Here is a 72,089-nt window from a genome sequence, read left to right on the forward strand (position 1 = left end):
TCTTTCCACTTAGGACTGTATGACTATAACTTGTTGCTGGCAATCCTTATGATTTATATTGCTATATTGACCATCAATTGTGTTGTAAATGTTGTACCTTGATGAACGTATCTTTTCTTTTATGTACACTGAGAGCATATGCACCAAGACAAATTCCTTGTGTGTCCAATCACACTTGGCCAATAAAATTCTATTCTATTCTGTTCCTATTCCGCATTCGCTGTGGACACTCTAAACTTTGACTAACTCTCTGTTCCCAAGATGCTGACGTCAGAGAGGTGACGTTTCTTCGGCGGTGGCGGGAAAGTAATGCCGGGTTTGCGGCCCGGGCTTTAGATGAAACTCCTCGCGCTCCGTCAGACACGCCCTCCGCCCCAGCCGCTCCACACGCCGTTGGTGGGCCAGGTGTGTCAATCAAGGCGGTAAATTCTTTCTTGTAAGATTCCACTGCGCAGGCTGTATGTCAAACCCTCCCTTCTACGGGCCCCGGAGACCGCCGTGCCTCCTCCCCCCCCACCCCAAATCCGCGTCTCCTCCTCCCACCTCCGGCAGAGCTGCGCCCCCTTCCCCGCCCCTAAGAAAGGTAGGGTTTCTCTCCCCTCCCCCCCCCCCACACCCCGCCGCCGCCCTCGTGCTTCTTCTCGCGCCGTCTCGCTGAGGGTCTGGGAAGTTTCCGGTCTCGGAAAGCGGGAGTCCCCGGTTCCCCCACCACGCGCGCGCGCGCGCTCTCGACCCCGCGCGCCTCTGCCCCGCGGCTTCTGAACCACAGTGGGGGATGTGGGGTGCCGGGGGGGGGGCGGCCTCTTGCTAAGAACGAGAAGCCGCTGTGGTGGGGGCTTGGGGGTTTCGTGCCAGAATGGGCTTCCTGGCTTTCCTGCCTTTTCCACTGGCCTCTGTTTCCTTCCTCCCCCCCACCCACCGGACATTGTATTGTTTTGTTTTGTTTTAAGTCAGAAACAGCGATGCAGGCAACTCTCAGATCTTCTCAGTGAAACCAATTGCTTAGAGAGGCGGTGATGCCCTTCATCACTCAGCCAAACCAGGACATCCTCTTCCTTCTTCTCCGATCCCGGCATTGAGGCTTCTCCTGACGCTGTCCAAGTGTTACGTTTAAAAATAAATAAGTGAATACACGGAATGCATAGATACATGCATACAAATACAGGTAGTCCTCAACTTACGATCACGATGGAGCCCAAGGTTTCTCTTGCTAAGTGAGAAATGTGCTAAGTGAGTTTTGCTCCACTTTATGACTTTTCTTGCCGTATTTGTTAAGTGAGTAACAAGGTTGTTAGGTGAACCTGGCTTCCCCATTGACTTGGCTTATCAGAAGGTTGCAAAATGAGGAATTGCACGACCCTGGGGACACTGCAGCCTGCAGTCTGAATGTAAATCACATGACCATGAGCTGCAGTGGTCATAAGTGTGAACAATGGTCTTAAGTCACTTTTTTCAGTGTTGTAACTTTGAATGGTCACTAAATGAACTATTGTAAGTCGAGGACTATATGTATGTATGTAAACGTGCATAATAAAGATTTTTTTAAAAGAGAAAAACAATGCAAATTTTGAAAAGGAAGTTAATAAAAGAGGAAAGGAAGATTTTTTTAAAAAGCTTATAAAGAAGTGGTTTTCAATTGTTTTAACAGCAGTTTCAAGGATATTCCAGAATTGTAGATCATGAAATAAGGAAGATCCAAAGACCGTTCAGTTAAACATATACTCCTTCTACAGTTCCATTTTTAACAATGTTGGAGTACACGTTTTGGGGTGTAACAAGATCATGTATTTTTGGATGCCTTCTTATTCCCTTTCACATCTGAAGATCTTTTCAAAGTAAATTTTAGGGCAGAGGTCAAAAAACAAATAAATATGAAGATTATTCAGTAATTATCTCTTTGAAAAAGAACCTACCAGTAATCTTAATACGTAGTTTGAGCATGTTTTTGTGTATCCATATGCACAAATTTATTTAAAAGTGTACGGAATTACAATCATTTTAAAGAAATAATTGAGAGAATTTGCGAAGAATACCGCGGTACTAAGAGATTCTAAATACGAAATATGCTATTTTTCAAATACTGTGTTAATGGATGTTGGAAAAGATGGACATGAGGAAAAGGGAAGAAGTGAAAGAAACTAGAATGAAAGTAGATTGAATAGAGAAAAAGAAAGCAAAAATCCAGAATGAAGAAATATTGGACCTTAAACAATCTCTCAATGAACGCAAGTGGATGCAAGAAAGAGGATGCAGAAGCTGTTTGGAACAGAATTAAAAGAACTGTTGCTACATAAACATTTGGAGTTACTTGGATGGACTCTTTCAATTACCGAAACAACTTTAGGTGATACAAAGCAATTATAGTTACCAGTGAAAACAACAGCAAAAATTAACAAGCCATGACAGGAAGATGGTATTGCATTTATTACACACATTCTGTAACTTTATTGGTGTTAACTTTTCCATCCATTTCCAATAAGCATCTTTCACGAATGGCAACTTTTTTTACAAACCGTTTATTCAACTATGTTGGCTCCTTTAGGTATTGGTTTGTTTTCTTATTGGTATTACATGAGATTACCCCATCCTTAATTTTCTTTTTAAGAAATTCCAGCTGGTTGCAACTCCTTTACCTTTATGAGTCTATTCTTATGCAACTTTCCTTATTACTTTTCTTAGTTTATTCAAATTGAAAATCCACAGTTTGTGTTTATTTTTAATCAAGCTTTTTGTATTAAAATTAGAAGATCTTATCTATGCAGTTTTCTGTGGTGAGAGAATTTGAGTGTCATCTAGTTTATGGATCAATAGTCTGGAATAGATGGTGCTACTCTGCCTTTTAAATTGTGGATGAAATCTTTACCAATGTTTTGTTCTTTTAGTTCTATATTTAGATATCTGTTTATGTGCAAATATACTAAGCAAATTACATATGGAATATTGTTTGCCTGATCTAGAAGAAAGATTACTGAAACTGACCCTTTTTATTCTATTTAACTATTACTCTGCAGGGTAATTTGAATACAGTTTACTGCTAGTGGAAAGAAGAATATTTTTCAAACATGTCTAAGATTGATAAAATGAGCATTCTTGGAGTGAGGAGCTTTGGTGTGGAGGATAAAGATAAACAAGTTATCACTTTCTTTAATCCTCTAACTATTTTGGTGGGTCCAAATGGTGCTGGAAAAACGGTAAGATTCAAGTGAATTTAACTTTTTAAATAAATTATACTTTCTTACCACCCATCCCAATGTTCAGAAGTGGCTTAATTCTGGGAATATATTTTAAAATCTTATTACAAATAGCCCAAAAGAATAATAGAAAGAAATTTGTGGATTATCTCTTAGAGGAAGTATTGTATTCTGTTTTTCATATCCCTTAAAGATTAGCTCATTTATTACAAATAAATATAACTCTTTTTAACAATGACACTGAAAGAACAAATTGTATAGAATATATATTCACTTAAATTTGTGAGCGCTTTGTTTTTGAAGTAACACCAATTAACTTTTTACTTATATTTTACTGGTGCAGCAGATAAACTCTCATCACACACATAGCATTTGTGAAAAGGTTAATTACAGCACTGAATAAGTTTTTTTTTAAAAAACATGACTGCATAGCACATATACATTTCTTAAGTAATTTGCACATTCATTCAAATTCATCTACTTGCACCATCTTTAGCAGAAATTTTGAATGGGTCTATGGATTTCTAACAGTTCCATGGTGCTTGTGTGTGTTTCTTATTTATATCTTTTTGTACATTGACGATGTGTTTTACATTAAAGAACATGACTATGGAAAACAATGAGATACTTCTTTATTATCTCTCTCATTTGTTTAACAACATATACAAGAAGTCAGATTGTGTTAGAATGCATAGGATCTTGCAATTCTGTACAAACCAATGTTTCTAGGAATTCCTGCTAATAAAAGTAATCAGCAAAGTTCCATATTTGTAGTTCTGATAGCATCAACATCATTATATGAGTAAACCATTTACTGTTTATGATTTCTTAGACATATGGGGAGGTTGGAAAAAGTAATACATGAGAGGTCTACTTTTTTAATCTCCTCATCTAGACATAGTCATTTAGTGGCTATTAGATATATTTCTGATGCTTGTTTCCATTTCATTAGACTATCATAGAATGCCTCAAATATATTTGTACTGGGGACTTCCCACCTGGCAGCAAAGGAAATTCATTTGTCCATGATCCAAAAGTAAGTATTGCAGTTGCTAGTTTGTTTGGCTACTAAATTGCAGTGTGTAAATTAAGTTGATGAGGAATTTGTAGTTCCCTATTTCAAGAAAAATGACAATTATTTTCTATGTTGTGCCTTGAGATGCAGTGTCTCTAAATAACATGCTGAAACATAAATATAAGCAATGGATCAAAATATATTATGAGAAAATAACTGCATTATAAATCCATTGGAAAAATATAAAAATATTACTGTAGACAAAGAAATGTGAAGTCATAGCTGTCAGTTCTTTAATTAGTGTTCAGTGTAGTATATGTGCAGATCCAAGCAATGTGTCCTTTTGTAATTGATTGATGAAAAGTTTGTTGGTGCATTACCTTTATGAATCTGTTCTCATTACAACTTCCTTACTATTTTTCTTAACTTATTGGCCTTCCTTGGGATATCTTTTTCCCATGCATTTGCACGCAACTGACATCAATGATTTCCTTCTCATACAATAGAAAGACCTGCTATGGTTTCTTGTCCTTATGCTTCCCCTTATATCTCCCAGATCTGTTCGAAAAGAGCCCCTCAACTCTGGAGGCAATTCAGTCTATTGTCAATGTCCATGACCAAGAAAATAACTTTTAAATCTCTGCCTCTACTTTTATTATAAATAAACATGATTAAAGAGCTGATTTGGGGGAAGAAACTGTTGCTCTTCCTGGACCTGTAAATAAAAATAAATTTATTTTCCCTTGGGGAAGGTTGCCAATGAAACAGATGTCAGAGCTCAAATAAGACTTCAATTTCATGATGTTAATGGAGAACTTGTTGCTGTCCAACGGTCCATGGTATGTTCTCAGAAAGGAAAGAAGACAGAATTTAAAACTCTTGAAGGAGTAATTACAAGAATAAAGTGAGTGAATAACCATATTTTTAATTGAATATGATTTTGGGATTATATCTGGGCAGTATGTCTGAAAACAAAGTGTAGATTTGCATTCTATTTTTACATACCACCAAAAGAATTGTAAGCTTGTACCAAGTTGTGCCTGGAATCCTTTCTGAATATGTTTATTTTATTTGTACTTCAAGTGTTGCTTCCTCTTCTTTTCTGTTACATTAATTTAATTGAACAAATAATATAACTAATAGCTCATGTTTTTCTTCTGTGATATTGCAAAGAGCTGTAGTGACCATATATGATACTTTTGAAAACAGTATTTATTTATTTATTAGATTTATATTGCTGCCTATTCGCCAATGGCGAATGTAAATGTAAGAATAATATAAAAAGTCAAATAGTCATGAAATATATGGAAAAAAACAAAAGATATTGAGTTCTAGTTCTGCCTTAGGCATGAAACCAATGGGGAAACTTTGAGCCAGTTGTTCTCTCTCAGCTGTAGGAATAGGCAATGCTAAGCCACTGCCAAAAAATTTGCCAAGAAAATTGCAAGGATTTTTCCAGGCCGTTGCAGCAGTCAACACTGATTTGAAGTTACAGAAAAAGACAAGTAAATTGTCTGTATAAGTTTATTATTCACTTGCTGTGTTTTTGTGCAGGCATGGGGAGAAAGTCAGTCTGAGCTCCAAGTGTGCAGAAATTGACCGAGAGATGATTGTTGCCCTTGGAGTTTCTAAGTCTGTAATTAATAATGTCATTTTCTGCCATCAAGAAGATTCCAACTGGCCTCTAAGTGAAGGAAAGGCTCTGAAACAGAAATTTGATGAAATCTTTTCAGCAACAAGGTAATATTTATTTGTGGTTTCTTGAATGAGTAAAAGGATTAAAATGAGACAAATAACCTTTAATATTGATTAACAAAAGGTTGTTTACAGGTTTACAGGTAGTTTAAAAATCACATACATTTTTCTTTCCAAAAGGTATATTAAGGCTTTGGAAACACTTCGCCAGGTGCGTCTAAAACAAGGGCAGCGAGTTAAAGAATGTCAGGTGGAGCTGAAGTACTTGAAGCAGAATAAAGAAAAAGCACAAGAGATCCAGAATCAGCTAACTAGCAGGGAAACTCAGTTAGCTGCCTCCAAAGAAAACGTCAGACATATTGAAAACCAACTAGAGCCTCTAAAGGTGGTTTATTATCTGTAATATGTTGATTAAATGGATGTGTCCTCAGAGCTGGCAACTTGAATCTGTTTATTGCAGCTTGGTTGCTGGTTCCAATTTGTCACCCTAGTTTAAAGGTGTACTTAATTAATGAACCATGAAAAAGCATGAAGAAGCATTATAGTGAATACTTTTTTTAAAAAAATAAAAAAAATTGGATATTTGAAAGTTGAGTCAAAATGTCCAACTAGATGGCAGCCTGAACTCCATGCCCACCTTAAAAATGTGGTTGTTGGAGAGAGCTTTGCTTGCATCCTTCCTTAGAGCCCAAATGACTAATTCCTTCAAGGCAGGAGTGTCCAAACTTGGCAATTTTAATACTTGTGGACTTCAATTCCAAAAGCTGGCTGAGGAATTCTGAAAGTTGAAGTCCACAAGTCTTAAAAGTTGCCAAGTTTTGACACACCTGCTTTAAGGGGTTTATTTACAAGGTTGTTTTATCGTTCCTCCTAATTGTTATGCAGCTTCTTTACATTAAATATTTATTCCTTTCCCAGAACTCTTTGATGGAAATAGAACAGAATCTTGTAAAAGTAATGAGATTAGATAATGAAAGCAAAGCTCTGGAAAGTCGGAGAAAGCAGATGGAAAAGGATAATCAAGACCTGCAACAAAAAATGGAGAAGGTTTGCTTATATTCTTTATGTTTGCATGAAATAGAATATATAAACTGCATTTATAAAGGAGAATATTTGTAGCTCAGGATTGCAATGAGGAGGCCCTTGGTGCTCTCTGAGCTTGGTTGTTTCCTTGCAGATGTCTCATTATCCAAACTAGGTAAGATCACGGCTACTGCATGTAAATGTTATGCTGACCCAATGGTAAAGGTTAGATTTTTGTTCCAAGCAACTGTTGTGTTTATATTCAGTCACCCCTCTTGCAGTTGTTATTACTATTGCAATGTTTTTGCTGAGTAAATCCACAAGTAGGCGGTATAGCAACATTAAGAACAGAGTTAAGAGTTAGATTAAGAAAAAGGTAAACATTTTCCCAGTCCTCAACAGTATTTCTCAATCTTCATGCCAACAAAGTGGACTGGTGGACTAGGTTTTAAGTTTAGCAAAGGCAGTCATAATCATCTAGTTTTTTATATCACATATTCTTTGGCCTTTGCACGACTCCCACTCTAAAGGGTGGGGAAAAGATATTTCTAAAAGTTTTTTTCCCTCCTATATTGCAATGTTAGGTTTTTCAAGGAAGTGATGAGCAACTTAGAAGAATGTATCAAAACCATCAGAAAACTGTGAAAGAAAAGGAGAAGCGGTTAACAGAGTGTCAGCGAGAACTGGAGGCAGTAAACAAAGAATTCCTAAGATTTAATAAAGAAAAATCAGAATTATTAGTTGAACAAGGTATATTTTAATTAACATTTTAATGCATGTTAATAAATGAAAATTGATACCAGCATTTTTTCTTTTCTTTATATATAATTTCTATTAAGATTTTTGTAGAAGCTGCATTGGTTACTGATCTGCTTCCGGGTGCTATTCAAAGTCCTGCTTGTCATCTTTAAAGCCCTACATGGCTTGGCACCAGGCCTCTCCCAGTTAAATCTACTTGACCCACCAGTACAGGAGGGCAGAGCATGCTATGGGTCCCATCTATTAGGGAAATCAGGTGGGACCAAGATAAAGGGTCTGAAAAAGAAAAAGTGGTAGATCCCTCTCTTTGGAATGAATATAATCCCCCCCAGAGATAAGATTGCCCCTTCAACTTGTTACTTTTCCAGAAGATCTTTAAGGTGGAAACTGATTCGGAGAAAATCAAATGATACTTTTTGGAGTGGGTGAGAGGTAGGATTATATCAGTTTTATGCTCTGGATATTTTATAACCCTCATAGAGTCACCATGTGTGAGTTGGATGACTATATAAATTTGACTATAGTAGCAAAATCTAATACAAACTAAACTTAAAACGAATAGAAGGAGTATAAAGGCAAGAAAAAAGAGAAGAAAGGAAAAAAGTATAAGAAATAAAAAGTAATATATATAAAGAAGTGACTTCCAACTTGATCACAAGAAGCATAAATTTAGTGATGCTTCACCTCCTCTAAGGTTACAAACATTTATGTCTTCAGCCCATCTCTTATCTATGAACACATCCATGAAACATCATCTTTTCAATCGTGGTGTCATCAGAAAGTTCATAAAGGGTTGCCAGAGGTAACAATCTACCTTATTTTTAACCTTTATCAAATAAACCAATTTTAAATCCTTCCTTTTACTTTTAAAAGTCTTAATCTTTAGTTCATGGATATCAAACTTGCTGAGTCACATTGATGTCATGTGACATTGCGACGGTTTTCCCTTCGCAGAGCTGGGGTGGGCATGGCCTGCATCTGGCTAAAATATACTTTTACAGTTTTTTGAATCTTATCAACAATCCTGTAAAATCTTGAATATATTGTATATGCTTAAATTCTGTTTTTTTTCTGTGAAGGTCGTCTTCAGTTACAAGCAGATCGTTACCAGCAGCATATCAGAACCCGGGATTCGTTAATTCAGACTTTGGCAGCTCAGTTGGAATTGGAAGGATTTGAAAGAGCACCCTTAAATGAAAGACAAACCAGTAGTTTTCAGAGGCTGGTAAAAGAGAGACAGGACAAAGATACGGAAACTGCTAATAATTTAATGGTAAATATTTGATTTTGTACATTTTTAAAGGCTCGGTTGGTCTAGGATAGGAAAATAATCCCTGTATTTTAAATTGTAGTGAGATTAGGTTGTAAATTTTCTTTAAAGTACATTGAAATAGTACATTATAGGGAAATTCACATCAGTCATTGATATTGTATGTTCTTTTCTTTTTGGTTATAACTGGAGAAAAGTGAACTTGATGGCAGGAAGCATTATATTTGGCAGAGATAAGAAAAAATAGCCAGTAAGAACAAAATCTTAGTGGGTTTTTTTCTTTTCCCATGTTGTTGTGGTTTTTTTTTTGGGTTTTTTTTTTGCTTTACCCCAATATATTTCATTTATAGTAAAATATCCCAGGAACTATTTTTGAATAAAAATAAAAATAAATGTATTATGTACACACTACTTACAACTTCTTACAGTTCCCTTTTCCAATACGTGCAGCAAATTAGATTAGGTGATGAGTAACCTGGCCTTAATTTGTGACATGCCATGCTCCAAAAACGAAGAGCTCATTTCAGACAAAAGGCAGGTTAGGAGAGGGATTCTAGCTCAATGATTTTTATTGACTTCTAAATATAAAACATTTTAAACAGTAAATTTGCATACATTAAATTAGATTAATAAATAAATAGGAGATTAACTGGGGCCATGTAAGTAAGTTATCACAAGTTTAGTTAGATTCAGTATAGTAAAATATTTCATTGAAAAGCATTAATTGTGGAACACTTCTTAATTTTAGTCTGCTTGGATTAGTGTTTTTTTTAAATTTAGCCCTAAATAATTGTGTACAGAGCCAATAGTGACAGAATTCTTCATAGAACATGGGAAATGGGAATTGTGTGAGCATTTGTACATGCTATATATTTACAAGCATTATTGCCAAATTAAGCATTAATTACTTAATTTGATGCGATCCTAACTCATTTAATTGCAGAGGAATCCATTTGCGTGGGACTAATTTGTAATTAAGTTTTAGAGTACAGGTAGTCCTCAACTTAACAACAGTTCATTTAGTGACCATTCAAACTTACAACATCACTGAAAAAAGTGACTTATGACCATTTTTCATACTTGCAGCACCCTCGTGGTCATGTGATCAAAATTCAGATGCTTTGCAATGGACTCATATTTATGACCTTTGCAGTGTCCTGGAGTCATTTGATCACTTTTTGTGATCTTCTGACAAAGTAAAGTCAATGGGGAAGCCAGATTCACTTAATAACCATGCTACTAACTGCAGTGATTCACTTAATAGCTGTGGCAAGAAAGGCGGTGAAATGGGGCAAAACTCACTTAACAAATGTCTCACTTAGCAACAACAATTTCAGGGTCAATTGTGGTTGTAGGCTGAGGACTACATGTGCAACCTTTGTTTAAGTAAACTGTGATTTTTATCTTTTTCAGAAAGAATTTGGCGTGAAGGAAACAATGAAGCAGAAACAAATTGATGAAATAAGGGATAAAAAAACTGGACTTGAAAAAACTATTGTCCTAAAGTCAGATATTCAAAATAAGAAACAACTTGAAGTAAAGAATTTAAAACAGGAATTACATCAGTTAGAAGGATCCTCAAATCGACTTCTAGAACTGGACCAAGAACTTACAAAAGCAGTAAGCCTTGGTTAAAAACTGTATATGCAATAAAACTAAAGGATAAACACAGCTGTTTACACCCATTGTTTGTTCTAAATACTCTCTAAATACATATTCTGAAGCTAGTTCTCCCTCATTTATTCTTTCCAAATAGGAAGGTATTACACTCACAGCTCCCCCATGCAGCCCAATTCAAAGCAGGCCACACATTCCCCTTTGACGATGAAATGTGAAGAAGCTGCTACCAAAATATCTTCTTCTATATCATCTTGATAAATGTCAGATATCAGAAAGGAACACAAGAGTCTATTTTGGTATAGCCAGAAGTCTGAGTGTATCGCCTTTTTTCACCAGCATATGTGGAAGAAATCCATCAGTTTGAGAAGGGCACACTTAATGTAGCCCTATTTCTGTATTCAGATGCTTTTTCCATAGGAGAGTGCTATTGTGATAATGACTGAAAGATGTTTTCTTCAGCAGCTGCAAAGAGTATCCTGTATCTATCGCTAGGATTAGTATTAATTCAGTGAATACTGTTTTATGCATACCTAAATGGAGGTAAAAAAAATCTGCTTTCTTTTATTTTCTTTTAGAAACATGAATTAGCTGAAGCGGAGAAAAATTGCAACGTTGAAACCCTAGAAATGGAAATTAAGGAACTGCAAAGAGAAAAAACAAATTTGGACAGTACTCTTCGGAAACTGGATAAAGAGATGGAACAACTGAACCTGAATACTACAATTATAACTCAAATGGATATGCTGAAAAAAGATAAAGTAGTGTATTTTATCAGACATTCTATATATGCTTGAAATATTTAGCCAAATTTGCATGAAAGCAACAGCTAGTTCCAATGTAATGCTCGACCCATCATTTGGAGTACTCAGGTTAACATAATTTCCCATATCCATGAAGTATTAAACAATGTTTATTTAATAGTATTGACAAATGAATACTGAAAATTTTTAAAGCTTTCTTCATGTAGTTTGTTATTAAGTCTAAGCTAGTTCCATATTTACGGAACAAGAAATACTTTCTTGCTTATAAGTGATCAAATTGTTGCTTCTTTTTTTAAGGCTGACAAAGAAGACCAAATCAGAAAAATTAAATTTAGACATAATGAAGAATTAATCTGTTTGTTGGGATTTTTCCCAAACAAAAATCAGCTTGAAGATTGGCTTCATTCAAGAGTTAAAGAAATTAATCAGACAAGAGACAAGCTTGCCAAGCTCAAGTAAGTATTCATTTTATTTGATGCTGTAATGAAATGTAGGGATTAACATTAATTATATTTGTCTTTCACTTTTTGATCATTAGTACATAATACAGTCTAAATCAGGGGTGTCAAATTCACGTTGTCCCCCTTCGCTAATTTGGGCATGGGCATGGCCAGCGTGTGATGCATCTGGCCTGTGGGCTGTGAGTTTGACAGCCGTGGTCTAAATAAACATTTAGAAATATACTCTGAATTACCACAGCACAAAGCCTCAGTTACCACCACCGCCCTGTGCTCCACAGGCCCTGCTGCCTCTAGGGACCTTTACCATCTTTCTCTCACTGGTGACAATCCCTATGAGAGGCAGCTGCTGGCAGTGGTAGACCTTCCTCCGAAGGCCACTCTCTCTGTTGTCCAAATCAGGCATGCTGTTATCTAAATAGCTTGCCTGTTCTTGAGAGACCTGGGGAAGATAGAGAAGAAGAATCTCTTAGTGGGGTTTCCTGGGATGGCTAGGACTTCCTGGAGCAGCTGTTTTGCACTGTGCTGCAGCTTTGGAGCTTCTTGCAGGGGCAAGAAGCCCTTTGAGCCATGTTTTTGTGGCAGCCGGGGCTTCCAGAGGTACCTACGGCTTCCTGCTGCACTGCAATTCAGAGGCTTCTTGTAACCCAAGAGCTGTAGTGTAATAACAAGCCTCTGAGCGGCAGCGTTGTCTTTCCCTGGCCTTCCTGAGCTCTTCATTTTCCCAACTTTCATCTAGCTTGTATTGGACCTCTCAGGGCCTTCCCCATCCTCCTGTGCTCTCCCGCACACACTGTTTACCTGAGACACCCTCTGCTTCCCGTTGTGCATCTGGAGTTGTGAAAACAACCATGCCTGCCTGTATTGCTGCAGTTAAGTTATGCAGTCATGTGACATTACATTGCATTATGACAGCATTGCTTAGCGACTGAAATTCCAGACCCAATTGTGGTTGTAAATTGAAGACTACCTGTATTTTTATTTTTTTATTTTTCTCTAGTTTTCTTTTTGTTTTGTTTTCTGCACTTTCTAATTTTTCTCTTTCTTTTTTCCTTTTACTTTGCATTAGTTGTTTTTGTAAATCTTTAATAAATTATTATTAATAAAAAGAAAGTTAAGCAGTAATGAGACCGAGCTAAATGGCTGGAGTTAGAGCAGTCATTATATCATGGTACCATCAGAGAGAATGAGTCCTTCGGGAGAAGGGCGGCATAAAAATCGAAATAATAATAATAATAATAATAATAATAATAATAATAATAATAATAATAATAATAATAATAATAATAATAATAATTTAATTTAATTTAATTAAACTGGAAATGGCCAGTGTTTGGTTAACATCAGAAAAATTTAACAAAAGCTCTACAGTCTAGTGCCTTGCCACAAAGTCCAACAGAGAGTTGGGGAGGGGGGGGACAGGTAAGTGGTCTTCAGTAGATCTGAGAGTTAAGGAAATTTATTTGAGTGAAGGCCGTTCCTAAGCAACCCCAGCATGTGGTGGTTTAATCCTTAAATCATAACAGAACTTTGATGGAGGAAGTAGACGAGACAGATTCAGGGTAGTGGAAGTAGAGAATCAGACTTGGAGGTGTGGCGGCATGGCAGCTGTGGTAGACCTGTAGAATGTGGCAAACCATATGATTCACTGTTTGGGTTACTGAGTGATATTGTGTCTACTGGGTTTATCAAGTAAAATTTTACAAGTACATATATGATTGGGAGGATTATTCTTTGTGCTAGAGTTAAAAATGTTTGCTTATGCTATTTGACCTGTCTAAAATTTGAATCATTTCTTCTGATTATTATTCTCTTTTAAACAAAAGCATCTATTCCTTTCAGATTATAAACTCATTTGAAGATGAAAGTGTAAAAAGCTTTTTTTTAAAAAATTAAAGTATCATTCTTTTCGTTAGTTTTTGATAATATCCATATTGGGCAAATTACAATTACGGTTAAACCCCAAACTAAGATAAGAACTCAGTTTACAAACTAACTGTATTTCTTGATTCATACAAAGTGAAAAATTATGGGCGAGGTATCCAGGAAGTTACTGATATGCTGAAATAGAGAAACAAATACACAAAGCCATAATGCAGTCCTACAGATGGTAGATTCTAATATTGTCTGAACTAAGCCATGCTTACACAGCACAGCAATCTAAGTAACAAAGAAATAGAGTTGCTTTGAATTGATGAAAATCATTTGTTAGTCGGATGCCCACCCAGTGAACATTTTTGAAAAGCTTCCTTTTGAAAAGAGCCAGAAAACCAAATCACTTCAACCTTTAAAAAACAAAACTAAACCTCAGTTCTAATTATTATACTTATGTTTCAGCAAAGAACTTGTTTCAGCAGAACAAAACAAAAGTCACATTACCTCCGAACTAAGAAAAAAGGAGGAACAGCTGTCCACATATGAAGAAAAGCTTTTTGAGGTCTGTGGAAGTCAAGACTTTGAAAGTGATCTTAACAAACTGCAGCATGATATTGATAAAACATCGAAGCAGCGAGGCAAGTCTATATAACTCCTTCCCATTCCCATAGGCTGCAAAAAAAAAATTCAATTTTTTCTTATATACTTGTTTATATCCAGTAACTTGTAAGCTTTAAAACAATATCAGGAACTGCATTCACAGTAGAGATGGATGTCAGAATAGAAAAATGGGCAAAAACATGATGTTTCCCTCCTTAGTTTAGGAGATTTATAATGAACAGTAACACTGAAGGTGAGTAAAGATCCAACAAAATGTGCAAGTCATTCAACAGTCTTGTTAAATTAAGGTACTGAAATTTTGACAGAAACTTAGAACGGCGAGTCCAGTATTATTTTAAGAGGAACTGCTGCGTTAATTATTGCCTGATACTTTAAATATATTTACTAATATAGTGGAACCTCTGGTCACGACCTTAACTTTGGTTGCAAACTGATTTGGTCGTGACCCAAACCCAGTTTTGGAAAATTGGTGCTTACTAAAAAAAGGCGCGGAAGGGGAAATCGTCTATGAAAAACCCCCCGATTTGACCGTGATCAGAAGCTTTCGTGACCACAGGTTCTACTGTAACTAATTTTTGTCAGGTGGACAGGCACTTAAGTTGTCATTCTTTAAACGTATGCAATCATAAAAGTGGGGAGGGAATTTAAATTTTTCAGTTTTAACTGTAAAATTGAGCTTAAATCTTCTGTGTTATGAGAAATAAGGGGAAACTGATGTGAGTACCAGTAGAAAGTTAGTTATTACTAACTTTAGTTACTTTCCTACCATCTTTGTTTGTCGCAAATAAAGTGAAGGTTGCAAGGAGGTGCTTAATAGCCCGCAATCCTCAAAGGGCCTGGATTGCCATCGCTAAGTAATGCGGTCATTTGGCATTGTATTTTACAACTACATTTGTTAGTGATGGACATTCTGTTTTGATAATAAATTGCTTTGAAGGGTTGTTGTTTTTTGTAAGTAGGTACAAATTCTTGGATTCTCAATCATCCATTAATAAGAATGGTTAATCCTCTTTACCAAAATGAATGTGAGAAATGATACTTCATAAAACTCAATCTTCCCACTGTCTTATAAAAGCATTTGTTTTTCAATACAGCTATGCTTGCAGGAGCCACAGCAGTTTATTCGCAGTTCATCACACAACTAACAGACGAAAGCCAGCATTGTTGCCCGGTGTGTCAGAGGGTCTTTCAAACAGAGGCAGAACTGCAAGATGTCATAAATGATCTTCAAGCCAAACTGCGCCTTGCTCCAGACAAACTGAAGACAACGGAATCCGAACTTAAGAAAAGGGAGAAAAAACGTGATGATATGATTTCTCTGAAACCTATCAGGTGAGGCAGGAATCACAACGTTCTCTGCTGTGAAAAGTGAATGAAGTTTTCAGGAAAGGCAGTGTTTTGATACATGCAAGTCGAAGGAGTTTCCTGTCTTATCAGGCAGTAGCATTCTCCATCGCTTCCATCATAAAATAATACAATGGCTTAGATAATAAGTTGTCCTTCTCAACAGGCTCAGCGGCCATGTGGTTGTGAAGGATCCCCAAATATTTGAGGGGCAGAGTTGGTTCAGGAAGAAACAGTAGACAGATTCCTCCTCCCCCATCCCCCACCTCTTTTTCTCCAGAAGAAGATGCCATGAGGAGAATTCCACTTAGGGGAAAGAAAAATTTAGGACGGGGTGTCAAACTCTTGTCATCACGTGGTGTATCAGGACTCTTTTCCCCCTTCAGTAAACTGGGGGTTGGTTATGGCCAGCACGTGATGGATCCACCTCACGGGCTGTGAGTTTGATACCCCGGATTTGGTACATCACAATCAAAACAAAAATAATTTTAGCATTCAGATTAGAATCCCAAGTATATTTGTATTAAGTTGACTTTATGACTGTTAACAGAGAAGAAAATGTCATGCATTTTTATTTTCTGTTTCTTACTAAGACAAACGGTATCTGAACTCCATGAAAAGGATATACCTGAATTGAGAAACAAGCTACAGGTCCTTAATAGAGAGATTCAAATCCTTAAAGCTGATATAGAAGAACAGGAAACCCTCTTGGGTACTATCATAACAGAGGAAGAAAGTGCAAAAGCATGTCTGCAGGATATTACGCTTATGGAAAGGGATCAGGTAAAGTTACTTCTTACCAGATTGCACAATTCCTTTATCACATTTTATGGGCAAAGTGGCAAAATCTGTTGGAAAATAATGTCTCTTCATTTAGAAGAGAAAATAATGTCTCTTCATTTTCCCCAAATGGTCACATAATAGGAAGGAATCCTTGAATTGAGGTTGCAGGGAACATCTATATAAATGTGTCATGCTTATCTTTAATAGATATTCTGAAACCCCAAATATATTAAAAGCCAGCCTTAAACTTAAGGTGCAGAATTTACAGGTAATACTCAAGTTCACTTAGCGACTATTTGAAATTATGACATAACCCCTCACCCTCCAGCCCTAGTACTTACGGCACAGTCCCGAAGTTATGAATTTTGCAGTACTTTGGCAGCCTTTCATACTTATGAATGACAGCAGAGGCACTGCAACATTTGCCCTGCCTATTTCTCACAGGGTCTCCAAACATATTGAGCCTGTGGAGACTCACTCACTTTGCAACAATCTAGCGAGCCATCGGTTCTTTTTCCTGCTTTGGTACATTGACAGAGAACACAGGCCTAAATAGTGTGAGATCACACAAGATCAGTATTGCGAGATCTCACACTACAGTACTCTAGGCCTCAGTTCTCAGCAAACCAAGGCCTGCACCAGATCCAGATAAAGAGCATTTGCAAGACGATGAGACTTTAGGGCAACAAAATTGCATTGCTTCAAGCCTCCCATAGGCTTGCAGACGCTTTTCATGCTGAGACTGCAAGCTGGCAAAGAAATCACAGCAGAGAGGATGGAAAGGAGACAGCTTGCTAGATCTTTACAAGGTGAGTGACCTGGAGCAGCAGGTTGGGGGTGTGTGAACAATTGTGGGGACCCCAGGGGAGGGAGCATGTAATATCTCAGTGGGTTGGGGAAGGCTTTGGGCGGTCTGAAGTAGGTTGTCTGCTGCATTGCTAGGCCCCCACAGATCATGTGCATTTAATTACCTGCATATTCAATTAGCGAATGCGTGGACGAAAGCAGGGAGTGATCACACTCATTTTATATGATGCAGTCATAAAGTGCAATCTCTTTGCTTAGCGACTGCAGTCTTGGTTGTCGTCATTAACTGAATCCCATGTTCATTAGCTGAGGCAATTTCCTGTCAACTTCCCACAACTAAGTTAGTAGGGAAGTCAACAGGATAGTGCAAACTCCAAGCAGCTCCCAAGCAGTCCCACAGACAGTTTAGTGACTGCTGCCTGGTGGGGGAGGACATGTTGGGTTTTCCATGAGTGCATGGGGTGTGTGGGCGTAGGAGGGAGGTGTGGCAAAGCACAGTGAGGATATGAGAAGTGTGGCAAGTTCAATGCAGGGGGGCATGTGTAGTAAAGGCACAACGAGGTTCGGGGATATGGGGGGGATATGAGGGTGAAAAGGAGTTATGGTTAAACTCTGGAAGGGTGCGCAAGGGGCCAGTGCAGCGCAAGTGTGAAGGGGCCGGGGTAGGTTGCACAGGTGGGAGAGACTTCGAGTGGAACTTTCAGCCTTCCTTTGCCAGCTTCCAAGGAGCCAGATTATGATTAACAACCAATCATAACTAATATTCATTCAGCACCATTGTAACTTCAAATGATCGCTGAACACATGGTTGCACAGTGAAGACGACCTTTGTTAAGCACCTCAGGATTCTCAGCAATTTCTTTCTGTTTTTTCTTTTTAGGTTGATCTAAAGGATGTTGAAAGAAAAATTGCTCAGCAGGCTGCTAGACTCCAGGGAGTGGATTTGGGCCGAACTCTTTTGCAAGTGAGCCAAGAGAAACAGGAAAAAAAACATCAGTGGGACACAGGTGATGACATACAAGGAGTGATCATGTTTTCATAACGTAACGGCATTCTTTAACCATGTGTTTCCTATGCAAAATCCTTACAATTAAATTTTTAAAATTAACAGAATCATGAAATCATTTTTCCCCAAAGAAGTTTTTATTTGTTTATTAGATTAAATGCTGCCCATCTTGGGGTTTGAAATACCAGTAAATAATCCACTATTTATTTTAAGAATTGGAGTACTAAATTAAAAATGTGAAGAAGGATATCAATTTTTGTTACCTTGAGCTCATGGAAAAAGGGTAGGATAGAAATACTTAGTTACAAGTGCATAGCTTACATTAAAATTTATCTTGAATAGAATAGAATAGAATAGAATAGAATAGAATAGAATAGAATAGAATAGAATAGAATAGAATTTTTATTGGCCAAGTGTGATTGGACACACAAGGAATTTGTCTTGGTGCATATGCTCTCCGTGTGCATAAAAGAAAAGATACACTCAAAAATTGGAAACTCTCTTAGAGGTCTCTGTTTCTTTATTTCCAGGAGTTTTTCCTAATTTTTAAAACTTTTACAAGTATAATGATGTAGCACAATTTTTTTTAAAAAATGAATCAGAATGTTAAATATTTTTTGATGTACACATAATAATTAATTTAGGTAATTCAAATCCCTCTTGTTGCAATTAAACGTAATAATTACAACCTAAATTTAAACTGAAGGTATCTTTATAAATTTCTTCGTCCAAACAATCCCACACAATATCCATCAGAATAAATATGACAGTTGTTAATCAAATTTTATCAATCTGTAGTCCTTGTAGCTGAAGTTTCCTATGAGAACTAACAATTGAAATACAGTATTGCTAGTCCTTGCTTAATGACTGCCCTGTTTAATAACCACTGCAACTTACAACAGCATTGAAAAATAACTTTATAACTGGTCCTTGCACTTACAATTGGTCCTTGCACTTACGATTGTCACAATATCCCCATGGTCACAAGATTGAGATTCTGGCATTTCATGATCAGTGGGCATTTCATACAATTGCAGCGTCCTGCGGTGTATGACCTGATTACTATTTGTGCGCTTCATAGCTCACTTCTGACTAGCAGAGTCAATGGAGAAGCTGGGAGTAAATTCCACAAGTTGGGGTCATGGGATGTCTTGCCACAGGTGATTCATTTAAAGTGAGTCCCTAAGTCTGTTGTGGTCATGGGATGTCTTACAAGTGCATCACTTAGTAATGGAGTTGCTAGTCCCAGTTGTGGCAAGTAAGAACTACCTGTAGTGCTGTATTGATAAGCAAGTAAAGTCTTTAAGTATGACTGTGCAACACTTTGATTTAACTCAGATATATTTTTTCTCAAGAGGCAACTGGACTTTCTGGTTTTTCTTGGAAGAGTTTCACCTCATGCAAGAAGCTTCTTCAGCTCTGACTATATGGTGAAGAATGGAAGGATTTTGCAGACGGCTGGTCATTTTCATTCTTTTAGCGAATCACCTGAGTAATGCAAATGGGTGTAGAGCCTTCTTGGAACTGCTGAACTGAGTATGTTGTAGACTGAAGATAGATGATGTTGTGTCCTTCCCCCTCTGTTGAGAGAAGGCTGCTCAGTTTTGACATAGATGGCCTCTGTGACCTCTCTTTCAAACCTTCCATTCCCCACCATCCATTCAGAGCTGAAGAAACTTCTTGGATGAAAAGGGAAACGTCTTCAAAGAAAAACCAGAAAGTACAATTGCCTCTTGAAAAAGCATCTTTGGGACAGCCATGACCAGGATGACTGAGAATCTCCATAGACTTTGAATTTAATATCCAAAACATGACTTGGGGAGTGGCAGAGTAAAGCACTGCATGTGTTTGTAACTCCTAATATCAAACACATATTTTCCTCTTTAAGTATCTAGATATATTTGGTTCATGTTTGAAGCACCGTACTTGATAATTGAAGTTCAGATTCAAAAAGGTGCTTGCAAACATGTGGGCTCACCTTGCCTGTAACCTCTTAAAGTGCTAAGAGTGAATCTTAACACTCTTAGGATTCTGCTGCAGCTCCTGAAGGCAGCTATGTAATCCTGGGAAAGAAGTTGGTGCTTTAAGGAGTCGCAGACCAGGTGCCCAACATACTGTACTGCACATTTTTGCCCTCATGATTTCAGACCAAATTTCATCCAATTAATTGCGTTCTTTCCTAGTTTATTCAAAAGTGACTCCCTTTCATTCTGCTTGCAGTTACTAGCAAAATTGAACTGAAGCAGACACTCAAGCAAGACCAACAAAATCAAGTCCAGCATTTAAAGTGCACAGTAAATGAACTCAAAGCTGAGAAACTTCAGATTTCCAGCAGCATGCAGCGTCGACAACAACTTGAAGAACAGACTGTAGAATTAACAACTGAGGTGCTATCATTAAACAGAGAGATCAAGGTAAAATAACTAATGAATATCGGGACTATCGTTGCTATTCCTCCGTTGGTTTCAATTTTGTTCAGCTTTATACATTCGGTCAAATAATCAGAAGACTGCTACATGTATTTTTAAAGGTAAAACAGATTTCTAAAACAAAAAAACACAGTTGTGTGCTTTTTCTTTTCCTTTCAGGAAGCAAAAGAACAGTTATTTCCTTTGGAAACAACTTTGGGAAAACTACAACAAGAAAAAGAAGAGTTGTCGAATAAAAAGAATACAAGTTACAAAATAACACAAGAGAAGGTTGGCTGCTGGCCCTGAGTTGGTTTATATATTCTTGTAGGAAATTTATTTTTTGGTTATTGGTTATGTTTCGGTATTTTGGTTATTTTTTGTCTTATTGTTTTTAAGCACGACAGTCACTCAGATCAGCCCCAACACTATATGCTACAGTTAAACTAAAACTCAGATCTCTTTCTCATCATTTTCACAATTTTTTAAATGCCTCCCTTAATTTTTCCTTATAGAAGCAATCTACCCTACAGCCTCTGGTCTGAAGTGAGCTATTACATTCTCTCCATTCTTCACAAACATAAAAGACTCTTTGCTGATAACTACAGTCTTGGTTAGAACTACAGTATTTTGAAAATGCATGGTTGCAAAAATGCTGTCTTGTTCTTGACATATCGCAAATAATAAGAGGCTTAGAATGCATGCTACCTTCAAAAGAGGAAGACTGCCCCCATTACAACTTTTTGCATCTGTATATAATTATTTGGTTCTGTACTTAGCAACTTGAAGCTATCACAGGTGAAGGTATTCGGAGATTAGTTTCGAATTGGGTTGCGAGGGATTTAGGGTACCATAGATCCTCAACTTCTGAAGGAAATGAAAGCAGACTACAGGAATTATTAGACAGTTCCTACAATGAAAAATTGTGAGAAATGAAATCCTTCAAATATGTATTAGAATTGAAGAAAAGAAGCATCTGCCTTAACCATTTGAAGAAAGGTGTTTCTTCATTACTTAATGCAAAATTTCTGTTTCAAAAGATTTGCTTAGCTTTAATATTAGTCTATTGCATAATAGCTATGGAACAGGATTATTAGAAAAAGAGTTAAGAATAAGTTGCCAGTTCTACAGTTATAAAGCTGTCGGGCATCTACACTTGAAATGGTACTTCCCCAAAGGATGTTATAAAACTCTTTCCCCTCCACTTACCAAACATTACCAAAGGGCCGGGAGGAAAATAATAACCAGACACCTGTGGATCTTCACAGTAACCTCTGCAGAAATCACAATTGACCTATAAGGAAAATTAAACATTTTATTTCTTTCGATCTGAGCAACATGTTACAAATTTCATATTGCTTCTCTTCAAAACATTCTGGTCTAATTAAGGTAAGGTGCAATTAGAACCTACAGTGTTTTGAAATATATATTACTTGTACAATATTGGCTATTGATTAATATATTTCTTTTCTTAGAATCAAGAATATTTTTATGCATTTTAACAGATAAATGACATTAAAGAAAAAGTTAAAAATATCCATAACCATATGAAAGAGATTGAGAATTATATCCAAGAAGGTAAAGAAGAATACAAGCAGGTAATTAGCAAAAAGCTAATAAATAATAATTTCCAGAAAGTTTCATTAGAAGATTTTATATGAAACTTTGTACACTAAAATGTTTGTTTATTTTTCATTTGCAGCAAAAGGAATCTGAACTGGAGGAAGTCACAGTTCAGCTAGTAGATTGTGAGAAAAAGAAAGAGAAGATAAATAAAGAAATGGGAACAATACGGCAAGATATTGATACACAAAAGGTACATTTATCTCCTCCATTAATCTAACTAGCCTGATTTTTATTTTTATTGGATGGGTTTTTTAAATTTTGTGATTTTATGGGGGAGTATGTTTTTTAACATTTTGGGCATTTAAATTAGTTTTTTAAGGGATGTTTTTAATTATTGTGTGTATTTATATTTTTTCTGCCTGTTCACCGCCCTGAGTCCTTCGGGAGAAGGGCGGTATACAAATTAAAATATTATTATTATTATTATTATTATTATTATTATTATTATTATTATTATTATTATTATTATTATTATTATTAATAATAATATAACAATATAGATTATATTTTATATATAATTTTAGTAATACTTTAATCTGAAATGTTAATAAGACAAGAACTACTGTGATATCTTAGATTCTACTTTATGAATTGCATCATATTTGCTGATAATTATTATTCAGCTTAATAAAACAAGTGACAGTGATTTAACTTGTGACTTTATAATGTAATTGTGCAGTGGTTGCAATAAAATCCTCTGGTACTTAAGAAGTAACTGAAACGAAGCAGATATGCCTCCTATGCTTTTATCATGGGGGTGCAATTTACTAATAATCTCAAGTACCCAAATACAATAATGCAAAGCAGAAAAAGAATGAATAATACCATTTGTAATCCTTCTCTACCAAAAATTGTTGGCTGATATTCTGTGCTTATATTTCCATGTATGTTATCCTGATATAAATTGGCAACCAAAATGTTCTGGTGGTTAGAAGAAGAGGGCGATAGATATAAATGTGATAGATAACATAAAAATATTAGATAAGCATTAGAATCTCACTACAAGTTTTGATGGAAACATGAACAATAAATGCTGCTTCAACACAAACTTCCAACTTCAGGAAACAGTGAGTGAAGATAGAAAACTGGTATAAGTTCAAATAAGTTCAAATGTTTTCTAAAGTTGTACGGATTTATGCCATTAGTGAATGTTATTTCAGAAAATAAACTGTATTCCATTTATTAAATGGCAATTATTACTACACTAGTTCCCTCCTTTGGAACTTGCTTTATTCTCCACTAATGAAATCTGTTGCTTCTGTAAACCTAAATACAGTAGTGTGAAATTTTAAAACGATTCATGCTGCTTGAATAAATATACTGGAATGAAGCATTTGGCTGACATCTACTTGTAGAGGGTCTTGCTTACCTATGTGCTGCCTTATATGCCTCAAAGTCTTTATGGAAAGTCAAGAATAAGAAAGACTTATTCTGAGGTGGAAGTAATTTTTGCTAATTTAATGCACAATTTGATTCTACATATAACTTTCTATTCTGGACATGATTCTTCTTGCATAATGAGATATCATCTGGAAAAAAAAGTTAAGTTCTGGTGTCAGTTAAAATAACTTATTGCCTTCAAGTCAGTGTTGACTTTTGATTAGTACCTTGTTGATTTTAGCAAGTGGATTGCCATTGCTTGCTTCCCTGGAGCTGAGAAACAGTGACTGATCCAAGGTTACAGTGACTGGTCCAAGTTGGTTTTGAGCTTAAGGTGGGACTAGATTTCATAGATTCCCATCTGATGCCTTATCTATTGCAATAATTTACTTAATGGCTATAATTGAGACTGGTGCCTAGGTCATTGAGCAAAGAGGTAGTTGAGCCCATGTGACTGTGGAGGAATTTGGCCTCTGTGAATGATTGGATTTTGGCTTGTGAGAGTCTTTCCCCGCCTCTGAAGAATTGTCTGCAGAGACAGAGATGAAGGGTTTGGGGGCTCCAAGCATTCTTGAATTTCAGATGCCAAGGTTCAGGCAGACTCAGAGCTGGATGTCCTTCTCTCCCTGCCTTTTTGGGGCTCTCTGCAGGGATTGGGAGAGAGGGATTTGGGGCTTCATGCATGCTTGAATTTCAGCTATGGCCAGGACTTCTTTCAACCAGCCTTTCATCCAGAGATGAAAGGGAGTCCTATTGGCAGACAATAATAGTTTGCAGCCTTCCCTACTGGCTTCTCCATTAACTTAGGGGAGGTTGGCAGAGAACATTGCAAGTTGTGATCACATGACCATGGGCCACTTGGCAACTAGACATAGGTGTGAACAGCCAGATCGCAATCATGTGACCATGGGGAGGGGGTGAGCTGTGTGCAACATTTTGTGGTAGAAGTCCTTTATGGGGCATAAATCACCATTTCCAAAGCCATCATAATTTCAAACTGATGTTAAGCAACCGATCATTAAGTGTAGATTAGCTGTTCACCAAAGTAGCTGTCTAAAATGACATATGCATCTAAAAGATTAAAGTAAAGCTTAAGGAGTATTTTTGAACAGATTCTCAAACTGAGAGAGAGCCGATACACCTTTTTTTTAAAGCTAATTCAGTTTATCCATGCAAAATGGGAGCTTTGTCAAAGATCTTTCCCACTTTCCGGGGACAAGTCCCTGGACAAGTCATGAGATTCATGAAATTAAAATTCATTTATCATTTTAAGGGATTGTGATATTGCAGTCTTGGAGAACATCTGATAACAGCGCCTTGTTAACAAAACCCATGCCTTATGTTCTTCTGATTGCAATGGAATAAAATAGTATAGAATAATTCACTTGTTATTTTATTTGCATTTAGATTCAGGAACGATGGTTGGAAGATAATCTTACTTTAAGAAAAAGAAATGAAGATCTAAAAGAAGTTGAAGATAACATAAAAGAGCTTTTGAAGGAAATGGGGGAAATGCAAGTACCACAACTAAAAAGGTATATCTTGTTTCATAAAGAAAAATCATTTCTTAAATCAAAGGCATTAGACCTCAAGTATTTGAATTTTAAGTATTTTTTCTTATGTGGTCACAAGTATTTTTGTAGTGTCTGCCTAGTGATAGAGGACTCCCTTGTAAACTTACTGTTTTGATTAGATGATTCTCTCCTCTCAGCAATTGTAGCATGACCAATCGACTGATTTCAGACCATTTGTTTCTGATAACTAAATAGTGCTTCAGTGTTTCTTCTATTGTTTATGGTCAACATGTGGTATCTCAAGGCTCCCTGCCTCTAATGTTGATATCTCTATTGGTTTGTTACCATGACTAGGCATAGATCAGCAGTAATTTCCACATCATTCCTAGAGTTGCAAGTTTACAGTTATAAGGCAGCTGTTAATTAGACAGAGTCTGGTGGCTTATTTTCTGACTATTTGTATGAAAAGGCATAAGTTTTCATGAGCTGCAGTTCGTTTCATCAGATGCATGGTGTGGCTAAATTCATGGAGGATGAGGAGGAGCTACTGTATTCCTTGAAATATAATGTAAATTATTTTCTGTTGCTTGACAGGGCACGGCTCAAGCGATCAGGTTCAGGTTACAAATAAGGGATTTGAAACTAATGCTGAGAACATCCTGATATATTGTTATAAGCTGTGAAACGCTGCCTCAGAAATAATGTTTCAGCAGAGGTTGAGTAGCTATATATCAACATTGCTATAACAAGTGGGCTCGCTTCCCCAAAGCCTAGGTGAGCCTAGGTCTCCTGACTGCCAGCTAATCGAATCAGAGGCCTAGCCCACAAGTGTGGCCCCCTGTAGATAGATCACTAAGCTTTCACCCTTATGAGCATCAGAGCTTCTCATAGCCATTCATATAGACTTATTTGGAAGCCTCTTCAGCATTGGAAGGTGGCACTCAGGTCTTAATGTAACTGGACTCTTCCCCCTTGCTGGGCTGTTTTTGGCCTTGCAAAGCCTTTTGCTGCCTGTCTACCTCTTTTTTAGATCTAGCTGGGTGGTGGACTTCCCAGGGCCTCCCCTACCCCGAGACACCATTTAATGACTGCCTCAGGGAGAGCAGGATTGGGGGGGCTTAAGCGAGGCTTTCTCCCTTAATAGCCATCACAAATTACAACCATAATGAGCAGGCTCCATTACAGTCATAAATTGAGGACTACAGATTATTTTGTCTTTAAACTGGGGAATGAAACAGTGATTAAAACTACAGATCAGGATTAATGGTAACTATGGGTTTTAGATATTATGGGAAACCACATTTCCCTTATGATATGAAAAAGTGTTAAAGATGTAAGCAAATTTATTATCATCCATAGTTGAATCATGATTGAATATCAGCTCAGCTATCATGAAGCTAGTGACTTTCTTTGTATCTTTTTTTAATTTATTCTCCTTCTATAAACCAAAATATTTCAGAGATTTGAATGCAGTTCAGAACTGTAAATATTATTTAGATGTTTTCATTTTTTGGCAAGTTATCATAATGCCTTTACATTACTAATACACATGTCTGTAAAAATGCCATTTCTTCATCCCATTTTATACTTTCACAGTTTGTTTTTCATTGTATTATACTTCCTTTAAAATAAGGATTCTTGCTTCTTTCTGTTGTCCTCTCCATTTGCATAGTGCCCTAATTCCTCATGTACACTTGTTTTGTAATCAAGTAAGCAATACTTTTTGCTCATAATTTTCTGTGCCAAGTAAAACTGTAATAATAAAACTGTATGTTGATCTTTTTTTTACTTAGAAATCAAAAACATTTAGAAGAAAAAATAGAGGATTTGAAAAGAAGCCATAGTTTGGCACTTGGTCGGCAGCATGGATTTGAGGAGGAGATCCTGAGATATAAGAGAGAGCTGAAAGAACAACAGTTTAAAGATGCTGAAGAGAAATATAGAGAAATGATGATAGTTATGCGGACCACAGAACTGGCAAACAAGGATCTTGACATTTACTATAGAGCACTGGATCAGTGAGTAATATCATATACCGAAAATATTTCTACTTAAAACTAACCCAAATAATATTTAGCTGTTCTTTAATAAATCATTAATATATGTACAAGAGCTTATTTGGGTGGATGGGATGAATATTGTCGTGACCCAGGCCCAAGTAGGTAGTAGAAACTCAGTCACTGTAAAAACAAACTTTATTAGAGTAGCTGAGAATTAATTCATTCTCAGCACAGTCCAACTAAATTAAAGCAAATTCCTCCCAACGCAATTCCTCAGTCCTATCACCAACCTTGGTCCAACTAGGCAAACTGCCAAAGGCCTTTCTTGGCAAAAGTTCAGAAGACACCAATACAACACAAATGCAATAAGACAAAGCTATCAATGTTATTTTCCAGCAAAGAGTCCAAACGCCGTTGCTGGTCTATTAAGCCTTATGGGAGGGGCCAATCATCTCTTGACCCTACTCCTGAGTCATCCTCATCCTCTTGTCTTCTGGCAGCTCTTCTCATGTGTGCATTAGGAACAGGGTCCTCTCGTTCCTCTGTCTCACTACAGATAGTCAGAGGCTCTGGAGGCTCGAGTCTGCACCTCACTCCCTGACGGCCCTGGCCTCACCTCAGCCTCCAACGCAGAGGCCTCATCCGGGTCTTCCCCAGCCTCCAGGACTGGCCCACGCTCTTCCTCATCGCTGTCCGACTCTGTTGCCGGCTCTGCAGGCTGCTGGCAGACCACAACAAATAGGAAGATACTGTCTGCAAAAAATACCTCTTTAAATTTAGGATCTGATTTTTGGATAGTTCTTATATAATACCTGATAAAACCCAAGTTGCAAATATGTCTAGGTGGCAATTAGACATACATACTTGGATAGCTAAAACTGAATGAGCTCTGTATTCTCTCATATATGGTTTAGGTTAGGGTGAATAATCTATATTTAAGCTCAAATATAATCTATTCATTATTGGAAGACAAGACTTTGCATATATTTGGTTTTATTTTATTTTGTCCTTTTAATCTGCTACTGCTCATCCACATTTAAAATAAAAGCAGACCTACAAACAAAATTAATAACAAAATATTTATCACTCAGTTAATTTGTTCTGTGCTTGTACAGTAAATTATCAGTACTAATGGAAGGTTAAAGTTTTTTCCAGAAGTCCCACCAGACAGCAACTTATCAACTTTTTCCTCAGTTCCACTCCAAATGCTGATGCATTGAGGTTCATCCCACTGTTTTTCCAGGCCTTTCTTCTGTGATTCTTCCTAATTCATATATTGGGATGTGATAGGTCTTTCTTGGCCTGTGTGGCCCCAAGAGATCCATTCAAAAGCAAACTCACAGTCAGAAAAACCACATATGGTAGTGACTCATCCTCAGTACCAGTTGCAGATTATTAGAGTTTGTGGGAAGAAGCACCCACTATAGACAGTTTTGTGGTTATTTCGACCCAGGATATTTTGCCATCATCTCTCTGCTGATTCCATATTTCCACCATATTGAGGACAGTACGCAAATCCGTATTTTTTCGTGCTAAAAGTCCTGTGATGTTGACTGTTACCACATCAAGATTCTTAATACTGCAGGTTGCATCCCTACGTACTAAGAACTGATTGAGCACAAGTGGCAAAAGGATAAGAAAAGGAGGAAGCGTGAGCAATTCACTTTCTCTTCTCCACTAGGGACCTGTTGCTACCACATTCTAAACTTCTGGCAGCTATAGGTCAGCTATACCTGTTAATACTAGCTCACAATAACAACATGAGATTCTAGGTTTTATTTCTGAATACATGTGTTTATTTATGCGTTTATTAGATTTATGTTCCTCTTTTATTTTGCTCAAAGTCGCATAGAAGTAGTCCTCGGCTTACAACCATACATTTAGTAATATTCAAAGTTATAACAGTACTGAAAACTATTATAGTCAGTCCTCACACTTAGGATTGTCACACCATCCTCATGCTCACATGATCAAAATTTGGATACTTAAACAACCAGCCAGTATTTACAATAGAATTTAGTATTTACAATAGTATTTAGGAACTGTAGTGGTGCAGTGGTTAGAATGCAGTATTTCAGGCTAATTCTGCTGACTCACAACTGCCAGCAGTTCAGCAATTCGAGTCTCTCCTACTCAAGGTTGACTCAGCCTTCTATCTTCTGAGGTCAGTAAAATAAGGACCCAGATTGCTGGGGGCAATATGCTGACTCTGTAAACCACTTTGAGAGGATTGTAAAGCACCGTGAAGTGGTAAATAAGTCTAAGTGCTATTGCTATCGCTACAATACTTACAGTGTCCAAAATCATGTAACCTTCCTAGATGGGTTCCAACAAGCAAATTCAATGGTGAAAGCCGTATTTGCTGTCTGTGTGATTCACTTAACAACTGTGGCATAAAAGGTCATAAAATGGGTATGATTCACTTCACAAACAACTGCCTTGCTTAGCAACATAAATTCTGGACCCAACTGCAGTCACAAATTGAGGACTTCCTGTGTGAATTGCTCCCTCCACCTATTTTCCCCATAAACTCCCTGTAATGTGGGATGGACTGAGAAAGAATGACTGGCCCAAAGTCCCCCAGCGATTAGACTGCTTTTTGAGAACAGTTTTGAACAACCCTCTTTTAAAAAAGGACGTAGGGAAGCTGAATGGGTTCAGAGAAGAGCTGATAAAATCAAGACCTAGTAGAAAAATGTAAAAAACTTTATACGTTTCACTTAAAAAAGAGTAAGAGGACAGGATAGCAAATAAATATTGAAAAGACCTTACAGGCAGATCTATTTTCTTTTAAAACTAAGAACAGGACAAGAACCCTTGGACTGAAGTTAAAAGAAAAGAGATTTAGGCTGAATACTAGAAGGAATTCCATGGTTGTAAGAGTTGTTAAACTGTTGCCCAGATTGGAACAGTGGAGGAATGCCCCTTGTTGTAGGCTTTCAATCAGGACTGGATGACTTACATTTCTTACATTTATATGACTTACTTTTAGATTTCTGCACAGAATGGAGGCTTTAACTTGGTGGCCTATAACATCCCTTCCAATTTACACATTCTGTATTGTAATTCTGTTGATCGTGCAGTAATAGACTTTGGAGTGTGGGGTCATGACCATTATATCATCATACATCAGAGTGTTGTAGTTCTTTTGTCCTTCATTTTGGAACCCTGAAAAAATAAGGAACTGCTATGTCCATAATTAGGTCCAGAGAAGACCTGGCAGATCAATATCCTGGTGCTTCTGCAGTCTTTCATTAAGGTGGTCTTGGATTATTGTAGCATTAAAACAGTAACGTGTCAGAAATTCCACACCACATATTTCCTTAAAACAAGAGGTTCCAGCCTTGGAATTTCTGAGGGTTACCCCAGAGAAATATCCTATCCTTATTTTTCTATCCTTTACAAGGAGTACAAACTTTTCTGAATAATATGAAAGGACGTGAACTCCAATTGAAAAGTAAATTGGTCTTGGTCAGGAGAATTGGTGGAGATGTCTTATAGTTGCCTTGTGAGATATGATTAGCTTGCAATATAAAATAAATTGAAGTCTACCTTTAAATTAAAGCTACTTTAAAATCTAATACAGATAGTCCTCAACTTACAACCATTTGTTTAGTGACCATTTAGTGACCACTGTCATAACTTTGGTTGCTAAACAAATGATGGTAACTCAAAGACTATGGGTATTATTTTTTTAAAAAGGAATGATTTTTATGTCATTTCACCAAATTACCATTGGTAATTTTGTTATTTTTCATCTTAACAGAAATACTGTTAGTTATTTTCAAATATATTTTAATACACATGGCAATCTTTAAGTTAATTTAGATGTCACTCTTATGATGGGTAATGGATTCATAAAAACACTTTTACCCAATTGGAATAATTTACCTACATAGGGGAAGCATTGGCCTAAATGAAAATAAGCAACTTATGAAATTAAAAAGTAAACTAATAACTTCTCTTTTTCATTCTCTAAAAAAGGAAAGCTTTTTTATTGTTATATTTTTAAAAACATGATAAGATTAAACATGATAAGTAAATATGCTTCTCTTTCTGTATGTTTATCTGATACATCCAAAATATGCCACTTCGTTCACTAGTAAAAAATAACCATGAGTCAATTTGATATTATCAGGCAAAAAGCTGCTATAAAATCCTGTGTTACAACGGAAGCATGACTAAATATAAGTAATGAGAAGAATGAAACCAAGAGTTCTTGGAACACCTTTGGGCTTCATTACACCATCTACCAAATTATATTTTCCATTATCTATTTTCTATTTGTGCCTTTGCTATTATTATAATTACAAAAATATAGTGTAGAGGTAACTAAATAACCTAAGGTTTCTGAAGTTAGTACGCAATCATAAGTATAATGGAATAATACAAAAGGTTTTCTTACTGAGAAGGATTAGTAGCTATATAGAAATAAGATTTGCATTATTAACATTTTGGCTTCTTGTTAGTGTAACATTTTGGCTTCTTGTTAGTGTACTTCCATATAATCATGTGCATGACCATAAATATAAGATTTGACAGGAAAAGCATAAACAATTAAGAAAAATGAGATATATACAGTATAAGTACAAAGTTAATTACCATAATTAATGGTCGGAAGTCACTTATAGGGTAAACAAGATATGAAAGTTCAGGAAAGAAAACTTAAAAATTCAGGGTGGAAAATGTCCCCCACTATTTTTTTCCTTCTAACATTGAAATATTTTTAAAACACTGTTCACAAATAAAATATTTTCTTGTAGTTAAAAAATGGAGGGAGAACACCAGCAGGGCAGTTTTAATCCTCAAGTGCAAAACTCTTATCATGGCAGTGCTGCTTTCATTAAAGAAGAATTCCATCTCTGATTTGGATGTGGCCTTCTATGTTTCTGATTTTTTTAAATGTCAAATGTCTGTGGATCTTCTTTTCTGTAGGCCTCATAAGACATAAAAAGTGTATGCGCACATATGGACAGGCGTGCCAAAAAAAGTTTTTAAACTATTTCAAAGTAAATCCAAGTAGTAAATTCTTTTCTGAATTATACTTTTAAATTGAAAAAAGTAATTATGTTTAGTTTTCAAACATAATACTATGAGTAAAACAACTTATTTGTACTACAGCATACCTAAATCTGAATCTAAATCAGTAATTGGCTTGAAATGAAGATTATGTCAGATACATGTATTTTAGTTTTTCCAGAATTTGGGTTTGTTTGAATTTTTCGTGTGTGTGAAGTTAACAAAAAATACGGGGATGGAAGAGCCAAAAGAATTGATTAAAAAAGTGTTTTTAAGATTGAGAAAAAAGTGAAGTGCCTGAGTATTACTATGAATTTTATGTTATTTCAGAACAGTTATGCTAACAGAGAATGGTATTAAAGATATTCTAAGATGGGAGAAATTACAGTTGTCATTGTTGGGGAATATTTCAGTGATAAAAATGAATGTATTGCCTAAAATGTATTTTTTGTTTCAAACAACCTGTATTTTGACAAGTGATTTGCCTTTTAAGCAATATAAAGACCTCCAAGATGCAAAGGAATGAGGAGGAGGAGAGGGCTGCCTATATTTTGCATTCTGCTGCTTGGTTTGGATCAGCGGTAAAATCCGGCCAGTTTTATCCGGCTTGCTGAACTGGCAGCAGCAGCAGGCGCCACCCACCTGCCAGGATGTCATTACATCACGGTTTTTTTACCATCTGCGCGTGCGCAGAAGATTCTGCGCATGCACAGAAGAGACACCTCGGCACGCACTCCCACATGCTCCCGTTGCCAAACCGGTAGCAAAGAGAAATAGATTTCACCGCTGGTTTGGATGAAGGAATGGGTGCTTCCAAGAAATAAGAGAATTCTATGACTAGAAGAGCACAACCTGAGGTTTGGATGGCATAACGTTCTGTGGTACAATGAAGCTAAAGTCTATGTAGTTTTTAAAGATCACTATATTAGAAATGCTACATTGAGACTACAGAATAGATACAAATTCAGACTGTGCCCAAAATACTTTTAAGGGTCTCAGAATTTTATAGATAAGAAACAGCAAGAGAGATGGTTATGCTGTTGAGAGTTGTTACAAGAGGATGAAGAATAGATGAAATCAAGAGATCACTTGTCTTCAGAGGCATTTAGTTTCAATGGTTTTCATATGCACATTTAAGAGGAAGATTTAAAGTAGATAACAGGGTGTTTTGAATTAAACAGTACAGGACAGAATTTGAAATTAAGCTATGTACAAATGATTAACATGTAATTGCTAAAATAAACAAACATTTGTTAAAACTTAAAACAGAAGAACCAACGAGAGTGTATGATAAAATCAGCTAAGAACTTTGGACCTAATATATTGATAGAACAAGTGGAAAATATTTGACTGAAAGGATTGAAATTTACATTACGATTTAAAAGAGAACTTTTATACAATGATGTACATTTGTACATGACTCCAAAAAAATGATTTCTTTTATCTAGTATAAAATAGTTCAGATTTCTGTGGAAAATATGGAACGCATGAAGTGTCTTTTTATCATACCTGGTGAACTGCAAAAAAGCCAGAAAATTCTGCTTCAAATACATATAGGGGATACGAAGAAACATTAATATCCAATCAAAACCAGAATTCTTCTTGCTGGGGCTATTAAATAGAAAATAAAAAAGAGTTATGGAATATTGGTTTTATATATAACTGCTGTGAGATTATTATATGCAAAGTCAAAATGGAAAGACCCTGAAATTCCCACAACTGAGAAATGGCTGGTGAAGATGACAGAATAAGCAGAGAAGACAAAAATTGATTTGTTTGTTTGAAGAAAGAACAATAACTATTAGTGACTGGAAACCCTTTATGGACTTTTTGTTTTAAAAAAAAGGAATAACATGAAATTATAATTTATAGCTTTGATTATTAGAAAGGGTAGATTATGGAATGAAGGAAATTATGGTCTAACCTTACAAAGAGAAGGAATAAAATATAAATGCATTTATAACTGCTGCTAGGTTGGAAACTGCTTGTTTATAATTTTTTCTTTTCATTTTTCTTTTCTATTATTTTTCTTTCTTTTTTCCTCTTTCAAAATTTGTATTGTTTTATTATTTTAAAACTTTTAAAAGTCAAAATTATATATTTAATAAAACATTTGGGACAATTTTTTTCTGAAAAAAAGAAATTGTTTTTTCTCCGTCTGTTCAAAAGTTCTGAAAATTAGTGTTAGTTTATAATGTGTCAAAAATAATTTATTCCCCTGCCATGTTGATTAATGTCTCTTTTTTTGAGGCAGTAAAAAAAATATTTTAGGAAATAATGTTGAACATCTTAATGAATGCCGGGAGTCTGCAATTTACATCAGTTCATTTAGTGACCATTCAACAGCACTGAAAAAGGTCACTTAGGACCTTTTTTCACACAACCATTGCAACATCCCCACAGTCATGTAATCTAAATTAGGATGTTTGGCGAAGCCAGATTTACTTAACAACCCAGTTGCTAAATTAACAACTGTGTTAATGAAGTGATTCACTTAACAACCATGGCAAGAAAGGTTGTAAAATGGGGCAAAATTCACTTCACAAATGTTTCGCTTAGTAACAAAAAATTTGGGCTCAGTTGTGGTCATAAATCGAGGACTACCTATATAGCTGAGCTACTTTATATTTGTATGGATATTTGTTCAAGAGTAGCCATTTTAAAGTCAGAATATCCTGAGACGATAAAATGAGAAATCCTGGCTTACTAGGCAGCTCTTGGCAAAGGAGTAATGACACCAAGTTAATGCTGCATGGACATAAATGAGAGAGATTTGGAGGTCTTGTTTTATATGAATAGTGCTGTATTAATTACATGTTTACTTAATTTGGCATAACTAGTCAACAATCTTTTTATATTCCAAATATGTCCTAATAACTATATATGTTTTTGCTTCTGTAAGGAGGAAAAATATTTTTGAAGCTCACATTACTATTACTGTAATAAATACTATACTTTAAATCACCTGATTAAATTTGTTACTTTAAAATCAAGACTTTTTTTAAAGATTATTTTAAGCGGATGCAGAATGCTTTTAATTTGTTTCTACTTATGGTCTTATTTCTGATCATTGTTAAACAATGAATAGCTACACCATCGTCCCAGTCTTTGAATAGTGTACTTGGATCCATGAGAATAATGGATCCATTTTCTGTTGGATTGTGGCGTCAGTTATTTGAAAATTGCTGTGACATTTATAGCATCTTTTAAGAATACCTGAAGGTATCATACAAGGTTCAATATATGGTATTTTAGTGGTGTAGTTTCCAGGCAATAGCCTTTTTATCATGCTTGTAGTAGAACTTTTTACATAGCTCTGGCATCTTCCTTAAATATCAAAGCACAGCAATGCAAGATCAGAGTATAGTGAAAGCAAAGGAACTTAAATTTTTAAAGTCTGTTTACTCTTTTTCATCTCTTAGAGCAATAATGACATTTCATAGCATGAAAATGGAAGAAATTAACAAGATAATTCGTGACCTGTGGCGAAGCACATACAGGGGACAAGGTACAAATATATATATGTATGTATGTATGTATGTATGTATGTATGTATGTATGTATAGAGAGTATATACTTGCACTAGATTTTATTGGAAATGGGGAGTATTGGAGATAAAATTCTGAGATCATCTTTCTTTAAGATAAAAATAGATTTATACATTCATTCCTAGAGAGGTTATATAATCTTTCATAATAAGCAATATCCCAGTTCCAGTTGAGTCATCTTAATTGATACATTTACATGAATTCTTTCCTATTACTTGCCTTGTTACATCATCATCTTCCTCTTAACAGACTTCTATATATTGCAATTGCTGAGTTAACAGAATTCTGCATTTTGAAATTTCTTTTAACTTTTAAAAAGTAATACCTTCAGCATTTACATTTCTAAAAAAAGAGTTTGTGTGCAGTGCATTGGAGAGTGGGTTGTAAGGAAAATCCATTCTCCTTGGCTAACGGATGCAAAATCAAAATCCATAATAAGTATCCAAACAAGATCGGGAAAAGCTTTTGGCAAAAATCTGAACCAATGTGACTATATTGTAGACAAATGACTTATGCCTATGTGGTAATAGAGTGGATTTATTCTGTAGATAATGATTAGAATGCTTTGAGGAAAAGAAAGTTGTTTTGGCAACGTAACAGCATAAAATGGTTTTTTTCCTCCTAAAGATATTGACTATATAGAAATTCGGTCTGATGCTGATGACAATATCTCTGCTTCTGACAAAAGGAGGAGTTACAATTACAGGGTAGTCATGACAAAAGGAGACACTGCTCTAGATATGAGGGGCAGATGCAGTGCTGGCCAAAAGGTATGTAGTATTGTTTTCATGCCAATTCATTGATTTGTAGACATTTATACCAGGAATAGGATCTAGAGCAGAGGTGTTAAACTTGCTGCGTGACATTGCCATCACGTAATGTATTGTGAAGTTTTTTCCCTTTGTGGAGGTGGGTAAGCATGGCCTGCACGTGATGCATCCAGCCTGCGGGCCACCGGTTTGACACTCCTGATCTAGAGTATTTGTTGAAAAAGTGAACTCAGAAATTGTGACCCCACAATTAGCGAAGCACGATGGAATGAATAAGAAAGAACAAAGAGTCAATTCATATTTTGAATTGATCACTGGGTTTAATTTTACATATTAAACCCAGTGAACTGTACAGAGCAAGTTAAGGAACTGCATTCAGATGATCCTGTCTGTGTTTAATTGGAGTAAGATTCACATTGTCATTTTGTGTAAAGTCTCCATCAAACTGCAGTTTATATTCTTCGGTACCAAGAATTATTTGTTTTTAGAATAGTTTTAATTCCCAGCTTCAGATCATATTTGCTTTCAAGACATTCTATTTTGAGAAACTAGTTACACTGAAGATATTTTTTTAGCCTGTTTTTTCACATGAGCATTGGAAAGTGTAAAGTGGTTACTTAGAGCAGTACAGTTTGCATTGTCTATGGATATTCTCAGACATCCAGGTCATAGTTGTCTCAAAGGTGCTTTTTCAAAAGGCAAGTGGACTATGTTTTCTCCCTTGAGGAAGAAGATATTTTGCTTCTCAACCAAGAAGCGTCATCAATTCTGGGTGGATGGGGGGGGGGATGATCAGAACTAATCATTCCCTCACCTTCGCTCCCCCCATCCAACAAGAACTGATGAAGCTTCTTGGATGAGAAGCAAAATGTCTTCTTCCTCAAGGGAGAAAACATAGTCCACTTGCCTTTTGAAAAAGCACCTTTGAGACAGTTTGCGTTCCTTTCTTCTTAGCTTATTTAAATGGAAGATGGCCAACCAGTTTGGCACTGAAAATCACTTGTGAAGGAAAGCAGGCTGCATGCAGAGCATATTATTAGTATCACTATCTTAATATGAGAGGTGATGGTGGTTTCTGTCACAAAAACGTTTCAATGAAACTCTTCTTCCTTGTGTAGCAATCCTAATAAGAGTGGGCATTTTCCCCCCCAAAATAGGTAAGACTTAATGCATCTAAATAGGGCTTACTTAAGGGTTTGAAAAGCACACTTGCACACAAATCATGCAGAGATGCAAAGATGCATAAACACAAGCCGGATAGGCTGCAGGTTAGCTGCCCCTGCTGTAGGGAAGAAACTCTCATCAATCTCTTTTTAAATGTTCCTTTCTAATTCCTTCTTTGCCTATCTAAATACACATGGAACCTGTCAACTGCAGTTAAGCAAAATTGTTTTGTATTTTAATTGGGGGGGAATGTTTTCTTGAGGGGGAGACCCGTCACCATTGCATCTTTCAATGACAAAGCAGAGTGAAGCATATGTTTCATCAGTTGTGTTGAGAAAAGTGCAGGGGAGGAAGACTGTTAGATGGGAAGCTCTCAGGGTTTTTTTACTGGTGAAAAAGATGTAATAGTTGTCTACTATAGGATATGGTTGCAGATTTATGTGGCTTGTTTAAAACCCAGCAAGCACTTGATGATGTTCTGGGTGCATTTTACCTAGTCATTTTCAATTATTTTTTGGTGCATAAAATAAGATATATACATTGTAGATTATTATTATTATTATTTATTGAATTTATATTGCCGCCTATTTGTCCGTGGCGACTCAAAGCAGCTTACAGAATAAAAGACCACATTTAAAACAATAAAATCTAACGAAAAGAATAAAATAAATTAATATAGTACAATATAACAAAATCACGTACCACACCCTGCCCCGGCAACAGCAGATCACATGAGCCGTTTAATGGGCTCCATCCCACTCTGGGCTCCCCAGGACCGCTGGCAGAACCAGGTCTTCAGTGCCTTCTGGAATATTCTGAAGTATTATAGTGGTGGCCATTCTAATCTCTGGGGGAATGATGTTCCAGAGAGAGGAGCCACCATGGAGAAGATCCTTCTTCTGGGTCCCACCAGGTATATCTCCCTCGGGGATGGGACCCGCAACATTCCCTTCCTCCTCGCTCTGATGGGTTGGGTAGATGTGACCAGCAAGAGACGATCCCTCAGATAACCTGGTCCCAAGCCATGGACCTATTGCTACCTATTGTAATAAAAAATAAAATTTTAGAAACTTTTCGTATACTTTCACTCAGTCTTGAATTCAGAAAGTAACCATGGTAATGAGTCATGATTGTCTTTCATTGGTAATCAAATATATTACTCAGATTTTTCTAGTTTAACCATTTGAAGTAGTATATGCTGTTGCTCTCATATAAGCTTTCACACTGATATCATACCTTCCAGAAGTATATGAATATTTTCATAGTAATACTTGAAACAGAAGGGAATTTACTAAGAAAATTGTAAGGATAATAATTACAAAATACCCTTACTCTCTTTTTCTGTTCATGGAAGGAGAAAGTGACTCAGCCAATTCAAGTGTGTAGACTTTTAATATACATTTAAAAGATAAAGTGCTTGCATAGGAAGTGTTGGTGACTAATGTCAAATTACCCCGGGCGGTAGTCATCTCTAAAGGGTCTTTTTATATATACAGACTAGTTTTTCCCCCCATATATTAAGTGGTCTAGTAGATCCACATTTTCCTCCCAAGAGATTGGAGGATCAGCCCATGGAAAAATTAGAGTGATCGGTCAAGATAAGCTTGGTGTTGTTTCAGTGCTACTATGCTGTAAAGGTACACACATTATTAGGGATACTTTCAGCCTTAGAAAGATAAGATTAATTTGGTTTTCTTTATCTGAGGGCTAAGAAGTTTAATCATGGCTCGTGATTTGCATCAAATTAATGTATGCTACAAATATGCTAATACTTTTTTCATAGTAAAACTTGGAAATTATATTTATGGTATTTAGGAAAACTGGGGTTCTTTAACAGCACCCTTAACATTTTGAACAGGCCCTTTTTCTCACATAGTAAGGCAGTACTAGTGATAGTATTGCATTGGTTTTAAATACATTTTCATATTCTGGTCCATTTATCAAATAGTAATATTTATTTTAATTTTAGGTTCTTGCCTCTCTCATTATTCGTCTTGCTCTGGCTGAATCCTTCTGTCTCAATTGTGGTATTCTTGCATTGGATGAGCCTACCACCAATCTTGACCGAGAAAATATTGAATCTCTTGCACATGCTTTGGTAGAGTAAGTATCCACAGATTTTACTAAGAAGTTTAAGAAGCTTTACTTATGTGGAACTAGAAATTACAGGGAGTCCTTGACTCAAACAGTCACTTAGCAACCATTCAAAGTAATGATGAACCCTGAAAATGGGACTTATGATCCAGTTTCAAAGTTACGATGTCTGGGCTCAATTACGTAAGTCGTAAGTCAGCCGTTATACACATAATAAACAGTCTTCATCAGTCATCTTTCCTCAGGCGTAAGTTTAAGCCTGTGGAAACTTTCCATGCATATTAAACAGCTAAGTAATTAGGTAACTGTCTGCATGTAAAATTTTAGCAGCAATAGATTCAGTTTTAAGCGAATGTGTTCTATATTTATCTACCACTTTTTTGTTCAAAATTGGAAGCTATGATGTTATCCTCTACCTCATTATGAAAAGCAAAAGTATTCCTTCTATGTTCAGCTAGCATTCACATTCCACATAATTGAACAACTACTCAAGCTAAGGCAAAAGCTCCAGTACTGCTTGGTGAAGATCATACGTGGAGTAGAACTGGGAAAATTACTCTTGGCTAATGTGATGTGGAAGTAAGCCCCCACTCAGCAAACAGAGGCCTCATGGGTTGCATGCCACTCACTATTTAGTCGACTCTACCCCAGATTAAGGGATTACAGGGTCATAAAAAGGGAGTTTATTGATCAACATCATGTAGAATTTAATATTCTTGTTTCTTAAAACCATATTTAAAACCTATATTTAGAATTGGTACTCAGCCCTAAAAATTAGTAATATAAAAGCAAGAGAAATAATTTTATGGCTAAAGAAATAAAGGGGTATGGATAAAGTTTTTAATAAAGAGAAATATTTTAGTTATCTGACAGAAAGCACATTTAAATAGTGTTTAGTTAATATTGTTCCTCTGAACTGGACAGATCCTGTTCTACATTTTTACTTGTCTGACATCACTTCTAATGGGATCCGGACAAGCCAAATACTGACCTCTTCCAAGTATCTCTGTTCTCCTTGACCAATGGCCTCATCGCGATCTGAGGTGCAGTTTTCTCGGAACTTCTCTCTCTCCTAAATATAAAATCGAATAGAAAAATAAGTTAAAAGTGCGTTCTGGATTATATCAGCTTTGACATTACATATGCAGCATTTGTTTTTTCTTTAAAGGATAATCAAAAGTAGATCTCAGCAACGTAACTTTCAGCTGCTTGTGATAACCCACGATGAAGATTTTGTGGAGCTGTTGAGTCGATCCGAATATGTGGAGAAATTCTATAGAATTAAGAAGAACCTTGACCAGTGTTCTGAGATTGTGAAATGCAGTGTCACAACTTTGGGATCATATGTTCACTAGAGCTTCCAAGTGACTCTATTGTAAGATTCTTCCAAATAAAGACTCTTCTTTGGATGAAAAAAAAAATCTGTTGAAGTAGTCCCATCCCTCATAAATAAATGTATGTGTAGATAGATAAATGTTGACAATTACCAAACAGTTGCAGTATTAAAATGTTGCGGGTGAGAGAAGAAGGTAATTTAAAATAAAATTGTGCATGGAAATGTAGCGGTTGGTAAGACCACTTACCAACCTTTAGGGAAAAGGTTCATCTGAATAAAGCATCTGGTAGCCATTTAGAAGTTAATTCCACAATTCCACTTAAGGGTTGAAAAAGATACAGACCTAACAAGCTCAAGATGCAACAGTCATCATTACAAAGACAAGCAATTTTGTGGAAGGCTGCTTGACCTCCAGCTATAAAATTAAAATTAATACCTTTTTCAACCATGATTCTCAGAGACTCTTTAGCCAGGTTTATTCAGAAGAAAAGAATGTGGTTAGGAGAACTCTCGTCAACTGGACTTTTTTTGCTTTTCTGTTAACTGGCAGGTCTCTTCACTAATAATGCAGGAACATGCTGCTAGTATGTGTGTGTGCATGAATATATATGTGTACGTGTATATATGTGTGTGTGTGTGTGTTTTCTGAATCCTTATCAATCTGGAAACTCATCCTTACATCTTGGAAATCTGAAACCATGTGTAGGCACTTCACAGAAGAGTCTGCTACTAGTCCTGTGGGATTACATCACCCTCCTCCTTATCTCTTCAGAGTCTCACTCTAAATGTTCATACCCAGCTCTATAAACCTGCTTTGCTTGACTGTATTGATGCTGATATTATTACCATTTGGGGCTATTGCTAGAACACAGTTTCCTGGGAAAACATTTACAGACAAAAATATCAAATTCTATAAATTTCATATACGCAGGAAAAATATCTACACCCATACAAGTTTCAAGTTGGCAGCTTGGTCTTAACATTGGATGGCAACTGAAGCCTTTTTCTATGAGGCCTCGGGACACAGTTGCCAACAGGTTTCAATGTGCCACCCAGTCCAAACAGATTTCCTTGCCCTCTGCTTCCCCAGTACCAAGCAGACAGTGCATAAGTAGCATTTTCAAGACAATGCGTTTCCAAGGCCATAGTAGTCACAGCTCCACCTTTCTTTTTAAAGATGTAGCAGTTGCATCTTGAACAAATTCCATTTTGCATAGATCCTTAACACTTGAGTAGATTTCCACTTGGTTAAATTACTGCAATTTAACTCCTCTTTCTCTTCCTTTCCATAGAGTTAAACTTTGCATAAGACCGAGTCAAGGCTGCTTGGTCTTACGGACTGAGCAGGAAAATCCTTCCGTTTTCCTAATATCTCCCCATTGGATCAATGCTCAAACAGGCTATGTTCACAAAGCAGGATTTCCTTCTCTTTTATTACTGAAATAAGCCTTGGTTTGTGGGACTAACCAGCTTTCATTGCTGTAATCAAGCTATTTATGATCCTACCCAGGCCTGTTTAACTACAGTTGAAATTAAATCTCAAGAATCACTATTGAGGCCACTTTTAATTCTGTGTTTACCAATTTTGATGCTTTTTACTTGTATTGCTGGTAGATTAGTTTACCAATTTGCATACAATATTAAGTATTATTCTTTATGAACTAGCTAACACCATATTAGAGCCGGTTTGATGGAGCGATTAAGGCAGCAGGTTAGAAATGGGAAACTGAGTTCTAGTCTAACTTGAGGTACTACAAAGCCAGCCAAGTGACCTGGGGTCAGTCCTTTCTCAACCCTGGGAAGGAGACAATGGCAAACCACTTCTTAGAAATTTTGCCAAGAAAACTGCAAGGGCAGGCCTAGGAAGTCACCAGGAATCAACGCTGACTTGAAGGCACAAAAAAAACAAAAAAAAACCCCCCACCAACTTGGAACTGACTTTTAATTCTACTAAATCATTAGATAGTATTTCTATGTAATCTGCCCCAAATTGTATGAATACTTTAGTTCCTGTGTACGTCTATATAAAAATATCTATTTTACTGTGAGTTGGATAAATACATGAAAATGCTAATTCCAAGTCAGGATCTCTAACCACATGTTCACCAAAATGTGGTTGAGCTCCACTTCACATCTGAGGGAGGAGATTAATTTGTATTGTATTGTGTGGCATTGCATTATATTTTAAATCAAACTGAGCAATGGGGGGGGGAACTAATTTAAATTTTGGTGTTTTTTTTTATTAAATTGCAATTCTACTTACTAAGCATTTTGAAATATGATGAGTTTATGGAATGCCCACACTCTCTGCTTATGCTTCAAAACTTCCTGTGGTTTATATTCAAAGAATTCACATTGATAGTTTTTTTTCAGTCACTGATTAAAATGATACTGTGTGTGCTAAGTTGCTACTTTCACACTTGGGTGCAATTTTTCATATTTTAATTTGAGAATCATAATACAACTTTCAATAATTTAGGTATCTTTAACGTGTGTGTGTGTATGTGTGTATGTGTATATATATATATACTATAATTCCTTCTCAGTAGCCCTAGTGAAAAAGCTTGAGTTTTTAAACATGCTTGATTTTGCCATTATTCTCTCTTTCTGAATTATAGTTCTCTGAAATTCTGAGCTATTAATAGTCAAATGGATTATTTCAACAGCATGGAAGGCAGAAAAATCAGCATTTTGTTGTGATGCTTCAGAACAACCAATGTAAAACTGGGCTGCTAAAATTTTTTAGAACATCCAGAAATAAGAGTGGTTTTTAAAAACTTGCAGAAGGTTGAACACCATTAATCATGATGGTTATTCCGACAGGTAAACTGGCAAGCATTTTACTTGCAAAGGGCCATACATTGGACCATACAGTGTTAGAATTGCAAATACATTATTTAATTTATTTCAGAGGAAAGACTTTGAAAATGTGCTTTCCAGAATTACCTCTTTCTGTGCTGGGGATTTCCTGGGCAAAGAAGGCATTGCCAGAAAGCATTGCCAAAGACAGCCTACCAGTTGTTTAAAAAACTGTTGTGCTGCCAGTTACCTATAGATTCTGCAATATTCCTGCTTCACCTTTGTCCATTTTTTTCCTTTTCATGTTACAAAGTTAGGTTATCTCGGTACATCACATTTTATATGCCCCATTAGAATCCCATGGCAGATCATAATGTAACATACTGTAACACAGCAGCTGAGAAACGAAGCCAATCTGAGGAGGACCATTTGGCCAAACTGGTCATGACATAATACTCAGAACTTTAGCACACAAGTTCAGGATTACTAATTCTATATTTTCACGGTGATAACTCCTGACATAAGAGCTGTGATGGCGCAGTGGTTAGAATGCAGTACTGCAGGCTACTTCTGCTGACCTCTGGCTGCCAGCAGTTTGGCAGTTCAGTTGTCATCGGCTCATGGTTGACTCAGCCTTTCATCCTTCCAAAGTCAGTAAAATGAGGACCCAGATTGTTGGGGGCAATATGCTGACTCTAAACCCCTTAGGGCTGTAAAGCACTGTGAAGCGGTATATAAGTCTAAGTGGTATTGCTATACCTTATGGTTACAGGCATGTGTATTACAGGTATTATTTGTATGACTAATGGATTTTAATTATACATTTTTTGTTACTTTGATAAATACATTTTACATTTTGTAAAATGATGAATTAATATAATAAACCGAAAAAAATATTTAACATTGCTTGGCATAACACCAGACATGTCTCTAGAAGGCTAAATCACTGAATCATCAGGAATTCACAGGAGAAAGCAATTACAGTATGTTGGGAAGAGTTAGCAGTAAAAAGAAACTCGGGGGTCAAAGAACACGGTGGCTGGACACCATCAAAGCTGACACCAGCCAGAACACACAACAATTCAAGTAGCGCAAAATCAAATGTGGGGAGACCTGGCACATAGAATTGCCAAGAGACAGACAGGACTGAATGGATAATATAATCATCACTGTTTGAGGGTGACCAACCAAACTGAGCTGTTCCACAAAAAAGGAGCTATCACTGAGAAATAGCACCTGCCAGCATTTTCCCCACCCCCATTCACCTCACTGAGGTAGGGAACCTCCAGAAATTGTTCTCTGTGAGTGTATCTGTCTGGAAGAGGCAGATCCACAAATATTTTGGTGGCAAATCATAAAGGGCTTATATAGTTCAAAACTAATCTTTGAGTTGCATGGGAACCTATTGGCAGCCAGTTAGGAGCCTGCAGCACTGGTATAAGGTGCTTGTGGTGTTGATTGCCAAACAACATGCAGGCTATTGCAGCTTCCAGCTTGTCTTCAAAAACAGCCCCATGCAGAGCATATTGCAGTAGTGCATGGGAGGATGTGAAATATGGTGGATGGCCTTACGACCAGAGGGACAATCTGATAGCACAGCTACAATCAGATAAACATGGCTTGAGCCCAGACATTTCAGTCACCCTCTCTGCCCTGCCCATCCCATATTCTCATGAGATAAAAGATGGAAGAGGGGAAATACTGTACATTAAGACTTGCAAAATGTTATTATATAACTGTTCCAATAAAAGTAGTCTTAAACCCACACCATATTTGTTTCTTGCTCTGGCCTATCTTAAAGGGCTTATAGGTGTCCTCCCAACCGAGCATCTATCCCTGGCACACCAGCCAGGCTTACGTAAAAGTTGTCCTCAAAATGACTTCCATTTGTCCATCCAGGAGGACTCAAATTTATGGATTTCCTCTCTTGAAGATGGTCAGTTCCCATCACTGAAGTTTATCAAACAATAAGAAACAACACATCTGCCCTGCTTTGGTTCAGTTTTAGCATGTCTCATTCAGCCACAAAAAAACCGAAAGTTCCTGTCTCAGGTTATCTTGGTGACATACAATTGATCATCATCTGGATACTGATGATGCCACACCACAAATCAGTGGATCCCTTCTAGCAATTTCATGCTGATGTTTAAATGCAGGAGGGAGAGTACTGAATCCCACAGCCCTCAATTTTGGGGTCACCACACCAGAATGAGATCTTCTCCCTCGCTATTACTGAACTGCTTCCTGTGCAAGATGCAGAACATGCCTCTCATCTCCAGTGCTTAGAGACAGTCTGGAAAGATATAATGATCAATGGCATTTAATACCAAGAGTTGCAATAGGACTAACCTAATCCAGGACTAATAATCTACCAGACAATCACTGGTGTTTTACTCCTGTATCTATGCCAGAACCAACTGTAAATGATCCAGATAATTTGCTTCCGTCAGGGTGCTTTGAAGTTAATTTGAGAGCATCCCTCTTAAAAGGAAGATTATTGGTGTCCAAACCTGGTAAATCTAGGAAGAGATTCTTGAGAATTACTATCTCTTTCAAGACTGCAGGTATTTCTCCCACCTAAAGCATTGATCATCTGAAAGCACGCTATGTTTTAAAGTAAAAGAGAAATCCCAGGCAACATGAGTAGATGCTGCCCAGCTACCACATTAAACACCCAGCAGCCAGGAGTGAATCCTATTTGCTTAGTCCAATTTTACAGGTTCAGGGCACCCTAACCAAGATATCTGGTTCACAACCCACTGATCATTAAAGATGAGAAGTAGAGGTATTTGGTCTCTCTTATGATTATACGTGGTGGCTCAGTGGCCAAGACACTGTGCTTGTCGATCGAAAGGTCGGCAGTTCAGCGGTTCAAATCCCTAGTGCCACATAACAGGTGAGCTCCTGTGACTTGTCCCAGCTTCTGCCAACCTAGCAGTTCGAAAGCACGTAAAAAATGCAAGTAGAAAAAATAGGGACCACCTTTGGTGGGAAGGTAACAGCGTTCCGTGCGCCTTCGGTGTTTAGTCATGCCGGCCACATGACCACGGAGACGTCTTCGGACAGTGCTGGCTCTTCGGCTTTGAAACAGAGATGAGCACCATCCCCTAGAGTCGGGAACGACTAGCACATATGTGCAAAGGGAACCTTTACCTTTACCTTTATGACTATGGTGTAAGCTTGGGCATGAACTATGATCCCTCTGCTGTTAGGTTCACTTTTGGCTTTGTCCCAAAACTCCATCTAAGAACAGTCAATACATCAAAAGACCAGCTTGCCCCCCTGATTCCAGGATCAGTTACACAATCATGTAACTGCCAAATTGCTGGGAAACTCTCCAAGCACCTGTCAGAATTTATCAGGGTTCCTGAAATGACTGTGATGGACCGTCTGAACAAAATAGATCACCCGAAAGAGGTCGCACATTGCTGACAACCTCATCTGAATAAGAAAGTGTTGTGATTGCAGTGATGGGCTAGGTGTAATGTTCTCCATTCCAGATTACAGCTCAGCTGCTGAGAAGTAAAAATAAGGCCATATGATTGCTTTATTTATTTTATTTTATTTATTTATTTATTTATTTATTTATTTATTTATTTATTTATTTATTTATTTATTTATTTATTTATTATATTTGTATACCGCCCTTCTCCCGAAGGACTCAGGGCATACAGCCAATAAAAACGGTACATACAATACAAATTTAAAAACTATATAAAAAACTGATTCAATAACAGCCTAAAAATTTAAATACAGTTTAAAACCCCATTTAAAACCCTAATTAAAACCCTAAAATTAAAACTATGTTCAAGCTAGTCCTGCACGTCGAAACAACAGCGTCTTCAACTCGCGGCGAAAAGTCCGGAGGTCGGGGAGTTGACGAAGCCTCGGAGGCAGCTCATTCCAGAGGGCGGGAGCCCCCACAGAGAAGGCCCTCCCCCTGGAGGTCGCCAGCTGACACTGTTTGGCTGACGGTATCCGGAGGAGGCCCTCTCTGTGAGAGCGCACTGGTCAGTGTGAGGCTTCTGGCGGCAGTAGGCGGTCCCGTAAATACCCGGGTCCTAAGCCATGGAGCACTTTGAAGGTGATAACAAGCACCTTGCATTGGACTCGGAAGATCACTGGGAGCCAGTGCAGACTGCGCAGGAGAGGTGTCACATGGGAGCCACGAGGTGCTCCCTCTATCACCCGCGCAGCCACATTCTGGACCAGTTGAAGCCTCCGGGTCCCCTTCAAGGGGAGCACCATGTAGAGAGCATTGCAGTAGTCCAGGCGGGATGTAACAAGGGCATGGGTGGCTGTGCATAAGGAAGCCCGATCCAGAAAGGGGCGCAACTGGCGTATCAGGCGAACCTGATAGAAAGCCCCCCTGGCGACGGCCGTCATATGTTCTTCTAAAGACAGCCGTGCATCCAGGAGGACACCCAGATTGCACGCCCTTTCCGTGGGAACCAATGACTCGCCCCCAACGGTCAGCGATGGAACTAGCTGACTGTATCGGGCTGCCGGCATCCACAGCCACTCCGTCTTCGTGGGATTGAGTCTGTTTCTCCCCATCCAGATCCGTATGGCTTCCAGGCACTGGGACATCACTTCAACACCTCGTTGGGGTGGTTAGGGGTGGAAATATACAGCTGAATGTCATCAGCGTATAGGTGACAACTCACCCCAAAACCACGGATGATCTCACCCAGCGGCTTCATGTAGATGTTGAACAGAAGAGGTGAGAGAACCTACCCTTGCGGCACCCCACATAAGAGGCACCTCGGGGCCGATCTCTGCCCTCCTATCAACACCGTCTGCGACTGGTCGGAGAGGTAGGAGGAGAATCACCAATGAACGGTGCCTCCCACTCCAAGTCCCCCGAGCCGGCGCAGCAGGATACCATGGTCGATGGTACCAAAAGCCGCTGAGAGATCTAATAGGACCAGGACAGAGGAACAACCTCTGTCCCGAGCCCTCCAGAGATCATCAACCAATGCGACCAAGGCTGTTTCCGTGCTGTATCCAGGCCGGAAACTGGACTGGAATGGATCAAGATAGATGGTTTCATCCAGGTACTGGGGCAACTGATGTGCAACCACACTCTCAACAACCTTCGCCACAAAACGAAGGTTGGAGACAGGACGGTAATTTCCTAAAATAGCTGGATCCAGGGAGGGCTTCTTGAGGAGGGGCTGCACCACCGCCTCTTTCAAGGCGGTAGGGAAAACACCCTCCATCAAAGAAGCGTTCACAATTCCCTGGAGCCAGCCACGTGTCACCTCCCGGGTGGCCAGTACCAACCAGGAGGGATACGGGTCCAATAAGCATGTGGTCGCATTCAGTCCCCCCAGTATCCTGTCCACATCCTCAGGAGCCACAGAATCAAACTCATCCCAGCTAGTAACCCCAAGACCTGCCTCTCCCATCCCGCCCGGATCTACCCAATCAGTGTCCAACCCTTCCCGAATCTGAGTGATTTTATCAAACAGATACTGCCCAAACTCCTCAGCTCGACCCTGTAAGGGATCCTCCACCACTCCCTGTTGAAGGAGCGAGCGGATCACCCTAAACAGGGCGGCTGGGCGGTTATCTGCTGATGCAATGAGAATGGAAAAATATTCCCGTTTCGCCACCCTCATTGCCACTAGATAGGACCGAATATAGGACCTAACTAGTGTCCGGTCAGATTCGGAGCGGCTGGACCTCCAGATACTCTCTAGGTGATGTCTCCGGCGCTTCATCTCCCTCAACCCCTCAGAGTACCGAGGGGCTAAACGAGATCGGCACTGGGTCAGAGACCGCAAAGGCACAACTCGGTCTAGAGCACCAGCCGCCGCCCGATCCCAGGCGGCAACTAGATCCCCAACCGAGTCATGGGCCAAATCCTCAGGGAATGGCCCAAGCTCCGTCTGGAACCTCTCAGGGTCCATCAGGTGCCTGGGATGGAACCAACAAGTCGGTTCCGTCTCCTTGCGGCAGGGGTCAGCGATTCGAAAGTCCAGCTGAAGGAGCGAATGATCTGACCATGACAAGGGTCTGATAACTAACTCCCCTAACTCCAGATCATTCAACCACTGGCCAGAGACAAAAATCAAGTCCAGAGTGTTTCCCCCGATGTGAGTGGTACTGTCAACTAACTGGGTCAGGTCCAAGGCCATCATGGAGGCCATGAACTCCCGAGCTGACGTGGATGCCACCCCCGCCGACGGTAGATTGAAGTCCCCCATGACCATAAGTCTGGGGGTCTCCACCACCATCCCGGCGATCACATCCAGCAGCTCGGGCAGGGCTTCTTTCACGCAGCAAGGAGCCAGGTACGTGATCAGTAAACCCACCTGCATCCCCCGGCCCCACTTCACAAGGAGGGACTATCTGTGGCACAGTGGTCTCCCTCAGTTCTAGACTCTCGTTGATAACAATCGCCACCTCCCCGCCCCTACCCTGGGCCCTCGCCTGATGGAATGCACGGAAACCCGGTGGGCACATTTCTACCAGGGGAACTCCCCCTTCCGTGCCCAACCAGGTCTCCAAAATGCCAATCAGGTCCGCGCCCCCCTCCTGTATAAGATCAGAGATGAGGGGGGTTTTATTTACAACGGACCTGGCATTGCATAACATTAGACGAAGGTCCAGCCTCTGGGGATTTAGGCCACTCGGGAAATAGAAAACTGCCGGGGGACCGGAGTGCGCAATCACTCGTAAATAGCGAGTGCGCACTCCCTGAACCTGATATGGGCCCCCGCGTCTGCCATACCTGCCCTGCCCACCTACCGTGCAAATAAAACCGCCCTCGTAACCTTGAGTTCTAGCCTCCTCTTCCACCTTCGAATCAATGATGTTTATGCCGCGAGCTGGCACAGGATCTAGCAATGGCGCCAATAGGCCTCCCCCTAAACCTATCTTCGCCATCCCATCCCTCCCCCTAAAATTATTTAAAAATTTACTAAAACATGAAGTTAAAAAGCCCCTAAGCCTCCTCTTTGAAGCGTGCCACCTCTCGGGATTCTAAAATCCGTCATCAAGGTGGGCCCTCGATAGAGTGGAGGACTATGTCTGCGAGAGGGGGGAAACTCGCAGGTCAAGAAGCTGCGATCGCGAGTACATTTCGGAAGTTTATAGAGGACGGCAGATGGTAAAAATCTTGATCTGGCCAGTCAGATGATCACAGCCAATGTTCCAGACAGTAGATGGGGTTCAAAACTCTTCCAGGCAAAGCGATGTCATTAGATGAAAGTATTGACGCAGGATGATAGGCCCTGTTGCCGTCGTCATCGCAAAACAACGTCAACCGCTATCCAGGCCCCCTTCCATAACGTCACCATCGTCTTTACCTGGTTCGGTTGATCCCATGGAGAAGAGGTGACCAACGCCACCACCCAAAAGGACAACGACCGCAGCTACTGCCGCCGCCACCATAAAAGGCGCCACTCTCATCGCCGCCGCCGTCTCCACCTCAGTGGTAGCAGCAGTCACAAAAACTCCAGGGGAACTCCCAGTGATCCCAAGGATCCCTGGGGAAGGGGGTGGTATCAGCATCGCCGCCATCGCTGTTGTCGACGTCGCCACCACCACCATAAAGGCCTCGCCGTCACCGTCAACAGGCACCTCTGAAGCGGCCAATAGACAACCACCCCTCACGGTGGGGGGGGGCAACCCCGCCGCTGCCCCATATCGAGCAAGCAAAGCCAGCCCCAGAGCTCAACCTTACCCCAACCGGCCAGTTCTCCTCGGCCAAAGATGGTCTCTGTGGGGAAGGGAAGCTCGACCAGACGATATCCACCTCAAAGAAATGCCAATGCCGCTGCCACTGCCGATGGAAGGCAGCTAAAGACGCTGACCGATGCCCGAATCCAGCGAGGAGCTCCATCCACCTTAGCCAGCTATTTTCCTCGGGGCCAAAAACCCCTTCTTCAGCTGAAGGTGGTCTCCATAGGAAGGGAAGGGAAGGGAAGCTCCCCCAGCGGCGCCAACATTAAAGGAAGCGCCGCCGCCGCTGCAGATGAAATCAGCTGAACGCCGACCGCTGCCCAAACCAGCAGCAAAAGCCGGCGAGGAGCTCTACCCACCCCCCGCCGGCCAGTTCTTCTCGGGGTCCTGAAGACCCCCTCTTTGGCTGGGATGGTTACCATGGAGAGAAGAGAAGGTCCGACGATGACGCCAGCTTCAAAAACGCTGCCGCCACCGCCACCACCGCTGGAAAAGGAACAGCTGAAACGCTGTTGCCGGCCCACAAACCGCCCACAAACCGCCGGGGCCGAACAAACCTCGCCCCAGCCAGCCGCGTTCTTTCCGGGGGTCGGAAACCCCCTCATCCGGCTGGCAGAATGATCTTCTGTCCGGAATGGGGGGTTAACATCAAAATATCCCCCCCAGCTGCCCGGGACTGGCCAGAAAGAATGCCAGCCCCCGCCGATGTCTCTAACGCGCCGCCATCTTGCGCATGCTCAGAGACAGTTATTATTTAAATTAATATATGTATATGTCAGGCCAGAGATTACTGAAGACAACCCCATAAGTGCCATGGAGAGGTGGCAACTCCTGGGTCATCCAACCTCTGTCCTTTGCATGAATATTGAAGTCATCAAAGACAAAAAGGCTAGAAGAGGATACTAAAACCAATTGAAATACCGGATCCAGGAATTTGGGGAGAGAATTCTATCAAGAAACAGCGGTCAGTACACCAGCAAGCTCCCTAGTTTGTTGCTAATTTAACAAATAGATATTCATATTCTTATCACTTCAAGAGCAAAATTCTAGCCACAAAAAGAACTTATTTTAAGATCCATATCTCCTCCTCTTGGCTTCAAAGTTGCTACAAGTCATAAAATTTAGTTGACCATATCTACAAGTGAGCAATAGCTCTCCCCTCACCCAACTAATAATATATTCTAAAACTCTTGGAATGCTCATTTCTTGTACTTGCCCACTCTCTCTCTAGAGGAACTTCTGCTAATGAGCCACTTCTCACTAAAGTCCAAACACACCTTACTATCTCACTACAATTAGGGCCCTCTGCTGCCAATCTGCCTCCCACCAGAGAAGCAACTTTTCTCAAACTTTTTAGCCTGGCTAGATTCACTTCCAGATGACAGTAATGACTCTCCAGGACCACTTCCATCACCAGAACTCCCCAGGCTAACTTAAAACCAGGGTTCTCTGGTCCCTCCACTCCAGAATGAGGAATCTTTTTGCCAGTTCCAGCTCAAAGTCCCTACTGAATCTCCCAAAGCCATTCATGTTGAAGAGGTCCCTGAAGCTACCACTTTCAGATTCATTCAACTTTGGAAGTTTGAGGAGAACCTGTTGTGACCCAGGCCCAAGTAGGTAGTAGGAAACTCAGTCAGTGTAAAAACAAACTTTATTAGAGCAGCTGAGAATTAATTCATTCTCAGCGCAGTCCAACTAAATTAAAGCAAATTCTTCCCAATACAATTCCTCAGTCCTATCACCAACCTTGGTCCAATTAGGCAAACTGCCAAAGGCCTTTCTTGGCAAAAGTTCAGAAGACACCGATACAACACAAATGCAACAAGACAAAGCTATCAATGTTGTTTTCCAGCAAAGAGCCCAAATGCCGTTGCTGGTCTATTAAGCCTTATGGGAGGGGCCAATCATCTCTTGGCCCTATTCCCAAGTCATCCTCTTTGCTTGAGCTGCTCTTGCCTTCTGGCAGCTCTTCTCATGCATGCATTAGGAACAGGATCCTCCTGTTCCTCTGCCTCACTACTGTCAGGCTCTGGTGGCTCTGGAGCCCGCACCTCACTCCCCAATAGCCCTGGCCCCACCTCTGCCTCCGACACAGAGCCCCTCATCTGGGCCTTCCCCAGCCTCCAGGACTGGCCCCTGTTCTTCCTCAGACTCATCGCTGTCCGACTCCATTGCTAGCTCTGCAGGCTGCTGGCGGACCACAACAGAACCCTCATTGTCCCAGCCATTGTTCTTCCACTCTGCTCAGGAAATAATTCCATCCTTCCATTGCGTGCAATGTCCTTTATGCTCTCCAACATCAATTGCCACTTTACAATATTCATAATCTGCTACCCACCAGCTAGAGTATATGAAGGTTGATAGAGAGGTATATAGTTCAATCAAACTTGCAAGATTATGTTACTATAGCCCTTTTCAATAAAGGTACTTTTAGATTTCCTGTGGAATAGATTTCCTGGTCGGATTTCCTAGTGGGATTGACCTTAATTTTGCAAGCCTCAAGATTTAAGAAGATCTCCCCTTCTTATGCTCATGTAAACCACAGAGGCATCTGCCTGAGCCACCTCTGAATATTATTTTGTTTCACAGACTCTGAAAATGTCTGAGAAAAATGTCCCTTTTTGCTTAGATAACAACTTTAAAAAATATCCCTTTTTGGTTAGGTAATGGTTCTTGCATATTTCTATCAATGTCATTTTCCTTTCTTTTTATAGTTGGAAAGAAATTATTTCTCAACTGAAGGTGGATTTTAGTCTTTGAATTATCTTTTTAGCAATGAAATGGGAAGCTGACCAATTTAGTACTTAAAAATTTGACCACTTCATGTAATTTTTCAGAAATTTTTCAGCCCAATATTTTTAATACAAAGTTGTGGAACTGGATTATCTCAAGTCAATCCATTGGTCCCTCACATTCCGAAGAGTCCATAAGGACTGACAGCCACTTTCCAAAGACTAGACTTAGTTCTCAATTCTTGTTTGCAAAATAGCTAAATAAACGTATTGGTAAAGCGGCGACCACATTTTCCAGACTTACAAAGAGAGTATGGCTTAATAAGAAGCTGACGGAACATACAAAGATCCAGGTCTATAGACCCTGCGTCCTGAGCACACTCTTGTACTGCAGTGAGTCTTGGACCTTTTACGCACGGCAGGAGAGAAAGTTGAACACCTTTCATGGGCGCTGTCTCCGATGTATTTTTGGCATCACCTGGCAGAACAAAGTTCCAAATAGCGCAGTCTTGGAACGTGCTGGAATTTCTAGCATGTATACACTACTGAAACACTGATGTCTATGCTGGCTTGGGCATGCCGTGAGAATGGCTGATGGTCAGATTCCAAAAGATCTCCTGTATGGAGAATTAGTGCAGGGAAAGCACCTCAGAGGGAGACCACAGCTGCAATATAAGGATATCTGCAAGAGGGACCTAAAGGCCCTGGGAATGGACATTAACAACTGGGAAACCTTGACCTCTGATCATTCAGTTTGGAGGCTAAAGACGCAGCATGGCCTTCGCCAATTCGAAGAGACATTTGTTCGGCAGGCTGAGGCAAAGAGCCAGTCCTGGAACCAGCGAAATCTGGGGGCTGGGCAGGGGACAGCATGTATCTGCCCTCATTGTGGAAGGGATTGCCACTCTCGAATTGGCCTTTTTAGTCACACTAGATGCTGTTTTAGGATCTCTTTCCAGAGCACGATACCATAATCTTTTGAGACTGAAGGGTGTCAATACCAATGTTTGCAAAACGAAGGCCCTCTTCTACAGTAATCTGAAATCGCTGTGAAAGTTTCTGTAGAGAACATTAGCAGAATCTATGCAGAATATCTTTGGAATTCCTAGTGCTCTCTGAGTTTGGTTGTTTGCTTGCAGTCATTTCATTACTTGGCTTGTTCATGTGGTTTTCTCCTTGGTATTTTCTTGATTAGGGCATTGTTTTCTGTTTGATTATTTGTCTGGTGTTAGCCCCTGCTTAAAGGATGGAGAAAACCACACCCCTGCCAACATTGGGAGGGCAAGCACATAAATCTAATCAATAAGTAAAAACAAATAAAATGTAGACAAGGAGCAAACCCCACACTCACTGTTAGGTTGGGTGATTGAGGAGACAGGAGACAGGTTGTAGTGAACAACAACTCTTTATTACATGGTGAGAATCCAGCAACCGTACAAGAGGAGAAGTTCTCCTTTTATACTTTCTCGGCCAGAGTGTTAGCCAATGATCAACAAACTTTTCCCCTCCTAATTTTCCCTCCAAAATTAGATAATTAACACTCACTAGCATTGATGTTACGTAGTTGGGTAATGAAATATCTGCAAAAAAACACTAAACTTAGAAAGCTCCAAGGATTCCACAGTTCAGCCATGAGCTACATATATTCTCTTCTATTAGAAGAATATCTTTAACAGTGAGGATTGAAAAATATAGATGCACTTGGTGTGGATGTTGGTGTCCCTTTATCCAGACATTATGATTCATCCACTGACATAGGACATCTTTGACATCATTTGAATTTTGTGTTGCCCCAAAAGCCTGTGGAACCACTTACAAGTAATCCTCATCTTATGACTACAGTTGAGCCCAAAATTGCTGTGGTTAACTGAGATGTTTATTAAGCGAGATTTGCTCCATTTTACATCCTTTCTTGCCTCAGTTGTTAAGTGAATCACTGCAGTTGATAAGTTAGCAACTCGAAAGTTAAGCGAATCTGGTTTCCCCATTGATTTTGCTTGTTAAGAAGGTCTCAAAAAGTGATTACTGGGGACACAGCAACAGTCATAAGTATAAACCAGTTGCTAAGTAATCTGAATATTTTTAAAAAATAATTTTTATTCAACAGATTTAAAAAAAAACCAAAAAAACCAAAAAAGAAATATTAACACTTTCTTCTTTTCAACAGTTTCGCATCGGTGATCAATAATTATACATTTTCTCTCTCTTATCCTAATATAATATATGATAGTGATATATATGATATAGAAGATATATATGTATAAAAGCAATCTGAATTTTTGATCATGTGACCATGGGGATGTTGCAAAGGTAGTAACTGTGAAAAATGGTCATAAGTCGCTTTTTTCACTGCTCTTGTAACTTTGAAATGTCACTAAATGAACTGTAGTAAGTTGAGGATTACCTGTACTTGTTTCTAGAACAGGGGTCTCCAACCTTGGTCCCTTTAAATCTTGTGGACTTCAACTCCCAGAGTCCCTCAGCCAGCTTGCTGGCTGAGGGACTCTGGGAGTTGAAGTCCACAAGACTTAAAGGGACCAAGGTTGGAGACCCCTGTTCTAGAACTGCTGTTTTTTGTCCACAAATTTATTATTTTTAAAAAATATGGATAGGTTGAGAGACAACAATTCATGTGACAAAGCCGCTTGAGTAGCAAGATAAAAGACAGACATCAAAGACTGAACAGGCTTGATCTTAAGCAATGATAAACGAAGACTAATTCTTTCTTAAGAGAGAAAACTAGGTTCAATAAGTACAATTACGCCTCAACACAGGATCAGAATCGAGCCTAACATTTTCATTGATAAGCAAGAGACAGCAGTTAAGTGAGTTTCCCACCCCCACCCGCCATTTTATGACCTTTCTGGCCACCGTTGCTGAGTGAATCACTCCAGTTGTTAAATTAGTAACCTGACTGTTAAATGAATCTGGCTTCACCATTGACCTTGCTTGTCAGAAGATCGCAAAAGGGGATCGTGTGACCCTGGGACACGGCCCCTGTGACATATACATGCCAGCGGCCAAGCATCCAAATGCTGATCATGTGACTCTGCCATGGTTGTAAAATGCGAAAAACGATTATAAGTCATTTTTGTCTGTGCCGTTGTAACTTCAAATGGTCGTTAAATGAATGGTTGTAAGTGGAGGACTAGCTGTATCCTTATGCCTAAAATCTTCCAAGGACCGATAAACTGGAGTATTTAAGATAAATCAGGCTCTGATGTCAGTTTTGGAGGGGTTGAAGGAAAACAAATCAATACTCCATCCAGATGTAAAATGTCCACGATGTAAAAAAGATGTGGAGACTCTAGAAAGAGTGCAGAGAAGAGCAACAAAGATGATTAGGGGACTGGAGGCTAAAACATATGACGAACGGTTGCAGGAACTGGGTATGTCTAGTTTAATAAAAAGAAGGACTAGGGGAGACATGATAGCAGTGTTCCAATATCCCAGAGGCTGCCACAAAGAAGAGGGAGTCAAACTATTCTCTAAACCACCTGAGGGCAGGACAAGAAGCAATAGATAGAAACTGATCAAGGAGAGAGGCAACCTAGAACTAAAGAGAATTTCCTGACAGTTAGAACAATTAACCAGTGGAACAACTTGCCTCCAGAAGTTGTGAATGCTCCAACATGGAAGATTTTAAGAAGAGATTGGACAACCATTCGTCTGAAATGGCATAGGGTTTCTTGCCTTAGCAGGAGGTTGGAAAAGAAGACCTCCAAGGTCCCTTCCCACTCTGTTATTCAATTCTATTTTATCCACATGAGACTGAAGTGTTCTTGGTCAGCTGAATTGAAAATTAAGGCGTTGCTACCCAAACTAAGCACAATTTTAGACAGGCAGACAGGAAATGTATCTAATATAATCAATCTAATCAATCAATCTAATGTAGAAATATATTTTCTGATTTACTTGTCCTGAGTCTTTCAATCTATCTACCTCCCAGCTGTTGAAATGTGGCTGATGTGTTGGCTTGCAAGGCAATCTCTAGATTAGTCATTCTAGGCTTGCATAGAATTGTGTAACATTATTGGGTAAAATAAGGTTGCGGTCATGCATGTGGCACTCCAGTCAAAATGTGCCCAAGTCTGCTATTACAGGTAGTCCTCAACTTATAACCACAATTGAGCCCTAAGTTTCTGTTGCTTAAGCAAGGAAGTTGTTAAGGTGTGCCCCCTTTGTGAGCTTTTTGCCATGGCTGTTAAGCAAATCTCTATAGTTGTTAAGTGAATCATGTGGCTGTTAAGTGAATCTGTGTCCTCCTCCCACCCCCGACTCTGCTTATCTGAAGCTCCCTAGGAAGGTTGCAAATGCAAATGCAATTACAGGACCCCAAGACACTGCAGCCATTCCAAGTACATGCCAGTTACCAAGCACCCGAAGTTTGAGCACGTGACTATGAGGATGCTGCAATGGTCATAGGCGTGAGGACTAGTCATTTTTTCAGGGCTGTTGTAACAGTCATTAAACAAGCGGTAGTAAGTAAAGGACTGTCTGTGCAGCATTTATGATTAGCAAGGAAGGTTGCATAGGACACAGGTAAGCTCACAGCAGGTAACTTCATGTCATCTTTGTTTTACTGTAAAAGGTTGTGTGAAAGCCTTAGTTGGTCTTAGTTGATTAAAGCCATGATGAGTGGTGGAGGTCAATCTCTATGGGTCCTCCTGTTGATGACCATGGAACATGGAAGATTGTAACTTAAAACAGAAGTAGACAGTAAATAGCAGTAGCACTTAGAATTATATACCGTTTCACAGTCCTCTCTAAGCAGAGGTTTACAGAGCATATTGCCCCCAACAATCTGAGTCCTCATTTTAATGACCACAGAAGGATGGAAGGCTGAGTTAGATCAGATCAGATTAACAGAGTTGGAAGGTACTTTGTCTGTCATCTAGTCCAACCCCCCACCCAAGCAGAAGACCCAACACCATTTCTGACAGATGGTGGCCCAGTCTTTTCTTGAAAGCTTTCAGTGATGAAGCTCCCACAACTTCTGAAGGCAAACTCTTCCATTGGTTGATTGCTCGCACTGTCAGAAAATGTCTCCTTATTTCCAGGTTGAATCTCTCCTTGTTCTGTTTCCATCCATTATTCCTTGTCTGGTCTTCAGGTGCTTTGGAAAATAGCTTGACCACCTCCACTCTGTGGTAGCCCCTCAGATATTGGAACACTGCTATCAAATCTCCCCTGGTCCTTCTCTTCACTAGACTAGCCATGCCCAGTTCCTGCAACCATTCGTTGTATATTTTAGTCCCCTCAAGTTAATCTTGAGCCTAGTGAGATTCGAACTGCCAAACGTCTGGTGGCCAGCAGTCAGCAGAAGTAGCCTGCAGTACTGCATTCTAACCACTGCGCCACCAAGGCTCCTAAATCGTAAGGAGTATGATGGAAACCACAGAAAGAAAATAGCAAATACAATGTGTGCCTCTGAAATGAAGAGAAAGGGAAAAGATATGGTGTTGATGAATGCATGAAGGAAAGTCAAGATATGGGTTTAACTAGGAGGGAAAGAGCTAAATGTATCTCAGAAAGTATGAATTGGTGCTACAGGTAGTCCTCGACTTCCAACAGTTTGTCTAGTGACTGTTTGAAGTTACAATGGCACTGAAAAAAGTGATTTATGACCGTTTTTCACACTTATGACTGATGCAGCATCCCCATGGTCACATGATCAAAATTCCGATGCTTCGCAACCGACTCATATTTATGATGGTTATAGTGTCTTGGGGTCACGTGATCCCCTTTTTGCAACCTGCTGACAAGCAAAGTCAATGGGGAAGCCAGATTCACTTAACAAATGTGGCAAGGATGGTCATAAAATGGTCCAAAATTCGCTTAACAAATTTCTTACTTAGCAGCATAAATTTGGGGTTCAATTGTGGTCATCAATCAAGGACTACCTGTATTTAGTTTGCTATAGATATACACGAAAAAGTAAGAATCCATAGTTTAATGATAATTGAAAGTACCGTAATTCTCAGGGAATGATAATGGAGAAGATTTTTGTAAGAATTATGCACAGTTTTCAGTGCTCATGTTTCAGAGGGGAAGAAAAGCACTGTTAATTCACTGACTATGACAATAAAAATAAGAATGCAGATAATCCTCGACGTACGACCACAATTGAGCTCAAAATTTATGTTGCTAAGTGAAACATTTGTTAAGTGAGCTTTGCCCCATTTTAGGACCTTTCTTGCCACATTTGTTAAGTGAATCACTTCAGTTGTTAATTTAGTAACGGGGTTGTTAAGTGAATCTGGCTTCCCCATTGACTTTGCTTTCAGAAGGTCAGAAAAGTTGATCACATGAGCCGGGGACACTGCAACTGTCATCAATATGAATCAGTTGCCAAGCAACTGAATTTTGATCATGTGACCATGGAATTGTCACAATGGTTATAAGTGTGAAAAACAGTCATGTCACATTTTTCAATATCGTTGTAATGTTGGACAGTCACTAAATGAAATATTGTAAGTCCAGGAGTACCTGTAGTTCTTTCAAAATGGCGAAGAATGACATCACATTGTCTAATATCTTTTAAATAACATCATATTATTAGAAGCTGATAGAAAATTAACTAACAACTTATGGTGCGAATTGACTTCAGTTTAAACTTTCCATGTCACCTACTCTGGCTGATATAGCAAATCCACTTTTTAATTTGCTTATACATGTAAATTCTGTATTCTCAGAAAATTTCTGAAATGCCTTGGTGTATGCGCTATCACAACAATTTTCCAGTTGACTGTAAAGTCATTTTCTCTCCAGCGTCATTGCGATACAATCTTCTTATCTCCTTTTGCTTGAAGTGACATGTCTGCCCATAATTTTATCTATTTTAAGAATTCCCCTTTCTTGCTTGATAATGAACAAATCTACTCCCATCTTCAAAAGCAACACATCAGTTTCCTAAACGTTTTCCCCAAAGTGGCTCAGCAATTAGCATTTATCTTTTCCAGTAGGATGGTCCTTTCCAGTTGGCTAAGGTGGCCAAGGTTAGAAAGATTATGATGTCATAATCATTTATCTCAAGAAAAATCAAGTCTCAGAATCATTTACTGTATGTAAAAAAAAAAATTCCTTATCAAAGGATACAGTTCTATGATCCCTGAAAATTATTTCTCCCTTTTCAGTTCAATAAGAGAGAACTACTGTATATCCTTAAGAATAAGAATGATTTGGTCTTGGTTGTTTCTTCTGTCCCAACTTGACATTAGGAAGGAAAAAAGAGGAGTGAAGGTCAGAGATGATCTTCTCCTCTACAATGCCAGCATCACGGAGAAAGGAAAGAGAGAAGAGAAACTTTCTGTAACTTTCTGTAATAGTTCCTGTCCTATTGTTCCCTTCATTACAGTATTATATGCATACTTATATTTTTACTTATATATACTTTTTTCTCTCATGATGGGTTATTTTTTCTGTTGATGATTGTATATACTGTTGTGACAAAATGAAATAAAAAAATAAAAAAAAATAAAATGCATGAATGATTTCTCACACATCACAATTGCCATTTCACCCTATCTAAAATGGAATGGGAGATGGGGAACCTCCAGCAGAAGAAGATATTGAAATCCTCAACAATGGACCATTTGGGGCAGGAAGAGTTACCTTCAATTTTATTTTTAAGTTTGATTTGGCATTATTTCAGTGGTGAAATCCAAATTTTTTTACTACCAGTTCTGTGGGCATGGCTTGGTGGGCTGGGGTGGCTTGGTGGGCAGGGCAGGGGAAGGATACTACAAAATCCCCACTCTCACCCCATTCCTGGGGAAGGATATTGCAAAATCTCCATTCTCAGCCCACTCTGGGGCCACCCAGAGGTGGCATTTGCCGGTTCTCCGAACTGCTCAAAATTTCTGCTACCAGTTCTCCAGAACCTGTCAGAACTTGCTGGATTTCACTCCTGCATTATTCATACTGTTTAATGTGCTATTCTGCAAAGTTGCATTCCCCTCCAAAAACAAAACAAAAACAAAAAAACAACAACCCTAAAATCCACACTCTAATAAATGAAGCATGACCATCCGGTTATAAAAGTTTCTGAAGTTACCTGTTTCTGTTATTTAGTGGCAAACAACACTCTGACCATAGACTTGTTCTCCTCCATACACAAGGAGCTCAAATTGGCTTCAGTTTTACTAATTTTTAAGTCAGCCTGTCTGTTGCTGTTGTTTTTTATTTTTATTTATTTATTTTGTCACACAGTATATATAAGCATAAGCATGAAATAACTATATAATATTTAAGCATATATATATAAGTATGAGTATGTAATAACTATATTAATTGGATATAACAAAAGCAAACAACAGGACAGGAACGGTAGGCACGTTTGTGCTCTTATGCACGCCCCTTACAGACCTTTTAGGAATGGGGTGAGGTCAATAGTAGACAGTTTTTGGTTGAAGCTTTTGGTTGTTGTTGTTGTTGTTGTTGTTGTTGTTGTAATGGATCCTTGGTGCTCTCTGAGCTTGGTTGTTTTCTTGCAGACATTTCATTATTAGCTAGCAGTCATGATGTTACTTCGTTTGGGTAATCAAAGGTCTGCAAGAAAACAACCAAGCTCAGAGAGCATTAAGGACCCCTCATTTCAATCCTGAGCTACAAATACTTTACCTGACTACTTTACCTGACTCTGTGGTCTCTTCCCATAATCCTAAAAGCTTTAACCAAAAACTTTCTACTATTGACTTCACCCCATTCCTAAGAGGACCATAAGGGGCGTGCATAAGCGCACAAACGTGCCTACCGTTCCTGTCCTATTGTTTTTCTTTTCTTCTTCCTATATATATGCTTATACCTCCTTATATTTACTCATATATGTGTTTATATACTATATAATCTTTTGTATGATACCTACATATATTGTTGTGACAAAATAAATAAATAAATAAATAAATAAATAAATAAATAAGATATTTTCCTTTGTTGTTGTTCTGTTTGACTTTCGATGCTGGGTAAAATGGGATTGATTCATTTTTAAAATTTGCTTTTGGACAATATATAAGCCTAAATGCAGTGACAGCCATAATCAAAAGAAGCATAAAAAAATTGTTTTCATCCACAAAGCTGTTCTCAATTTTTAGGGGTGAAAAAATGAAATTAGCAAATCAGCTTCCAAAACCAGTTGATTCCAAAGAGTGGGCACCAATATTGAAAAGGCCTTATATTTTTTATATTGAAAACGTTACATTTGACCTCCTCTATTAATAATTACTCATACGTTGAGATAAGATGTTATCTTGATGAGATGGTGGTTATTGATATTGGTAGGTGGAGCTACATCGTTTTAGGCATATATATTTGGTACAGAAATTGCTTGATAGAAAGTTCAATTTTCAGTTCTTAACTATCAAAAGAATATGGTTATGAAATCCATTTTTACAGTCTCTTGCCTCGTCGTAATGGCTTTAGCCATTGGAACCCAAGACTCAAAAATACCTCCAATAAAATTAATTAACTTAATAGACGATATGAAGACTGCTTGTAAGAATTCTGAGGTAAATATTACATACTTATTATGATTGTAATTTTGTTATATGTCAATGTACTACTTGTTTAACGAATGCAGAAAAATCAGAAAGAGCAATATTTATTAACGTATAAATTTTTGCAAACTATGCAAGGACTCAATCTCCTTCTCTAAATAGTCTGAACGCAATAAATGTAATGTGGATTTCCAATTCTGGACTATAAAGGAATAAAATTATTTCAATTAAATATTCAGCTTTGTACATTAAAATAATACAGAGACTTGGCAATCTGGCTTACAATTAAACTGCTATCCATGCTCATTTCAGGAATAAAATATAGGGTACTAAGGAACCTCAGCTATTAAATTAAGAATCACAGAGTCATAGAGCTGGAAGGTGCCATTCAAATAATTGAGTCTAACTCTCTGTTTCTTCCAAGAATTCAAATTACCCAATTCCAGAGATGCATTGGATCGCTGGAAGGGATCCAGAAGTCCAATTATCCTCCTTTTTGGATAATTTCTTATGTTACCCAAATCTTTTATTCTTAGGAGCTGTTTACATCCTCCATCATTTCATATCCTGCATTCATGAAATATGTCATGGCTTTCTTCTGTGGGATTTCTCTTTGATTAATTAGAATGCTATCCCAAATCTCTCCTTTCAGATTTGCAAACCACTGTCATCAAATTATTGTAAATTCTAGAATAGCAGAAATACTAATCGTAATATAAGCAAAAGCATGTTTCCATTTTTTTTTAATTTTAAATTTATCATTTTATCATAGAAGATAAAATACAAAACAGCAAAACAAACAAACAAAATGATACAAAATAAAAACCTACCTTACTGCTTTTTGTCCCCTCCTTTCAGCATCCATCCATGTTAAACGTTAAATTTAATTGACCAGGGTTGAAGGCATGCTTTCGTTTATTGACTGATACAATTGATATGTATACAGGATTCTATATCAAAGCTCTGCCGAACTAAAAGGAAAGCCTGTAATTATCTCTTTATTCAGCTAATTCACTTAGCTCTCTCAGAGGCCAGTGAGAGTTCCATATCTCACATATTCAACCATATGATGGGGACTGCAATTCAGAAAATTATAGAAGCATATCTATCTGCTTCCAAATGGGCTAATGTCTTGAGATTATACACCCATTTCTCATTTGTTAGGTACTTCTTTATGGAGTGGGCTTTCCAGAATGAATATAGTGGAAGCCAACTATGGAAATTCGATTGTAGGCGTAGAATTAGGCTACTAATTCTTACTTACTATGAAAGCAAAGGTTTTCCTTTTGTTGAACTCAGCTGGCCTAGTCTGCGGTAATAGTGAGGATGATGGTTACTAAATCCTCTGTGAGATTGTCCCCTATATTCCTAGGCCCTGGGGATGGGTCAGTGGACCCCTGGTGTTGTTGTTGTTTTATTGTTATGGCTGTTTTTATCCAGGCTGGAATGCTTTGTGGTCAGGTTTTTAATTGTATATTGGATGTTGAAAGCCACCCAGAGTCTTTTGGGATGTGTAGCTATAAATTATCAGCAGCAGCAGCAGCACTTGAGTAACAGTTTTATTTCATTTAAAAGTCCATAAATAGGACATGCTGGTGATCATCATTGTCAATTTGCACCTAAGAGCTTCACAGGCATATCTATCGTCTCTGAAGGCAAAGTCCTTAGGTTGGGTTACTGTATGTTGTTGTTTTTTTGCCTGCGTGTAATCATCTTTAAGAACATCTGGTTACCATTCCATCGAAAAAGTTATATTTTTTTCTATTGATGGGAGCTAGATATATTTGCCCACAGCTCTGGCAGTCATTGAAAAAAGAGACTCCATTAAATAGCCAAAGCAAAGAGATGCCCAGTTGTGCTGTCACGCACGACAGAGTGGGGGAAACTAAATAGGCCATGTATTACTTTGAAAGAATCCGAGCTGGTAAACTGAATGTTGAGTGTCTACAAACTCTGGCCACTGTTTGCTGGTGGATCTCAGTTTATTTTTCTACTGCTTTTGCACTAAAAGCGACATGGCCTATTTGCATTGCTTCAAAGCGGAGATAAATAATATGGGGTCCTCCACAAGTTTTGGTCTCCAGTTTCCCTCACCCAGATAGAATGGGCAAAGACAAGAAACTGTGGCTATAGAACCCCTCAATATCTAACAAAAGATTTCCTCTCTAACTTCATAAATTTTAAGGCAATGTAAGGGTGTCTGATTCTTAACCTGGATACATAGAACAAAGGATACACCTGAACAATGGGTATACTGTATCACTGATGCCAAACAAATTACTCTAAAGGCCCCAATAGTTGGCTGAAAGGGACTGGTATCAGAAATGTTAGAATATGGCATATTTTATAACTAATTTCTTCAACTTTTTGACTTACAGAATGGGACCTGCGCGAGAGTAAGTGAAGTTGTCTTTAACGTCAATGTAAGTAAAACTTTTGTTAGTAATTGCAGGAAGTTGATATCTATGCCATATATTCTTTGAAATAAGCTCAAGATAAGACTTAGGTTAGCAGGCCAACATGATACCGGTTATTTCTCTTGGCACTTTGCAAAAACTAGCAGTTGAAAATTAGCATTACTATGGAAAGTATCATCAAATATTTTCATGCAATGTTTACCATAAACAAACAGTATTTTTAAAACAATGTTATTGTTTTCTCATATTATTACAAAAAGGACTGTTTTTCCTCAGTATAGTATATACTGTATATTATTCTCAACCAGTGTTTATGGTTTAGATCAAAAGCAAAATTGGAGCATCGACATAATATGATGGGAATGTTTTCCAAATTGTTCTGGGCTGGACCAAGTCCTACCATTAGACAAAATGAGGAAGCTAACTTGAAGCCAGTTATTATATACTCTGTATTTTGCTGTAGTCAGGATTCTGAAGGACATTGTCCAACTGTTCATTTTTAAGAGAAGATTACACTGCTAATCTTCTTGGGTTTTGCCCATGAAATAGGTAGAGATCATCTCTTGATCTTCATCTAATGCAGCTTTAAGACCCTCATATCCTGGCACTGTGTCATTCTAATCATATTTGGAAGTGGGTTTTTGTATTTCAGACCTTGAAATTTCTCTTTAAACACCTTAAGGTTAACTTGATCTTTAAAAACAAGAGATCGTTTTACTAGAAAATGTGCAGAGAAATCTTCTGAAGGTCAGAAAAACATAGAGTTTATATTCACAGTGGAGAAACCAATACTTCCTACCATAAAATCTTATCCACTGTTATTAATAGTAGGCTTATAATTTAACTACAGTAACTTTTGTTTGAAAACTTCAAGGTTTTAAGGAGCTCTTTACATTTAGCTGTCTTTTTAAAAAGACTTATTTTATTGTTTCAGTGAAGTATTTAATTCCTTTTGTCAGAACAAGATCTGTTTTTCCTTCTGAAAGTTAAATACAAACCTAAAGAATTTCCCTTTCTAGTAACGAGGCTGTATGAATGTTGTATTTGTTCTATATTATGGAAATTGGATTGCAGACTTTGTTCCCATTTTCTTTGTAGTGTGAAAAAGAAGCTTATCATGACACTTTCTGCCAAGTCAACCGTGCTCTGCAAGGCTGCAAAGGTTTTAATGTATCAAATACCTTGTCTTATTTCCATGAGGTAAATATTTCACTTATAGAATGATTAAAGCTCCACTCTCCTTTATTCAAAGTTTCTAAAACTATTAGTCAAAACATGGAATTATAACAAAATTATTTGCAAATGACTACAAATGATTTACTTCGTATTGCTTTATTTGTCCAAACATTATGTTAGTTAATATATTCATTAATTAAAGTTCATTTCATTACTTTGTTCTTCAAATAGTTTTCCTCCTTTTTTTTTTTGGAAATAATTCTTTTTACCTTAAAAGACATTTATGTTGGCCAGATGAGCAATTAAATGATCTATTATATAGTATTATCCCCATTCTGACATGGAAGTTCACCATCGATCAATTATAACAGAAATCATGTGATTTAAGTTCTATCAAGATAGTTTGTGACGTATTGCTAAAATTTGTTATTTGGTTGACTGAATGTAGGCAGGATCTGGCAAAATCTGTCAATTCTTAAGCCAAAAATCTCTAACAGTGGCCTGTTAGAGATCTGTAGATTGGCATAGATCAGTGTTTCTCAACCTTGGTGACTTTAAGAGGTGTGGACTTCAACTACCAGAATTCCCCACAGCTGGCTGGGAAATTCTAGGAGTTGAAGTCCACACATCTTAAAGTCATCAAGGTTCAGAAACACTGGTATAGATCATTTTATGCTGGACAGATGTTCAGTTCAGCTATGTCCAGGTTGATTTCATTTATTTAAAACATTTATATAGCCCATCCATTTTATATTGAACACTGGATGGCTTCCAGTTTCATTGTTCATTGATTGATTGATTGATTGATTGATTAATTAATTAATTCATTCATTCATTCAATTTCTATAGCTGCCCAACTCAACCAGGTGACTCTACGCGGCTTACAATTCTGAAACTATAAGCAATTTAAAAATATCAAAACAGTAAAAACATCCACAAAATAAATACAGTTGATTAACCAACTAACAGTAAATCCAAGAGACAGGGCCCTTAACATCTTCTGAGCCTCAGGTCGGGTACATAGCTGTATTTTTAAAGCTTTATGAAAGCTGACAAAGTTGGGGGCCATTCTAATATCTGAGGAGTGAATACAGGTAGTCCTTGACCTATGGCCACAACTGAGCCCAAAATTTCCGTTGCTAAGCCAGACAGATGTTCAGCAAATTTTGCCCTATTTTGCCACAGTTGTTAAACAAATCACTGCAGCTGTTAAACAAATCATGCCTGCAATCATTAAGTGAATTTGACTTCCTTCATTCGCTTTGCTCGTCAGAAGCCGCCTGAGAAGATTACAAAGGGGGATGGAACTCCCAGGATTAGTGCAACTGTCGTAAATACATTCAAGCGCTCAAATTTTGATCAGGTCACCATGGGAATGCTGTAACAGTCATAAGAGTGAAAAGTGGTCATCAGTCACTTTTTTCAGCGTCGCTGTAACTTAGAAACGATCACCAAGCAAATAGATATAAACCAAGGACTACAAGTGTATCAGTAAGGCAAGGGTTACAGCAGAGAAAGTATCTCTTCTAGTTCCTGTCACTCATCACCCTTTGATTGGCAGGATCTGCAACATGCCCAATCTGTTGGAAAGGTAGATGGACTGGAACATAAATTTTCTGGTTTTCAAAGTGATAAAAGAACGGCAAAGCTAAGATTCCTGACCATCTTAAGCCTTTTAAAAAATAAGTAGAAGAGAGAGCATATAATTAGGAAGATAAGAAACATTAACCTAGTTTTATTTCTGCATTTATTTTTCCATGGACTGGTTAGAACAGAAAAATCCTAAAAATTCCACTTAGGAAGAATTGATTGTCATTTTTAAAAAATGTTCCAAAAGTGTCTACAGGTAGTCTTTGACTTACAATAGTTCATTTAGCAACCGTTCTCAGTTACAGCGTAACTAAAAAATGCGACTTATGACCGTTTTTCACACTTACGACCATTGCAGGATCCCCATGGTCATGTGATCAAAATTTGGATGCTTGGAAACTAATTCATATTTATGATGGTTGCAGTGTCCTGCGATTATGTGATCACTTTTTGTGATCTTCCGATAAGTAAAGTCAATGGGAAAGCCAGATTCATTTAACAGCCATGTTACTAACTTAAGCACTGCAGTGATTTACTTAACAACTATAGCAAGAAAGGTCATAGAATAGGGCAAAATTCACTTAACAATTTTTTCACTTAGCAACATAAATGTTGGCCTCAGTTGTGGTCATAAGTAGAGGGCTACCTATACACTGAAAGCAGCTGGCGGCTTCCAGTTTAAAAAATTCCTTTAAACTTTTGTTGCTGTTGTTAGTTGCGAAGTTGTGTCCGACCTATTGTGACCCCATGGACAACATTCTTCCAGGCCTTCCTGTCCTCTACCATCCTCTGGAGTCCATTTAAGCTCACGCCTACTGCTTCGGTGACTCCATCCAGCCACCTCATTCTCTGTCGTCCCATTCTTCTTTTGTCCTCAATCTTTCCCAGCATTAGGCTCTTCTCCAGTGAGCCTTCCTTCTCATTAGGTGGCCAAAGTATTTGACATTCATGTTGACGATCTGGCCTTCTAAAGAATAGTCAGGGTTGATCTCTTCTAGGACTCACCGGTTTGATTGCCTTGCAGTCCAAGGGATTCGCAGGAGTCTTCTCCAGCACCAGAGTTCAAAGGCCTCAATTCTTTGGCGCTCAGCCTTCCTTATGGTCCAAATTTCACAGCCATACATTGCAATTGGGAAAACCATAGCCTTGACTATACGTACTTTTGTTGGCAGGATGATGTCTCTGCTTTTTAGTACGCTGTCTAGATTTGCCATAGCTTTCTTCCCCAGGAGCAAGCATCTTTTAATTTCTTGGCCGCAGTCCCCATCTGCAGTGATCTTGGAGCCCAAGAAAATAAAATCTGTCACTACCTCCATTTCTTCCCCATCTATTTGCCAGGATCCTTTAAACTAGAATAATGTAAATTGTTATAAATTTTACCTATTTATATAGTCGGTCAGAATATTCTAGGAAAAGATTTACTAATTCAAACTCTTTTCTACTTTTTTTTTTTAAAGGACACGTGCACTTCGAAGAGAAGCCTTATCCGTTTGAAGGATTTCTGCACAAAAATGCTGGATTACCTTGAAATTTTTTATAGAAGATGTGCAACCATAAATAGAAAAAGGGTTTGATTGAACATTGCTTAATGAACAACTCTACAAGGAGTAGATCTATTTTGTAGTGAGAATCCCAAGATGTCTTTTTAGTGGAAATACAGCCCTTGATATTTTTCTAACGATCAAATGTCATTCAGGTTTTCTCTTCTTAAAATATTCTGGACAAATACAGCCATTAATTTATTTAATCACATTCTTGTATATTGATGCAGATATATGCTGGCAGCTTCCACATGTACGTGTAGTCCTCGACTTACATCCGCAATTGAATCCAATTTTTTTTTTGCTAAGTGAGGCATTTGCCAAGTGAAATTTGCTCCATTTTATGACCTTTCTTGCCGCAGCCGTTAAATGAATCCCTGTAGTTGTTAAATCAGTAACCCAGTTGTCAAGTGAACCTGGTTTTCCCCATTGGCTATGTTCGTCAGAAGGTCACAAAAAGTGAGCACGTGACCCTACAATGGTGACACTACAATGGTCATAAAAATGTGAGTCAGTCGCCAAGCGTCTGAAGTTTGATCACGTGACCATGGGAATGCTGCAACGGTTGTAACAGTGAAAAGGGGTCATAACTCCCTTTTTTCCAGTGCCGTTGTAACTTTGAACAGTCATTAGATGAACGGTTGTAAGTCAAGGACTACGTGTACTGTATTTTCCCTCTCCTTCTTTGTTATGGCAGATAGCTCATGAGGATGGATGCAATGCATAGCCAAGTATATGCTGATGGGTCAGTTCCCCTGTAGCCAAATGCCATTGATAGATAGCCAGGGAGCATGTTGAACCATTGATGCAAACAAAAACAAAAAAAAACCTCTATTCCCTAAGTGCCACCATACTACAACAGCACTTCTCAGAATTGTTGAACTTCCCCTCCCCTTTGCTGCCTGCCTCAAATCCCAGCATCACCACTGATTTCCTTTAGGGCAGATCCTAATGCTGCCATCCAAAACGAGGGGCAGATTTCAGAATGGATTTCCACTTAGCAGTTCAGGTTGTTGAATTTATTTATGTTCTATTTATTATATTTAATGTTACATAGTCTACGGTAAATGTTTTTTGATCCCGAACAGAGAGCAAATCTGGGCTTGAATAAAATAATGCACAAGTTCCTCCTGAAATGGGAAACGTTCTTAGTAATGATAAACCTCCTAGGTCAGGGATCTCCAACCTTGGTCCATTTAAGACTTGTGGACTTCAACTCCCAGAGTTCTTCTGGCAGCTTTGCTGGCTGAGGGACTCTGGGAGTTGAAGTCCACAAATCTTAAAGGGACCAAGGTTGGAGACCCCTGTCCGAGGTCATATTGGGGCAGGATTTAATATTTATGTATTTCATTGCACATATTTATAGTATTTAGAAATATTATAAGTTATCGATAAGCAAACCATGTAAATGGATAAGAATCTTGTGTTAGAAATGATTTATAATATTTATAAACTGATTTTTTGGGGGGCTGTTTTACTGATTCAGATTATTTATTGTACTCATTTTTAATGTATTTATAAATAGCTGTGAATGTATTTTTAAAAATAATAATGCCGTAGT

General features: G+C 38.4%; 1 protein-coding gene across 8 annotated transcripts; it reads left to right on the forward strand.

Moving 5' to 3' along the window:
• Positions 1-279: 279 nt before the first annotated feature.
• On the forward strand, positions 280-41,172 carry RAD50 (RAD50 double strand break repair protein). 8 transcript variants are annotated; one of them, XM_058168738.1, is made up of 27 exons: positions 304-405; positions 951-1,230; positions 3,012-3,191; positions 4,144-4,227; positions 4,959-5,110; positions 5,761-5,946; positions 6,082-6,286; positions 6,820-6,948; positions 7,509-7,674; positions 8,763-8,956; positions 10,367-10,573; positions 11,149-11,331; positions 11,632-11,789; positions 14,130-14,305; positions 15,383-15,620; positions 16,226-16,415; positions 18,103-18,229; positions 20,449-20,642; positions 20,817-20,927; positions 22,142-22,234; positions 22,339-22,452; positions 25,050-25,177; positions 26,950-27,174; positions 35,598-35,683; positions 36,351-36,493; positions 39,627-39,760; positions 40,920-41,172. In XM_058168738.1, the coding sequence occupies exons 3-27, from the start codon at positions 3,063-3,065 to the stop codon at positions 41,104-41,106; spliced, it is 3,939 nt and encodes a 1,312-aa protein (XP_058024721.1). In that variant the 5' UTR covers positions 304-405; positions 951-1,230; positions 3,012-3,062; the 3' UTR covers positions 41,107-41,172. The 8 variants fall into 8 exon arrangements, 7 of the variants coding, with proteins under 7 accessions (XP_058024724.1, XP_058024721.1, XP_058024726.1 ...); XM_058168737.1 differs by lacking the exon at positions 304-405 and adding an exon at positions 463-583; XM_058168741.1 differs by lacking the exon at positions 951-1,230 and having other exon boundaries at positions 280-405.
• The last annotated feature ends 30,917 nt before the right edge of the window (positions 41,173-72,089 follow it).

Source organism: Ahaetulla prasina, chromosome 2, assembly GCF_028640845.1.
Source record: "Ahaetulla prasina isolate Xishuangbanna chromosome 2, ASM2864084v1, whole genome shotgun sequence".
NCBI classification, from domain to species: domain Eukaryota; kingdom Metazoa; phylum Chordata; class Lepidosauria; order Squamata; family Colubridae; genus Ahaetulla; species Ahaetulla prasina.

Excerpts from the sequence above, each read along its gene's own strand:
- RAD50 (XM_058168741.1), top strand. The coding sequence starts at position 3,063 with ATGTCTAAGATTGATAAAATGAGCATTCTTGGAGTGAGGAGCTTTGGT. Across the intron at positions 3,192-4,143 it reads CAAATGGTGCTGGAAAAACG|ACTATCATAGAATGCCTCAA; the intron begins GTAAGATTCAAG and ends CCATTTCATTAG. Across the intron at positions 35,684-36,350 it reads AAGCACATACAGGGGACAAG|ATATTGACTATATAGAAATT; the intron begins GTACAAATATAT and ends TTCCTCCTAAAG.